Genomic DNA, 72089 nt, shown 5'->3' with positions numbered 1-72089 from the left:
GCCAATGGAAACATGGGAAAAGTGCAGACAGAAAGATTAGCTTGATTAATTGATATGGAAAGTTTTTACTCATTCTGGTAGTTGTTGAAATATATTGATTGAGTTTTGAACAATAAATGAACCATGCCTTAAATCCACAAAAACCAAAAATCCAGTGTGGTACTGATGTGCTGTCTTTGTGATATAGGGATGAATCTTATTGGTGATATTTGTTTATGGAGTGACTTTGTTTAGGGACAACTTTCCAAGCTTTTATTTTTTTTGCCAAGGTTATTATTATCAGGTTTTTCATTGTCGCTTGAAATGTAATTGAGTACATTTCCTCTTTCTCTATTGTCAGGGGAAGTGTAAGTTTGGGGTGTGTCCATACACATGCGTACTTGCTTTTGCTTTATAAGTGGACAAATATTGCAAGAAATCCCCAGTGAAGCTTCCTAGACTGGAGTTACGGTGGGAAAGGTTCTGATCAGCAAGTCAGTGTACAGCAGGTGCCACAGAACAAATTTGAACTGTGTGTAGGATGGTGGTCCTGTAAGATTTCAATGAAGCTGGAAAGTTTTTATTCCCAGCCATTTTACTATACTTTTACAGAGTTTAGCTACTTTTAGATACATGAATACTTATCACTGTGTTACAGTTGCTTTCAGTGTTCAAGACAGTGACACCTCCATGGTTTTTCAGCCCAGGAGCTGTAGGCTACACCACATGGCCCTGGTGGACAGCGAGCTGTGCCTTCTGGTTCTTGTAAATAACTCCATGACCTTCTCACAATGACAAAATAGACTAAAGTCACAGGTCTTTGAGTCATAGAAAACAATTCAAACATTGTACTTATTCTTATGTCCATTTTATAAAGTATATATTGAAAATTTTCCCTTTGTTGACATTTTCAATCTGCATATGAAATACTCATAACACTCTGTTCTTCATGTGACTAATGTGCTTCTCCTGTGTGGTTCTGTATTGCTCCTCTGTGGAAATGTCACCTGCTCTCTCTCTCTTTCTAGGTTGCTAAGATGTATAAATATTACTAGTGTTTTAAGAATGAACTCTTTTGGGCATTATTTATATTTGTCCATTTTTGTGTTATCCTCATTAGTAACTATGCTTATCATATTACGTCTTCCTTGTGCCTTCATTTGAAATACATTTTTTTCCACTGTCTATTTTCTCAAAATGATAGTCATTGGTTTACAAAGCTTTTTCTCCATTTTGGAGCTGGCCTGCTAGCATAATAAACCTTCCCTTCCTCCAACCACCTGGGTTTGAGTCTTATTCTTGCTGGTCAGTCATCCAGTCTGTAATGTTTTCTGCAACATTTTGGAGGCTGCAGTGAGATTAGACTAGCACACCCCATTGGGCAGCAGGTGCCCAGTCCCTGGCCCTGTATCCTATGGAGGTTCCTGGAACCGGGAAGTGTGTACTCCCAATGTAATTTCAGGGTCTCCTTCCAGATGACTGAAGGAAGCTGTGGAGTCAAGGACCAGGCCCTCCGACTGGTGGAGTGAAATGGAGACCTGCAAAAGATGTCTGGACCAGGTAGAAACCCCAGAGGTAATCAGCATAGGAGCCTGTATGGATTTATCCCCACAGGGGACCAGCTGAGCCCTGATGTGATTCCACGGTGATGTGTCCCCCTTCTCTGGGACTGATTTGATTCTGGTCAACTGGTTTTAGGGATTGATGTGATTCTGGTCCTCTGGATTTAAGGCTACCCAGGATTTCAGGGGAAATAAATAGGGACTGATTGTTTTAAACTCTGAGTGAATGGTGTGTGAGTGAGCAGCTTGATTCACTGGCATTTCAAATTCTAATTTGTGGCTCCATGGCTGGGCACCCTTAAGGTCCCCTGAAGGCCATGGAGTCTGACTGGGCTCAATCTGAGTCATGGTCATTGACATATGTTCTATGATGGATTGGACTAGCGTCCAATCGTAAATCACCCTGTTGGGCTGAACTTACTCTGATTAAGTCACATGGCTACATTGTCTGAAGTTGCAGCAAGGCCAGCATCTGTGTGCCCTCGCTGAGAGGCACCTCCCTCCTTTATCTGTCTTGTGACATTGGCAATTATTGGGCACATATAAATGAATATCCTGAAGGAGGATTGAGGCTCACCAGTAAGTGAGCTCTTACAAAAATTAACACATAAAGGATGGACTTGCACTGATACATAAGATCTGGTTTGGCTTAAAAGGAAAGGAATGCTATAGAAGGGTTATGAATGTGAAAAAAAGGTAAAAAGAAAAAAAAGATCTTTGACTGTTGCTGGTAAAAAAAACTGTTCCAAAAGTTTGGTGCTATAAGCTTGGTCTGTTATTGAGACAGTCATGAGATGCTTATGTTTCCCTTGCTAATGGCTGATCAGATTATACATACATCCTGGAGTATCTGCCCATCGGGGGCCAGGGATGCTGCTGAGGCAAGGGCAAAACAGAAGGTTCTAAAAAGAAGACAGCTGGGAGGAGGGGCGGGGTGGGGAGGGAGCAGAAGCAAAGGTGGGAAAGCAATGAGGATGGGGAAGAGATGACAGATGTGGCCAAGCTGCTGCTCACTGCACCTCTGACATATGGACTATTCCCCCGATGGTGGAGCAGTTTCATATTATGGACCTAAAGGTGGTGTACCCATCCAAGGTGGACTTGGCTTCTGCCCCTCCCCATGTGACTATGGTTCACTGATGAGCCCAGCTATGCGTCAGTTCCAAAAGCTGTGCCACACGTGCCATTGATGGTTTTTCAGTCTCATGGGTGCTGCTGCTAAGTTATTCAGTACTTTCCAGCTTGGTATTTTTAAGATGTCTGGGCTCTTCGTTCTGCCTTTATAGGTTGTTGTTGTTAGGTAATACTGTGTTGCCATTACAATACTACCCTGATGTCACTGGTTTCCATAAAATTAAAAGAAATACAGGTGTCTTAAAGAGAGCATCTGGCAAAACCAATTGATAATTATTAAATAGATCAGGACTCCAAAACAAACGGGAGCTCTCATCCTAAGGTAAATTCAAGGAACCCCCGGATACAAGTTAAAGCAGTGAGGACTCTCAATCCAGCCCCATATTCACCAGAAGAAGAGGAGGAGCCCCTCCACTCCTGTGAGGAAGTTTTAGACAAGATCTTCTTTTCTGGCCCAACCTACCTGGCACTGCTATTCCCACTGTTGACTTGGAGCTCTTCACTGATGAAAGCCAGAGCCTACAAGAAAGAGAATACTAGACTGGGTATGCAGTGACCACCATCACACAAGTTGTGAAACATGGAGAGCTGCCAGACCATTGGTTGTCTCAATGGGAAGAGTTGTATGCCTTTCCCGGGCCCTCACTATAGCAGATGGGAGGAGATCAATATCTACACTGACTCATGTTATGCCTTTGCTACCTTACATATCCATGGGGCCACTTACAAACAGAGAGGTAAAGAAATCAAAACCAGTCAAAAAATCTTACAATTGTCAGAGGCAGTCTGGAAGCCCCAAGCCATTACAGTCGTCCACTGTCCAGCCCATACGAACCAACCAGACAAGATCAACCAAGGAAATGGACTAGTGGACAGGACATCAAAGGAAGCAGCCCTCTTAATAGAAGTCCAAAAAGAAGATGCTATTTCAGCCAAAATATGCTTCACCCTCTCTGTCCTCCTGGACTGGTCAAGTACACAAGAAGAGAACAGGCCCATAAAACAGGGGCTAAAGAAAACTCACCCCAGAGGGAATGATCCTAATACCAGAAAAGGCAGCTGTGAAGGCCTGGTAAGGCTGGCACATGACACCACCCATTTGAGCAAAACCGCCTACAATGACTGTTACAAAAATATCTGGTCATTCCTCGATTGGCGACACTAACTCGGCCAGCTAGGAAGGTTTTTCTGCATTGTGCCCAACACAACCCAGGATAGGGGCCTAAGTGCCCACTACTCATCCAGAAGTGGGGAATCTACCCATTCCAACACCTGGAAATGGACTTCACTGAGATTCAACCAAATAAAATTTATTTGTACTTGCTGGTGGTGGTCTGCACTTTTACAGGCTGGGTGAAAGCATACCCCACCCAACAGAAAAGGCTGCAGGGGTATCAAGAACACTAGCCAAGAAAATCATTCCCTGGTTTGGGGTACCTAGCAACATTGGGTCAGAAAACGGGCCTGCTTTTGTCAGTGAGGTGATCAAAAGGATATCTCATCACGTCCAGAGACCTTAAATATGGAATCCTGAGACCTTGTCAGTCTGCCTAAAACACTCCCTTGTTGCCATTTCAGAAGCCAGACACCAATGATTGCCACCCTGTGCAGGATCTCCAGGCAGTCAATCAAACAGCAGTGGCTCTGCACCCTGTGGTTCCTAACCCATACACCTTGCTGACCTGATACCAGCTGAGACAACCTGATTCTTGTGCTTGGGCTTAAAAGATGCAATCTTCTGCATCCAGTTGGCACCTTTGAGCCAACCCATCTTTGCTTTCCAATGGGAGGACCCCCAGTGAGGGTGACAACAACAGTCAACCTGGACCCAACTCCTACAGGGTTTCAAGAACTACCCAACCATCTTTGCAACTTCTCTGACATGAGATTTATGAGCATACCCAGCAGAGAAAGCTGACTGCACACTCTTACCTCCTTCTTGCAGTGGCTAACCACCGAGACTGTCTTAAAGGGACAGAGGTCCCATTCTAGTCTCTTATGGGAAGCTGGACACAAGGTATCTCAAAAGAAGGCTCAAGATCTGTCAAGACCTCCCAAGGGCAGTGGCATCTTGGCACAATAAGAAAACAAGCTGTCTGTTCAATCCCGACTCCAACTTCAAGAAGACAAATCTGTGAGTTCTTGGGAGTGGCTGGGTTCTGCCAAATTTGGAGACCTATTTTCCCACTGCTAACAAAGCCTTTATATAAAACCACAAAGGGGGTGGGGGACAAAAAGGAGCCCCTAATCTGGAAATCTAAACAACAGGCTTTTCATGCCATCAAGGAGACATTATTTAGTGCCCATACTCTGGGACACCTAGATGTGAAAGCCTTTCTTCCTCTGTGTACATGAGAGAAATGACATAACAGTTGGAGTCATGACCCAATTCTTAGGCACACAACATCGGCTGGTGGCTTATCTCTCCAAAAAATTGGATTCAATGGCAAAGGGATGACATCCCTGCTTGTGAGCTCTCACAGTCACAGCCTTCTTGGTATCAGAGAAAAAAAGTTAACCCTGGGAGAGAAAATAACTGTTAGGGTCCCACATTCTGTAGTGGCTGTAATGAAATACAAGGGACAGTATTGACCTACAATGCCAGGATGGTCAGATACCAGACTATGCTCTGCAAAAATCCACAAGTAAAGCAAAAGTTGTCTGGACTTTAAACCCAGCAACTCTCCTCCTGTTGGCTGCAGGGCCTCCAGACCATGGCTGCATTGAGATGATTAATGAGGTCTTCTTAAGCCACCCTGATCTCTGCAACCGGGTGCCTCACCAGCCTAGCTAGCAATATTTGTAAACAATGTAAAACTTGTGCCTAAAATAACCCCAAACAGGGGCTCCTCCCAAAACCAGGATACAAGTATCCACTCAAATTGACCCTGAAGAGGGGATCTTCAGTCTTGCCCTAGTCACAAACTGGAAGCTGACTAGTCTACTCGTGGCAGAAGCTTGAGGAGTCAACTGGACAAACAGTTAATGGACTGTTGTTTCTCATGGGCAATGTTCTATGGTGATGTTTAAATTCTGCCATCCCTTGGCTATCTCTATTTTGGTATCATAACCTTGTTTTAGTCAGTAGCAATAACAGTAACCACCCCAGCAGGACAGAGCCTAAATCAAGAGGCTCTTTCCAGGCAGGCAGCACCAAACCACAGGATAAGAAAAAGCAAGACAGTAGAGAGTAACATCAAGTTAGGTACACACAATCAAACCTTCAAACAACTAAGACAACTAAATGGCAGGAATCACCACATACCTATCAGTACTAACGCTTAATGTTAATGGACTTAATTCACCCATCAAAAGACACCGTTTGACAAAATGGATTAAAAAAGAAGATCCAACAATTTGTTGCTTACAGGAGATTCATCTCACCGACAGAAATAAGCATAGGCTTAGGATAAAAGGCTGGAAGAAGATTTACCAAGCCAATGGCCCCTGAAAACAGGCAGGAGTAGCAATACTTATCTCTGACAAAGTAGACTTCAAACCTACATTGATCAAACGAGATAAAGAAGAAAATTCCATACTAATAAAAGGGGAAATAGACCAAAAGGAAATAATAATCATCAATCTGTACGCACCCAATTTCATCAAACATACCCTGAAAGACCTAAAAGCATATATAAACGCCAACACAGTGGTTGTGGAGACTTTAACACTCCATTATCATCAATAGATAGGTCATCCAAACAAAAACTCAATAAAGAAATCCAAGATCTAAAATATGCAATAGATCACGTGGACCTAGTAGATGTCTACAGAACATTTCATCCAACCTCTACACAATATACATTCTTCTCAGCAGCCCATGGAACCTTCTCAAAATAGATCATATCCTAGGGCACAAAACAAGCTTCAGCAAATATAAGAAAATAGAAATAATACTGTGCATACTATCTGACCACAATGCAGTAAAAGTAGAACTCAACAACAAAAGTAAAGACAAAAAACATGCAAACAGCTGGAAACTAAATAACTCATTACTTAATGAAGAATGGATCATCAATGCAATAAAAGAGGAAATTCAAAAGTTCCTAGAAGTCAATGAAAATGAAAACACAACCTACCGGAACCTATGGGACACAGCTAAGGCAGTCTTGAGAGGAAAGTTTATAGCCATGAGTGCATATATTAAAAAGATTGAAAGATCCCAAATCAATGACCTAATGATACATATCAAACTCCTAGAAAAACAAGAACAAGCAAATCCCAAAACAAATAGAAGGAGAAAATTAATAAAAATAAGAGCTGAAATCAACGAAATAGAAACCAAAAAAACCATACAAAGAATTAATGAAACAAAAAGTTGGTTCTTTGAAAAAATAAACAAGATCGATAGACCCCTGGCAAACCTGACTAAAATGAGGAGAGAAAAAACCCAAATTAGTAGAATTAGGAATGCAAAAGGGGAGATAACAACAAACACCATGGAAGTCCAGGAAATCATCAGAGACTACTTTGAGAACCTATATTCAAATAAATTCGAAAATCTAAAAGAAATGGACAGATTTCTAGATACATATGATCATCCAAAGCTGAACCAAGAGGAAATTAATCACCTGAATAGACCTATAACACAAAATGAAATTGAAGCAGCAATCAAGAGTCTCCCCAAAAAGAAAAGTCCACGACCTGATGGATTCTCTAGTGAATTCTATCAGATCTTTAAAGAAGAACTGATACCAACCCTCCTTAAACTGTTCCATGAAATAGAAAGGGAAGAAGGAAAACTGCCAAACACATTTTATGAAGCCAGTATTACACTTATCCCAAAACCAGGCAAAGACACCTCCAAAAAGGAGAACTATAGGCCAATCTCCTTAATGAACATTGATGCAAAAATCCTCAACAAAATAATGGCAAACCGAATTCAGCAACACATCAAAAAGATTATTCACCACGACCAAGTAGGCTTCATCCCAGGGATGCATGGGTGGTTCAACATACGAAAATCAAGAAATGTAATAAACCACATTAACAGAAGCAAAGACAAAAACCACTTGATCATCTCAATAGATGAAAAAGCCTTTGATAAGATCCAACATCATTTCATGATAAAAGCTCTAAGGAAACTAGGAATAGAAGGAAAGTTCCTCAACATTATAAAAGCTATATATGACAAACCTACAGCCAGCATTATACTTAACAGAGAAAAATTAAAACCATTCCCTCTAAAATCAAGAACCAGACAAGGATGCCCACTATCTCCACTCCTATTCAACATAGTACTGGAATTCCTAGCCAGAGCAATTAGGCAAGAAGAAGGAATAAAAGAAATACATATAGGTAAAGAAACAGTCAAAATATCCCTATTTGCAGACGACATGATCCTATACCTAAAAGACCCAAAAAACTCTACTCAGAAGCTTCTAGACATCATCAATAGCTATAGCAAGGTAGCAGGATATAAAATCAACATAGAAAAATCATTAGCATTTCTATACACTAACAATGAGCAAATTGAAAAAGAATGTATGAAAACAATTCCATTTACAATAGCCTCAAACAAAATCAAATACCTAGGTGTAAATCTAACAAAAGATGTGAAAGACCTCTACAAGGAAAACTATACACTTCTGAAGAAAGAGATTGAGGAAGACTATAGAAAGTGGAGAGAACTCCCATGCTCATGGATTGGTAGAATCAACATAGTAAAAATGTTGATACTCCCCAAAGTAATCTACATGTTTAATGCAATTCCCATCAAAATTCCAATGACATTCATTAAAGAGATTGAAAAATCTACTGTTAAATTTATATGGAATCACAAGAGGCCACGAATAGCCAAGGCAATACTCAGTCAAAAGAACAATGCAGAAGAGAACACCCACAGAGTGGGAGAAAATATTTGCCAACTATACATCAGACAAAGGACTGATAACCAGAATATACAGGGAACTTAAAAAACTAAATTCTCCCAAAACTAATGAACCAATAAAGAAATGGGCACGTGAACTAAACAGAAATTTCTCAGAGGAAGAAATTCAAATGGCCAGAAAACACATGAAAAAATGCTCACCATCTCTAGCAATAAAGGAAATGCAAATTAAAACCACGCTAAGATTCCACCTCACCCCTGTTAGAATAGCCATCATCAGCAACACCACCACCAACAGGTGTTGGCGAGGATGCAGGGAAAAAGGAACCCTCTTACACTGTTGGTGGGAATGTAGACTAGTACAACCACTCTGGAAAAAAATTTGGAGGCTACTTAAAAAGCTGGACATCGATCTACCATTTGATCCAGCAATACCACTCTTGGGGATATACCCAAAAGACTGTTACTCCAGAGGCACCTGTACATGCATGTTTATTGCGGCATTATTCACAATAGCCAAGTTATGGAAACAGCCAAGATGCCCCAGCACTGACGAATGGATTAAGAAAATGTGGTATCGCCACACAACTATGAGCAACTTATCTTTGACAAAGGAGCTAAAAATATACGATGGAGAAATAGCAGCCTCTTCAACAAAAACTGCTGGGAAAACTGGTTATCAGTCTGCAAAAAATGGAAACTAGATCCATGTATGTCACCCTATACCAAGATTAACTCAAAATGGATCAAGGATCTTAATATCAGACCCCAAACTCTTAAGTTGATACAAGAAAGAGTAGGAAATACTCTGGAGTTAGTAGGTATAGGTAAGAACTTTCTCAATGAAACCCCAGCAGCACAGCAACTAAGAGATAGCATAGATAAATGGGACCTCATAAAACTAAAAAGCTTCTGTACATCAAAAGAAATGGTCTCTAAACTGAAGAGAACACCCACAGAGTGGGAGAAAATATTTGCCAATTATACATCAGACAAAGGACTGATAACCAGAATATACAGGGAACTTAAAAAACTAAATTCTCCCAAAACTAATGAACCAATAAAGAAATGGGCACGTGAACTAAACAGAACTTTCTCAAAAGAAGAAATTCAAATGGCCAGAAAACACATGAAAAAATGCTCACCATCTCTAGCAATAAAGGAAATGCAAACTAAAACCACACTAAGATTCCACCTCACCCCTTTAGAATAGCCATCATCAGCAACACCACCAACAGGTGTTGGCAAGGATGCGGGGAAAAATGAACCCTCTTACACTGTTGGTGGGAATGCAGACTAGTACAACCACTCTGGAAAAAAATTTGGAGGCTACTTAAAAAGCTGGACATCGATCTACCATTTGATCCAGCAATACAACTCTTGGGGATATACCCAAAAGACTGTTACTCCAGAGGCACCTGCACATCCATGTTTATTGCGGCACTATTCACAAAAGCCAAGTTATGGAAACAGCCAAGATGCCCCAGCACTGACGAATGGATTAACAAAATGTGGTATCTATACACAATGGAATTTTATGGAGCCATGAACAACGAAATGTTATCATTCGCTGGTAAATGGATGGAATTGGAGAACATCATTCTGAGTGAGGTTAGCCTGGCCCAAAAGACCAAAAATCATATGTTCTCCCTCATATGTGGACATTAGATCAAGGGCAAACACAACAAGGGGATTGGACTATGAGCACATGATAAAAGCGAGAGCACACAAGGGAGGGGTGAGGATAGGTAAGACACCTAAAAAACTAGCTAGCATTTGTTGCCCTTAATGCAGAGAAACTAAAGCAGATACCTTAAAGCAACTGAGGCCAATAGGAAAAGGGGACCAGGAACTAGAGAAAAGGTTAGATCAAAAAGAATTAACCTAGAAGGTAACACCCACGCACAGAAATCAATGTGAGTCAATGCCCTGTATAGCTATCCTTATCTCAACCAGCAAAACCCCTTGTTCCTTCCTATTATTGCTTATACTCTCTCTACAACAAAATTAGAGATAAGGGCAAAATAGTTTCTGCTGGGTATTGAGGGGGGGGAGCGGGAGGGGGTGGAGTGGGTGGTTAGGGAGGGGGTAGGGGCAGGGGGAAGAAATGAACCAAGCCTTGTATGCACATATGAATAATAAAAGAAAAAAGAAAAAAAAAACAATTACATTAATCAGAGTGCACTCGTAAACAAACCATTTCTTGTCATTAGTTTTAGTAGGTTAGCCAGCTAGATTCTTAAATAATTTATAAAAAAAAAAAAAGAAAATGTGGTATCTATACACAATGGAATTTTATGCAGCCATGAAGAAGAATGAAATGTTATCATTCGCTGGTAAATGGATGGAATTGGAGAACATCATTCTGAGTGAGATTAGCCTGGCTCAAAAAACCAAAAATTGTATGTTCTCCCTCATATGTGGACATTAGATCAAGGGCAAACACAACAAGGGGATTGGACTTTGAGCACATGATAAAAGTGAGAGCACACAAGGGAGGGGTGAGGATAGGTAAGACACCTAAAAAACTAGCTAGCATTTGTTGCCCTTAACGCAGAGAAACTAAAGCAGATACCTTAAAGCAACTGAGGCCAATAGGAAAAGGGGAACAGGTACTAGAGAAAAGGTTAGATCAAAAAGAATTAACCTAGAAGGTAACACCCATGCACAGGAAATCAATGTGAGTCAATGCCCTGTATAGCTATCCTTATCTCAACCAGCAAAAACCCTTGTTTCTTCCTATTATTGCTTATACTCTCTCTACAACAAAATTAGAGATAAGGGCAAAATAGTTTCTGCTGGATATTGAGGGGCGGGGAGAGGGAGGGGGCGGAGTGGGTGGTAAGGGAGGGGGTGGGGGCAGCGGGGCGAAATGAACCAAGCCTTGTATGCACATATGAATAATAAAAGAAAAATGAAAAAAGAAAAGAGGCTCTTTCCGACAATCTTTCTCTCCTACTAACAGGGTGTGATGTTGTTTGTGGAATTTTCTATTCTGTGTTCCCTTTGCAAATGGTAATGCCTCAGGCCAACTTTCCCAAAGTAACCTGGGTGATAAGTTGTGCCAGAAAAGGAGGGAAAACTCCTCCACTCCTTTGAGGAGATTCTAGACAAAGTGTTTCACAGGATAAAAACAGGGCCCCATGGGTAGTCCCCCTAGCAGACCCACTTACTGTGCTTCTCCTACTACTGCTCCTATTACCTTGTGTGGTAAACCTCCTCATCAGGTTCATTCACAACCAGATGAATGACATTAAATTACAGTTAGTCAGGCAGTACCAAAGATTGCCCCTAGATGACTTGCCCAAAATGGCCATAAGGGATTATGATGGAAAAGAGGAGGGAATGATAAGGAAACCTGCAGAAAGATCAAGGATGAGGAGAAGATCAAAGAGTAAAGCCCTTCCCCCTTGCTAGGGCCCTGCTTCCAGCTATCCAGTTAGAAATTGTGGACAGCCTTTGTCCACAGCTGTGCTGACATGATATATTGTAACCTTGAACAGCTAACTGCCAAGTCTGCTTCTGTACTCCCTGCTTGCTTGCTGCTGATTTTCTCAATATAAAACCCTCAACCACCCTGAGTTGGGGCCTGCACCATTTTGGAGATATGCAGGTGCTAGCATGATACATAACAGACCTTCCTGTCCTCCAACCACCTGGGTTTGAGTCTTATTCCCCCTGGTCAGTCATACTGTCTGCTACATTTTTTGCAAGAGATTTATTTCCAAAATGTGAGGATATCAGTTATCTCTGACTATAGAATCAGAATCAGGTGAGCTCCAAAAGTTACAAGAGGCTCCTCATGGTATGTGAGGTGTCCATAGAGGCTGGATCATCAGTCAGTGTCCACAGGGTAGATCCCATGTCCTCTGAGGGCCCAGTGTGGAGGGAGACATCAGGATCTTCCTGGGCTTGTGGAAGCCAGAGCAGTGAGCTATTTGGTCTCAGCAGGGCTCCTCTGACTGAGAGGAAGGAGGTACAGTTCTCCTGTCTCAGTGTCACACTTCACAGCTGGGCATATGTCACATCCTGGAGACCCTCAGATGCAGCAGCCTAGAGGGGAGATGGTGAGAGGGAAGGTGCACAATTGATGTTGAGGTGCACACTTGCTGGGGGCCTGGAGAGGAAAAGACTCACATGACAGTACAATTGTCTGTCTGTCCCCTCCTGCATGCATGTCCTTCCTGTCCAAGAATTTTCTGGAGTGTGGAGAAGAATTAGCAACCCCTCCTGTCCCAAATCTGGAGTGGTACACCTGGGCATAGGTTGCTCTCTGTGTGCCTTCCTCAGGTTGTCCCTGCAGCAGGGAGACAGAGAGACAGAGACAGATCCTCCTGGTTCCACCTGGATCTCCTCAGCCAGTTTTCCCCATGGGGACCACAGTGATGCTTTCAAAACTTTAATCAGATTATGTCATTCCAGATAGAGTCTTCAGGGGCTTCCTATGGCTTTGGAAGTCTGGCATCTTCCTTCCTGCAGTTCTGAGCTCTCATACTAACACTCTGACCATTCCTCACTGGATAACAGCCACAAGATCCTTCTCCTGAAAGAGTTTGTGCTTACCTCAGGACCTTTGCATTTGCTGTGTCATCTTCCTGTAGCAGCTGGTCAACTAGATATGTGTGTGTGGCCTGTCCAGGCTCTTCTCAGAAGACACTTTGTCAGACTACCCCCTGTACTTACACTGGCCTCCTCTGCCCTCTGCCCTTTTATCTTTTTTTGTTTTTCTTGATAGAACTTGCAATCCTGACTTGGTCAGGATGGGGTTCTCTGTGTGTGGCTGGGTGAAGAAGTGAAGGGTGTTCATTACTCATCCATGTTTCTGAGATGCATGATCACATTATCAGGAAGACAGAGGCCCAGAAGTAGGAAGGAAGACAAAAGCGAGGGGCCAGGAAACTCACAGAAGAACCAGGAGAAAGGGAGAACAGAGTGGGGGAGGCATGAGAAGGAGAGGTCAACTGTGAACATTGCTGAGAGCTGAGAGGAGGTCAGGGAGGGTCCCTTGTCTGAAATTGGGTAACAGAAATCCATAGTGCCCTGGATATTGTGGGGCTGTCACCGGAATGTCCATCTATACCCTGTCCTAAGGTTGTGTGTTCTTTGCAGCAGCATCTCTGGGGACAGACACAGGGATCACTTCCCGGACAAAGTCCTGGGATCTCTAGTCCCATAGGTCCCTGACCTGTCTCAGATGGAGACAAAGATACACAGAGCATGTTGAACTCCCAGGTGCACAGTGTGGGGTTCAACCTGACTCAGCCCAAGTCCAGCTCCTCTCTGCCTCCCTCTGTGGTGTTGAGGCCTTTGGAATCTCTCTGCATGGGTCACTCATCTTCTCATGTAGGTTTCTTTCCTGGACAGCAGCAGCTGAGCTGGAAGTGAGGAGACAAGATGTGGTCAGGTGTCAGTGAGGGAAAGCAGGTGGTTGGGGGTGTGGTTCCCCAGATAGAAATTACCTCTTTTGCAGCCCTCTGTCTCAGGATGCTGGCTCTGTGACCCCTACAGGACATTGGAAGTTGGCCTATCTATAGGCTATATATTCTATAGAGGGAAGAATCTCAGGCCAGGAGGGTTAGAGCCCACTACACAGGGCCTGAGGTGAGGACGGGATTTTAAACACACTGCACACGTGTCCACATGTTTCTGAAATGGAAAATCTGAGAAATGCCTGAAATTTTCCCACGTTCCAAAATCATATTTCCCATTCTGATTTGACCTTTTGAGGAAATGTTCCCCAGTGCTGTCCTGTCCACACCTGAATGGTTTCTCTGGGGCTTGGCGCCTCATCCCAAAGTCAGTTAGTCCTTAGGGAATTCCACAGATACCTGAGGCCCCTGTAAACCACTTAGTATTCACCTGACCTCCTGCCTTTGCCATGAAGACAGGGTCTGATGAGGAAAAGAGGGAGGAAGAGGAAGAGCATCAGGTGGAAGGCCACTGATCTCAATCAGAACCTTCCAGTCCTTGGGCATAAGTGACATAGTGAATGAGGAGCAATGCCCTTATTTCAGCACCTACTGTTTGCCAGGCCCATGTTGGGTATTTGGACCAATCACCAACAACCCCCACACTCCTGCAACATGGGATTGCCAATCCCACCCAGCAGTTTACAGAGGAGGAAAATGAGACTCATAGAGGTGAATCATCTGCCTCAATTCACCCTGCACGAAGCAGCAGAGCTGGGATTGGATCTGGAGTGTCTTACCTCCAGCTTCAATGCCTGCGGTAGAGCTAGCTATCTGAGCTGGAAGGAAAGAGCCTGAACTCTCTCCTGTTACAGGTCTACACCACTCCCTGCCAAATAACAACTTACCCTCCACCTCTCCATATACAATGTTACCATCACTGTGGCATAGGGGATAGGCCCATGCAGAATCATGTCCTGCAGGCTCCCCTGGGATGCCTCCTTACCCCAAAGGTCACAGTCAAGGTCAGCACTGGAAGGAAATTGGAGGTCTGGGCTGGGCCTTTGGTTCCATTTGGAGAAAGTGAAGCCCCAAAGGGTTAGGGCTTTTCCAAGTCAATGTCTCCAGTGGAGGCTGAACCAATCCCATGCTCAGCTCCTGGGACCCCCCTCCCAAAACAGCCTCTCACTTACCTCTCTGGGGTTCTGACACCATGGGGGATAGAGCTCATGCTCAGGACCTGTGGGGGTGAATAGAAGGTGAGGGCCTGTGTGCCTGCTCTACACCTTGGTCTGGATACTCCTCTCCCAGCCTGGACTCAACATCACTGATGCCTTGATCCCACACTCAGGCATCTCATCCTCTGAGCCTCTCAGGTTCTAGGGTTCCCACCCACATCCCCACCTGATTTCCAGCTGGATAGACACAGGTGGGGCTGAGACAGGAACTTAGACAGGCTGGGATGCCTCCAGGCAGCCTGGGGAGCCAAGAAACTACCAGGACAGAGGCCACTGAGACTCACCTGCTGTTGGGATAGTCCTTAAATGTGGAGTGCTGGAGCCACCAGAGGAGACTGTGAATGAGGACAAGAGCACAGTGAGGGTTAGGGGCACCCTCTGGTGGTCATATTTCTGCTCACTTTCCTCCATCAGCTCCAGGTTGTCACTGTTCTCTGACCACACAATATGACTCCAATAGAAACAGTGATATTGTTCTGCATGGTGGTATGTTGTGTTTGGTATGAACAACGTGGCCTTTTTCCTGTACTGCCCTGGTTATCTTGCTGTCCCTTCTTTACACAGATGGTACTCCTGGGCATCTGGGGTCCCTGGCTCCAGATAGTCACAGTTCTCACACAGCTGATCACAGAATCTAGCTCTGCCCAGCTGTTGGATTTGGGGAGGGTGTCTGCAAGAAAATCAGAAGTTGGATGCTGGGACATTCCCCCTCAGATCCCAGCTCTCAGACCCAGAGTCAACCAGGCACCACTTTTCTTAGACTTTGGTCTTCTGTTTGTACTTCCCAGGAGTGGGCCCTGTCCCAAGCAGGGAGGAGAGACCTGGGGAAAACGGAGACACTTACTTGCCTGCATTGGAGTCCAGGTACTCAGAATCAGCCCTGGAAGGGAGTTTCCTTTGAGACCATTGACTCTGAAAGTAGAGAAGTTAATTTCCTCTCCAGAGCCTCCTGAAAACCTTTGTTGTTCTGATGATCCTGATCCTGACTGTGGGGTGGGCTTTTACAGACTATGAAACTCCCTCACCCACTTCCCATCTTACCAAAGCAGATCAGGACTGTGAGGGTCACAGTCATGTGTCTGCTCCAAATGACCACAGCCATGCAACTGATGAGGCCTCAGTGTCCAGCAGCACAGACAGACTCCCAGGGCATAGCAATAAGGGCCTGGATCCTCCCATGTATGTGGCTGTCACATCAGCAGCTCCACTCAAAGGGCACTTGTCCTGTCCAGGAGTCTGGCTTTCATTTTCTAGTGCTATGGCTGGGTGGAGTGTTTCTGATAGAAATGATGTCTCTTCTGACTCTTGTCTGCTTTGAGCTAGCCTGAGCCCCTTCATGGCCAATAATTACCAAATATTTATTGAGTATTTCCATAGTAATACTGAATGAAGAAGATCGAAAGAGTTAACTGCACATGTCAGATTAGTAAGAAATCCACAAATGTCTTGTACATTAGATTTCTATTTCAGCTGAAATAGTGCTGTAGAACAACTCATACTCTTTATTTCACAGTTCTGTGGGTTTGAAGTGTAAGGTGAGTGCTGGGGTTGAATCAGGTGTCCCTCAGGGTTATTTTCTCTGTAGACCCAGGGCAGACTCTGCTCACTCACTTCTTCAAACTCCTGCAGGCTGTGCGGCCTCCCAACTCACAGAGTAAGCACGATCCACCTTTTCAACTCCTTCTCTGATGCTAATCCCCTTACTCCCTCTTTCACTTCCAAGGACCTTGTTATTCCATTGAGACCCCATGGGCAATCTCCATTCCAAATCCTTAACTTAAGCTCATTTGCAAAGCCCTTTTCTTCCAAGTAAGGCAATGTAGTCACAGGTTCTGCGATGAGCATGTGGACATGGTTGTGCTTGACACCAATGAAGTCTTTCTTTCCCATAGTGCGAGGATTTCCTCTTTATTCACAAGTTACTCTGGGCATCCCAGTCCCCCTGACAACATAGGCTGACAGGTCTCTCCCAGATACTTACAGAGCCAGAGGTTGAGTTTGCTATTTTGCATACTACACATTTTGGGAACTATTTTGGGCAAAACTCATATGAGCCTCTTCTAAGAAAATACACAAGGGATGAGTCCAATTTAGGGATGTGTGGGTCATTCAAAACCTGCTCATTGTTGTCACCTGTGATTCTGTGATGGCTGACTTCATTACTCATGGCCAGGCATTCCCACTCAGGTAGAATCATTTCTAGGAATCGTTTTGTAAAAGATTAGTTCTATAAACAAATGGAACCATGTGGTTCGAATATCTAAAAGTCCTAAAGGCCTGTGATGTGACTCTACACATCCTCCTACCATAGACATTCCACCCCATGGCCTCTTTTGGGACCTGTGATTCAGCTTTCCTATGACATGAATCTGTTCCATAGTCTTCACTTATTCATCCATCACACCACCTGAACCAGATGTCTTTCAAGGTAGTTAATGAATGGACTGAGATCACACACCCAAGGAGCCACATGTTGTCTTGTACTCCAGAAGAGGCCCACAAGCTTTGGATTTTTACTTATTATGCAAGTGTACCAGTACCATGTCTCCCACCACCACAAAGACTTGACACACCTTCCTACAGGGAGTATTTTGGCTGACAATCTTTTCTTTATTTTTGTTCAAGGTAGGGAACATTGTGGCATTTACAAAACTCCTTACAATGTATCAAATATATTATACTTGAATTCACCCCCCCTCTTCTTTTTGCTCCTCGCCCATTCCTAGAATACTTTCAACAGGTATCATTTTTTATGTACATACATGTGCACACATTTTTGCACTGTATTCACCCACCTACCCAATTTCCCTGCCATCCCCATACCCACTTCCACAGGTTCCAACCCCCCACACCCCAGGCATGACTCATTCTCTTTTCCAATTTTGTAGAAGAAAAAAGAAAAAAAATTGAATAAGAGACTCTTCCTATACTTTGGTCATGCAAAATTATTCGCTAAAACAAGTCAAATTAGATGGAGTAGAGTGCAGAATCAATGTGAATGAAATAATGTCAACTAGAGAGTGATGTCAACAAGAGGGTGCAATAGGACTTCTCTGTCTTCATAATGTCCTCCTCACAAAATCCAACAAATCACATGCAAGAATATGATAGTGAATATCCTAGAATTTGGAGGCAAGCCTCAGACAACCTTTGACCAATGAATTGAGGATAACCAGAACAGAACAAGAACTAGACCTTTTTTCCAGACTCCAGTTCCCAGTCTGCATGACCTAGTTCATGGAGCTTTCATCTTTAAGCAGATGGTATCCCTGAGCATCCAAGGTCCCCTGACACCAGCTAGTTACAGTGCTTCCTCACAGAAAGGATGGGTTTAGAGAGGGTCTCTGCAAGGAGGCAGGTGAAAATGAGGTGGGTCAGTTCTGAAGACAGCAACAGAGAAGTGTAACATTTAAGTTGACCCCTGAATAGCAGAAGGATCAGAGTAGTCTGGAGATAACACAAATCACTTTCATATCCTCTTGTTTTGGCTTTCACTGTCTCTTTTGGCTTCTATTTAACTGTTCCCCTGTCTCCCACACCCTGTGTCAATGAGCTCAAAGCCCTTGCTCTTCTAAACCTACCACATTCCAGGGCCTTCCCTGGGACCTATTATCAAGTCCTAGGTTTTTAAGTGAATGGCTGAGGCTTCCTTACTTCACAACTGGCACTCTAAGAGATCAATGTGTACAGACTACACTTGATGATTGCTCCTGAAATATCCATAGCATTTGAACATCCACCTGTAGCTAGGGATCCATGGGCCCGCAGAGAACAGGGCCTGGAACTGCCCATTGGGGTGGCCATGTGAGTCCAGGGTCCAGGAAAGCTTGGGTGCTCCTTCCTTAGTCAGAATGAAGCTGTCAAATCCCTTCCATTAGCCACACTGGAGGATCAGGTTCCTTCCTGAGGTCACCACAGTGCTGGGCAGCGTTGAGATGCTGGGTTTGTGGTAGAATTCTAAGCGAGAAATAGGCAGTATGTTAAATGTATTCACAGCTCCCACATTATCCCCAGACCTGGGCTATAAGAAGGGCACCCCTGAGATCAGACCCTCTTCCTAAAGGCAGAGCCTGAGCTGGGACCTCTGAGTGGCCTCTCACCTGTCACCACCACCTCCAGGGCTTCACTGCTCTTTGATAACACAGTATGATTCCAAGAGTAACAGTGATATTGTCCTGCCTGGTGGTCTGTTGTGTATGCTATGGACAATATGGCCTTTTCCCATGGCTCCAGTGGGGAGTCTGTATTCCAGGGTTTGTATTTTCCTCTTTATACAGAAGGTACTCATGGGCCTCCAAAGTCCCTTGACACCAGATGGTAACAGGTGTCCCCACTGTGATGTCAGAACCTGCTGGCAGGTTTGGGGAGAGCTTCTGTTAAAAAACCAGTGTCTGGGTCACAGGCCACTAGAACCTGGTTCCTCCCACCTATGTGGTTGTCACATCTGTAGTCCCATAGTAAGTTGAGCTGCCCTCCCCATGGTCATGGCTTTCATTTCCCAGAACTGTTGTTAGGTTGAACACCAGAGTGTTCAAAAAGGAATCATGTTTCTTCTGACTCTTGGATGCTTTGAGTTGGTGTGAACTTCTTCTTGTCCAAAAATCATCACATATTTGTTGAGTATTTGCACTGTACTTCTCTGAATGAAATAGATCCAAACAGTTAACTACAGATCTCAAATAAGTAAGAAAACCACAGATATCCTGTATATAGCTTCTGATGTCTGTTGTAACAAATAGTGTCTTAGAACAACTCAAGTTATGTGACAGTTATGTGACTCAGCTCCCCACAGAGCTGAGTCCTCTGCGGCCCCAGGGCAAACTCTGTTCACTCACCTCTTCAAGCTCCTGCAGACTATGCATCCTGTGCCTCCTCATCCCTCCCATCTCACAGACAAGCACATTCCTCTTTACATACATGGAACTTGCTATTCCTTTGAGACCTGATGGGTAATCTGTAAATCAAGATTCTTATGTAACACATTTGCAAATCTTATAGCAAGATAACACAATAACAGGTTCTGGGGATGAGCATGTGGATATCATTGTGATTGAGGTCAACGAAGTGTCTCTGTCCTATGTCATTGGGGTTCCTGCTTTGTCCACACATTACTTCTGGTCATTCAGGTTCCCCCGACACCATGTGATCACAAGTTTCCCTCAGGTCATCAAAAGCCTGGCTCAGCCTAGTTGTTGGATTGTTATTTTGCACACCACATGGCTTTGGGGACTTCTTCAGCAAAATACCATATTAACCACTTCTTGATAATGGATAGTGGATGAGACCAACTTCAGGTTGGTTGGGTCATGATGGTACCTCTGGTTCCATGATGACTTGGTTACACATGTCCAGATATTCACACTCAGGTGGAGCTCAATAAAAACAGGGAAATCATTTCCCCAAAGATTAGCTCTATGTACAGATGGTGCAGTGTGTTTCTAAAATATTAGGGTCTGTGCTGTGATTTTTCATGTTCTCCTGCCACAGATACTGCACACCATGGCTGGTCCTGTGCATCAGCTTTTCTTCATTTTGGACATGTAGCAAAATTCTCTTTTTAGTTATCCCACCTGAGTCAGCTGTCTTTCAAGGTTCTCTTTTTTTTCCATGTTCCATAATTCCATCTATCTATCTATCTATCTATCTATCTATATATATATATATATATATATATTTTATTATTCATATGTGCATACAATGCTTGGGTCATTTCTCCCCCCCCACCCCCCTTTACCACCCACCCTGCCCCCTCCCTCTCCCACCCACCCCCACGATAACAGGCACAAACTATTTTGCCCTATCTATAATTTTGTTGAAGAGAGAGCATAAGCAATAATAGGAAGGAACAAGGGTTTTTGCTAGTTGGGATAAGGCTAGCTATACAGGGAGTTGACTCACACAAGGTTCTCAATGAATGGACTGAGTTCACATACCCAAGGAGGCACACACTGTCCTTGAACTCCAGAAGAGGCCCACTAGGCTTTGAACTTTTACTTGATACACAAGTGTCCGACTGAACATGTCTTCACTTTGTATGGAGAAAGTTTTTATTGTTATACATTTATTCATAAATGTTGTCTGGGCCACCTGTCCCACAGGCCACTCTCCACCTACATCCTCACCCTCCTCGCTTCCAGGCTCTTTGGAGAATCTTAACATACCTCAGGAATCTGGACTCCTAGAACTTGTATCAAGGCAGGAAGAATGTGAATTTTGATAGATTTCTATCCCTCACTCAGGAAGTCATTCTTTCCACCAGTTCCTCTAATAGTTGCTGGTTCCTGTGAGGTTCACACCATGCATCATCACTGATGGTCATGAGGCATCCTTCACACTGGAAGGACTTGTGGCCTGCCAACCAGATGGCAGATGCTGAGTTGACAGAAACCTGCATAGGAACAAGTGGATTTTCCCTAATAATGGAACCTCATCAGGAGAAGAAGCTGGAGTTGGAATTAACATTTGACTTCTGCATCCACTGGAGGCCTTGGTCCTATGTCTTCTGCCACACAGCAACTGGGACACTGAACTGTAACATGGGGTTCTTGATGGAATGCTGACCTTCACGGTCATCATTGGAGTGACTATTGTCTCACTGTTCTATAAGAAGAGGCATCTCCAGCCTGCCCCTGTCCTTTCTTCCATGGGTAAGTAAACAATACACATATGAGTACAAAAAAGCCACAGAGAACATGTTCTATTGACCAATAAAGAAGCTCATTGTCCTTCCCCATGTTGAGGGCAGAGCTGAATGGTGCATTTCAGAACGACAATGATTTTCCAGTCTGCCCTACAATGTGGAGGGGATGAGAGAGGAGAGATTGGGGTTTCACAGCATGAGAGGATGCCAAGAGTGTGGATGCACCACCTAGTCTGTGTTTCAACAACTGAAAGTTTCACAGAAAGCAAAACTGCTATTTCCCAAGTCATTGGCCTTTTTAGTGTCCCAAATAAGATATACAACTTCTCCTTTTCCAGTAATTGATTTCTACCAGTAGTAAAGCCCAAGTTCCATACTTGAGACATTTTCCATATATGTAATGGAATGAAGAGAGCTCAATGTGGGAAGGTCAGAGCAACCTGTTTATGTTCAAGGTTCCAGTTCTCCCCTCATCAATGGTTGTGTTCATCTCTAAGTCTTCCCAGTTTAGGTAATCCTGGGTGGATTTTTCATGTCACAACAACAGTGTGGATGGGAGTTTGAGGAAAATTTCCATATCGCATTGTCACTTATCTTGGGTCAAACTGAGCTCCAAGGTGGACCCACACCTGAAATGCACCATGAAACACCTCTTCTGACTTTTGAGAATGCAAGGAGTGGTCAGTGCCTAATGATGTCCATTCACCCACCATGAGAACCAAGCAGACATGATGCTGTCCCTTGGGTCTCACATCCTGGCATTCTATGATCTGGCTAAAGGTTGAGGGGCTGGACTATCACTGGGACTGGGTTGCCTCTGCTCTGCTCATCCATCCTTTGTGTCCAGGTTCAGTTTTAGGCTCTATCTTTTTCCATAATGGCTTCAATCATCAGTGTCTGAGACCTTGGGAAAGGTGAGAGTGATGGATGAAGGTAGTATGACCCATCTGCTTCCATCTCTGGGACTGTAAGGATGAGTTCTTCTCACCCATGCCTTGTCCTCTGTATTGCATTCTAGTATCTACAGTTCACCTGGGGCTATGTGCTGAGTGTATAGTGAGAAGGACCTATGGTCAGGTGGGTGGGTCCTTTGTGAGATGCTGGGTCCCGGGAAATCCCTGGGTACTGACATCTCATGGTGTTGACTGACAGAGCTCCATGATCTGTAAGTCCTGCTGACCTCAGGGAATAGGACCATGAGATGGCCCTTCCCTCCATGGAGTCAGAGCATGAACCATGCTGATGTGCTGTGACAGGAACAAGGAGTCAATTTGTATGGGGTCAGAGTGGGGGAGGACAGTGAGCTTCAGCCAGGGCTCTCCACATGCAAGGTTCACTTCAAATACTAGATGAAGAAGGTGAGACCAGAACCCACCCAAACATCTGCACACAGGTCCAGTAAGTGAGGTCACTGAACCTGAACTTAACTCATTCTAGGTGGCATAATCCTAACATGAAAGTCAGACAAAACCTTACAGACAACAAAGTACAGACCAACATTTCTCATAGATGTAAAAACACTCAAAAATGCATTCACACTCCACATAATGACATTTGCCTCAATGGCAGATCTCACATGGGTTGGTGGTCCCACAAAATTAGAGAACTTTGTAACATTGGATCCATGTGACATTGTTTATGTATACTCCATGATCACACAATGACAAAATTGTCTGTGGATTCATTTCTCAAAACACATTTTTAAATAAAATCATGAATAAATATACTGTAAATTAAATCCAATGATGTGTAGAAAGATTTATATTCTATGAATGGGATTTACTCAAAGGATATATGTCAGTTCAACATTGAAAAACCAAGAAATACAGTCAGTCACAACCTCAGAGTTAAAAAGAAAAATTACATGACAACAGAATTTAAATGTAGATGCAGAAAAGGCATTTGTCATGATCCCAACTCATTCCTCCTAAAGTGTTAGCAAATTAGGAATTGACAATTTCCTCAAACTGATTAAACTTACATACAAAGAAGCCTGATGTTGGCTTCATATATGATAACCTGAAAACTTAAATTTCCCAGTAAATAAGGAAGAAAGCGAGGGCATCCCCCAGTCCACTGCTTTTCAGCATTGCACTGGAAGCCCTGGCTAATGCAGGAAGAGCAATAAAGGAAATGGAGGTGCACAGGTGAGAAGGAGAAATACAACCATCTTTCTGTTCAGATGACATGATTGTTTATGTTGAAAATCTGAATGAGCTGACAAAAAGGAAAGAAAAATGTTCAGGAAGTAATCATGATTACAGGAAGAGGATTCAGGCCTAACACACAATTTAATTTCTTTTGACCATTCCAGCAACAAACAGAGGAATTCAACAGTTCCTTCAAGAGCCAGGGTACTGATCTGAAGTTATTATGTTTCTGGAGAAACCATACAAGCAGCATGTCAAGAGGACTGAGCATTTGGGGGTCCACAAAAATTTATGACATTTCACATTTAGGCTTTTTTTCATCCTGGAATCTATTTTTTTCTGCAAATTCAGCCAAGATACACATTCTCTGATGAAAGTATAGTGTCACTAGCATCCAATGGGAGTACATTAATTAACAGTGTAAATAGCAAAATATTACTTGAAAATGAAGCAAAGTAGCAGGTGTACAAAGTCAAGGACCCTTCAAACCTGGCCTGTGGGTTTCACTCTCCCATCATGCAGGTGAGAGGAGAGGAGGGACAGTCAGAAAAGTCCCCAGCAAGGTGTAGGATCGATCCACAGTGTCATTGGAAAGAGCTCTCTACACCTGGAAATATGTGTTTCTTTTTCACTCAAACCATGGGTATGCACATTCTCAGAAACAGTTTCCCATCTTGTGCCCATATTTTCTTCCAAAATCTCCAGGGATGGCCAGATTCATCTCCCATGCTCCATCACTCAACCCTGTCCTCTCTCCTCTTCACCTCCTGACTGCATGTCGTATTCTTCTCAGGCTGTGTAGAACTTCAGTAACAGAATCCCTACGACCATGAGGAACACACCAGTCAAGCCCATGTGGATGAGATGCTCCACTGTGTAACTCTGGCAATGTGAGGCTGGGGAGTGTAGAGAAAGAGGACAGAGAGGTCAGGGAAAACCAAAATCACCCTGAGATCCTTGCATGTCAACCCACAGTACAGTCTTCACCTGGACATGGCTTGACCTGTCCAGCCCCTAAACTAACAAATTTCCCCTCTCGTGTATCAGGGGTAATGAATTTTTGTGATGGGCTTATGGTCTCATCAACTGCTGAGACCCAATGAGGAGTAGGATGTTTGAAGTGTTTAAGAGACTGAGCCTTTCCCCTGGGTTTCACATTCCCACGTGTTATTTTCATGACATAACATTCTGTGAATCCAGAATGACTCTTTCCTGCTGTATAGGGGTTTCCTCTCATTTACTCATTGAATTCCTCAGCCTCACTTTGTTCAGGGAGATTAGAACTTGTGTCTGACTCACTTTAGAACAAAGTTTGTCTGAGTCCCAAGACCCCAGGATGAGTGAGAAAAATGGTCTCCCAATTTAGAAGTCATGGAACCTTTATGTGCTCTCTGTTCAGTCTGGGACATAGGACCACAGAAGCTAATTCTGCCAGACAGGAGTTTCCACTGAATCACCAAATGAGAGCCCAGAGTCTGGGGTGATGTTTGGACCTTGGGGATCCTAAACTTCAGGAGCACAAGGGGTGACAGTCTCGGGCTACTCCCCTGCATCCACCCAGACAGTTCCCCTGAGCTTCATCATCTGTTTAACTTTCATTAAGCAACCCTCACCTAACTAGACACACCTGCAGAGAACCACGCAAAGATACACACAAGGTGCACAAAGATACACACACAAATGTATATACTCTAAATGTGTACATATGAATAGTGTGTTGTCAGTGGTTTACAAAATGTGTATTTCTGTTTCTTAGATGCATTTATCTGCAGAAAAGAAAAGAATTAATGTATAAAAACATACCAGTTGACAGATATTTATATGGATGACTATTTACAATTAAATAAATCTATAATGCATCTGTCCTGTTGCCTCCACAAAACCCTCATTTGCCCACCTGGCATGTTTTGGATTTCAGTGATGGAAGCAGGGTTGGGCATACATTGGAGACCCATGTCAGTCTCCTCCTCTCTGAAGGATGAATTCTGCTGTGGCTAACACTCCCTATGTCCACCAACTCCCATTCTAGACAAGAGCCATTCTGCAGACGGGGCCTTATGTAACCCTTTGAGCTCAGAGTGGACAGGATCAGTGGCTTCTCACCTGAGACCATGAGCACCAGGGGGGTCACTGGGGTGTGATGACAGGTAGGGGGATGAGCTTTGAGAACCATACCACCTGTAGGTTCCCCTAAGACTGAGTTCACAGGAGTCATGGAGAATTCTGCCTGGTGCTGCTGAGCAGCAAAGAATCAGCTGCTCCCTCCTTGGACAGAAGGAAAGTGTCCATCTAGCTCCATGACTGACACATCGGGGTCATATTTTCTCCTGAGGACACTGTGCGACGTGGCTGTACTGAGAGTGAAGGTTTGTCACAGAGCAGTCCTAGAGAGAAGAAAGAGAGTGCAAGGGCTACCCCACTTGTTCTGAGCTAAGGTTTTATCAGGGCCTGTGCCTAGGGACTTAAGTCTCTGTCTGTATCTGTTTTCTCTGACTTTGTGTATCCACAATCCTCCCCTGTCTCTCTGTCCCTCTCCCTCCCTGACACTGCTAACCTTCATCCTGCCCATTCCCTTTTGTTGCTCACCTGCTTGACTTATGCATGGATTGGTCCCTGACTTGTCCTGCTGCTTTTCTTACCTAAGACCAAGATGTCCAGCAGGTCACTGGAGGATGACCACTTGGAGGAGAGTCTGTGCATACCATACATAGCATTTGTACCTCCCCTAAGGATCTGGTCACAGGGCCCGGGTGGAAGTTTGCTGAGAAAACCTACCTGGGACTGCCTGCCAGGTAGCTGGGGGAGGTCACAACCAATCCCCTTTGCACAGAACAAATCCCACCAAGCGACACTGGAGGGTCAGGTCCTCTCAAGGTGCCAGGACATGGCTCTGCTGGTCCTCAAGGATGGCTTTCTGGACAGCCCTGGAGAAAAGAAAACCAGGGAGTGAGTGGCCATATCTTACCAACCATTTTCCCATCTCCTCCTGTCCTGCAGGTCTCACTGTCTCTCACACTCTGGGTCTCTGTGTCAAGGTTGCCAGGGCCCGATGGCAACATGATTAATGGCAATCTTTTTTAGGCCTCAAGTAGTAATTAGGAAAAGATGGGGCTTCCTTGTGTGAGACCTGGAGCTCCAGGAGATCACTGAGCTCTGACCTCCCAGCAGGATTGTAATAGTAACCCAGATATCATCATACATGGTGCTCAGTCATGGATGAGCCTTGTTGCCAGGCTCCAGTGAGGTCTGTGTGCCCTTGTTCAAAGATTCCTGGTTTAATAAGATGGTATTTCTGGGCCTCAGGGTTCCCTGACACCAGATGGTTACAGAATCTGGCTCAGCCCAGACAGCAGATTTGGGGAAAGCCACTGCTAAAAAACCAGAGGCTGGGTCACAGGCTATCTCTCACTCACATCCCATTCTTAGATCCAGGGTCCTTCAGAAACTTTCAGCATCACCCTACTTTTATCCATTGTAACTTTCCAAACTAAGGAGGAGAGACTTGGGACAGCTGGAGATTACTCATCTGCCTGAACTCAGGTCCTGGAGCCCAGAATCAGCCCTGGAAGAGTGTTTCTGTGAGACCTTTGACCCTGAAGCTTAAGCAGATCTTCTCCCCAGATCCTCCTGAGAACCTTGGGTATCCTGATGGGCCAGGGTCTGGCAATGGGGTGGGCTCCTTCCAGACTAAGCTATCCCCTCACCCACTTCACTTTTACCAAAGCATAGCAGGGTTGTGCAGGAACATGTCATGGTGTCTGCTCCAAGTGACCACAGCCATGCATCTGATGAGGCCTCAGCATCCAGCAGCACAGATAGACACCTAGGTTCTGACCACTAGAACCTGGTTCCTCTCACCTATGTGGTTGTCACATCTGCAGTTTCACAGTAAGTTGAGCTGAACTGCCCATGGTCCTGGCTCTCATTTTCCAGTGCTGTGGCTGGGTTGAATGCCAGAGTTCATTCTCAGAAACGAGTGGCATCTTCTCTGACTCTTGGCTGCTCTGAGTTGGCCTGAACTCCTTCTCATCCAAGAGTCATCACATATTTGTGGAGTATTTGCATTGCACATCTGTGAATGAAGTAGAATCAAACAGTTAACTGCAAATCTTAAATAAGTAAGGAAACCACAGATATCCTTTACATTACCTTCCTATGTCTGCTGTAACAAATAGTGTTTTAGAACAACTCAGATTATGTGACAGTCCTCCAGGTGTTAACTGCAAAATGCTTTCTGGGCCCAGTCAAGTTTCTCTCAGGGCTGTGTCCTTTGCAGGCTCAGGGCAGACTCTGCTCCCTCACCTCTTCAAGTTCCTGTAGGCTGTGCAACCTGTGCCTCCTCATCCCTCCCATCTCACAAGGTGAACATGCTGTTTCCACCTCAGCTCCACCTTCTCACCTGCTTCTCTGATTATGAATCCCTTCCTCCCTCTTTGACTTACAAGGACCTTGCTATTATGTTGAGACCCATGGTAATCTCTACTTCCAAGTTTCTTAACCAGCATATTTGGAAAACACCTTTCCGCTGAGTAAGTTAACACAGTCTAGGTTCTAGGATGAGCATGTGGATATCATTGTGATTGACAGCAATCAGGTCTCTTTCTCTATGGTGCTGAGCTTCCCTCTTCATCCTAATTTTGCTTCTGGGCATAAGGTTTCCTGGCCACCATGTGGTCACAGTTCTCCCCAGGTCATCCCAGAGGTTGGCTCATCCCAGAGGTTGGATTTGCTATTTTTCACACCACACATCTTTGGGAACTTCTTCAGTCAAATCTCATATGAGCCACTTCTCTGAGTATGGGGTGGAGATGAATCCAATTTAGGGTTGGGTGTGTCAGTCAACACCTGTTCACTCTCGGTTGCATGGTGACTCAGAGACATATGTCCATGCAATCACTCGCAGGTGGAGCTCAATAGAATTATAGATTCATTTCCACAAAGACTGGATTTCTGTAGAAATGTCACAGTGTGCCTCTAAAATCTAAAGATGTGTGCTTTAACTCTTCACATCCTCCTGTCACAGATGCTCCACACCATGGCCTCTACTGATTCCTTTGGATCAGGTTTTGTGCAGCCTGGACCTGTTCCAAAGGCTTCTCTTGTTTGTGGACCACCTGAGCCAGCTGCCTTTCAAGGTTCTTAATGAGTGGATTGAGATCACACACCCAGGGAGGCACATGTTGTCCTTGAACTCCAGAAGAGCCCACTAATCTTTGGGATTTTAGTTAATTATGTAAGTGTCCAAAGGAACATGTATGGCAAATCAAAACATGCTTAAGGCATATGGACTCATTGAACATGTATCAGACATCAAGAACCTGAATACTGATAGATTTGTATCCCGCCTCAGGATCCCATTGTTTTTACCAACTTTCTCTAATAGTTGCTGCTTCCTGTGAGGCCCACCTCATGCATCATCCCTGTGATGGACAGGAGGCATCCTGCACAATGGAGGAACTTGTGGCCTGCAGAGGATGGGTTGACACAGACCTGCATAGGACAGTGGAGAAGCACCAGTGATCCTCAGCCTTTATACACAGTCCAGTGGAACACAGACTTCTGCCAGACCCATAGCTGCACTCAGGGCCAGGAACTTGTGGATTTTCCCTAATAATAGTGCCTTGTCAGGAGCAGAAGCTGGAGTTAGAATCAACAATTAAGTCCCACACCCAGTGTAGGTTTCAAGGTCCTTTGTCTTCTACCATACAGGAGATTTGCATAGAAACTTAGAGTCCTTCAGAGGATGCTGACCCTCACAGTCCCTCCAGTAATGTGGAGTGACTGTTGTTTCACTGATCTGTAGAAGGAGGTATCTTCAGTGCCTTCCCAAGCCTTTCCTTACTTTTTGTTTGTAATTCCAAGTGAGAAACAGCACAAGGTGCTAAGGGTGTTTGTGTCCATTCATCATCTCTGACCTGTGGCAAGATCTTGAGGTGTGTTCAGGGACCCCAGCCAAACCCCCACTAACTACTGCCCTCTATACACCTGTATGCTGAGTGCATACATCCAATCACAGAGGCACTGGGCTATCCAGGCTCTTTAGCAGAATAGAACAGTCAACAATGAACACTTCAGTGCAAAAATTCCACAGGTTTTGGAATGCTAGGTGGATTGATCCTGTACAGCAACAGGTGGATGGGATGTTGGGGGACTTCTCAGTATGGTATTGTCACTTGCCTTGGGTCAAACTCAGTTCCCAGATGTTAGGCAAGTGTCCCATCCCCTCAAATGCCCCTGGACTAAATTGAGAGGCAAATACTTCTTCTTTCTTATAAGGATGCAGTGAGAAGCAGTGAGGGATGATGTCTAGGCTACCCACTATGAGTACCAAGCAGAGAGGGCAGTGGCTGGGACACCTGATGACACAATGACCTTGGGTCTCCCATTCTGGACTTCCATGATCTGGAACAAGGGTGAGGGGCTGGAACGTCAGTGGGGACAGATCTGCCTCTGCTCTGCCCATCAGATTTTGTGTTCATGTTCAGTTTCAGGTTCCATGTCTCTCCACTCACAGTTTTCAAGACATAGATAATGGTGTTAGTGATGGATGGAGGTAGGATGACTCCTGTGTTTCCATCTATGGGACAGGAAAGATGAGTTCTGCAAACTCCTCCCTGTCAACTCTCCTACATTCCAGCATTTGAAGTTCACCTTGGGCCATGTGGTGAGCATTCCCAGGAGGACCTGGGAACTTTAAGGCTGGTTGGCTCCCACATAGGAACCTCAGCCCCAGTGCAACCAGAGATCAGGATCTGTGGACCTCAGGACACAGGATCTTTCAATGTCCTATCTCTCTTTGGGGTCAGATTATAAGTCCCACAGACACTGAAGCTGCAATAGGACCAGGGTCCCCATGTGCAGAGGGACGTGGAAGGTCAGCAGGCTTCTCCTTGTCCTGGAAGTTTCTCTTCAAATACTAGAGGGAGATGGTGAGCTCATAACCTTTCCAGACAGGTGTACACAGGTCCAGGCAGTGGGATCACTGACCCTAACACCATCTAGATAGACAGTATTATCCTAATGTGCAAACTAGACAGAACCTTGGAGGAAACAAAGTGTAGACCAACATTTGTCATGAATGCAGATGAGAAACCCTCAAAAATTCATTTATGCCCCAAATAATGGTAGTTGAGTCAGTGACATATGCCATATGTGATGCTGGTCCCACAAGATTAGAGAACTTTGTGACATAGGATCCATGTGACATTGTGTATGTACACTCTGTGATCACACAGGGACAAAATTCCTATGGATGCATTTCTCAGAACACACTTTTCCACAAAGTCATGAATAAAAATATTGTAAATTACATCCAGTGACGTGTAAAAAGATTATATTCCATGAATTAGTGGAATTTACCCAAAGAATGTAAAGCCAATTCAATGTTCAAAAACATAGTAATGCAATCAGTCACAGCAACAGAGTTAAAAAGAAAAATTACATGACAATGACATATCTGTGAAGTAGAAAAAGCATTTGTCATGATCCCAACCCGTTCCTCATAAAAGTATCAGCAAACTAGGAATTAAGAAATTTTTCAATCTGGTTAAAATCATATGCAAAGAAGCCTGATGCTTACATGATATTTAATTTTGAGAAAACAAAAATTTCCCCCTACATAATGAATATGACAAGGGTGTCCCCCGGTCTACTCCTTTTTAGCATTGTATTTCTCTTCCTGGATAATACAGGAAGAGAAATAAAAGAAACATGACATACGCAGATCAAGATGGAGAAACAGAACTTTATTTTCAGATGACATGATACTTTATGTTTAAAATGTTACTGAATTGAGTAAATGAAAAATCCCTGGAAATATTAAGTGGCTATATGAAGGATGACTCATGGTTAATATACAAATGAATTTCTGTTGGATAGACCAGCAATGAAGAGAGGAATTTGAAATGAAGACCAAAACACCAGTTGAGATCATTGCTTCCCAACTCCTCATGCCGGACATGACATTTGCATTTTGAAGTTGAATGTGAAGGGAATGCTTGCAGTTTTCATCCAATACCACAAATCATGCTAGAATCTGAGTTTTTTCATTTTTTCTGTTAATAGAGAAAAGGTTCACTATCTCAGATGAGAAGATGCAGTCTAATTAAAACACAGTGAGGAATGTAGTCATTAAATATCTAGGAAAATATTACATAAAAGTGAAGCCAGGCAGTAGGTGCACAAAGATGAGGACCCACACATGGCTTGTGGGAATGACCCTCACATGGAGTTGAGAGGAGAGGAGAGGCAATCAACAAAAGTCCACCGCAATGTGGATGAAAACACAATTTAGCAGAGAAAGAGGTTCCGTGGTCCAAAAACACATTTGGTCCCTGAACATTCTCAGAACACAGTCCCCCAACTCATGTGCCAGATTTTCTTCTAGATTCTCTGGGGTTGTCATATTCAGTTTCAAGACCCCACTGCTCTGCATGGTGTCATGTTTCTTAATCATCTTCAGAGTGCATCCTGGGTCATTCTCTGACTGTGTTGAGCCTCAAATAACAGAATCTCAAGGACAATGAGGACCTGGCCACCCATGGCCAGGCAGATGAGATTCTCCACTGTATAATCCTGTGGCTGTGAGGCTGGGGATTGTGGACATAGAGGACATGGAGGTCAGGGCAGGAAAAAATTACCCAGTATCACCACATGTCCACCCAGTGCACCTGATCCCTTGGACAACACTGTCCCTTTGTGCCCAGTCCTATAGCTGAGAATTCTCATTATTCACCCATCTTGGGGCTTACATGTTGTGGGATGGGCTTTAGATCTCAGCTGCTCCTGAGAACCAATGAAGAGGTGTAGGATATGTGAACTGCTGAAGAGACCCGAGCCTTTTCCCTGTGTTCCACATTCCTGTGTCTTAATCTCATGACATAATGTCATATAGATCCTGAACAAACCCAAGTACTACCACCTTGTTTCATTCTTCAGCATCACTGTGCTCTGTGAGTTCAGATATTGAGGTCTGTGATCTGATCCCTGAGAGTTCAGGATAAGTGTGAGACATGGCCAGTTCAAAAATAATGGACCCTTTAATCTGCTCTCTCTTCTGACTCAAACAAAGGACCTTATAAGCTAATTCCCCTGGAGATGAGTTTCCACTGATGCACTACAAACATTCCAAGGTCCAGGGGTGAAGGGATGGGGATCAGGGACCCTGAATATCATAAGCACAAAGGGGTAACAGTCTGGGGCTGCCTCCTGTGAACCCCACCCCAGCCAGGTCCTCTTAATTTCATCATGCACTAGTCTTCTTACTAACCATCATATAGCAAGAAACACTTGAAATGTAACACACTCACCCCTCTCCCCCCACAAAAGTCTATGCACTCATACATTCTAAAGAGTGGTGATGTCAATGGTTCATAAAAACAATATTGCTTATTAGGTCTCTCAAAAATAAAGATAGAACTACCATAGGATCTGGTGATACCACTCCTGGGAGTACATCCAAGGAATGTGCTCAGGATATGATAGAGCCACTTGCACACCCATGATTATAGCAATAGTTATCACAGTAACAAAGGTTTGGAAACAGCCCAGATGCTCCACAAGTGATGAATTGGTTAAGAAAATATGGTACATATACACAAGGGAGTTTTATTCAGTCTTAAAGAATAATGAAATCATGTTATTTGTAGGTAAATGAATGGAACTGGAGAACATCATGCTAAGCAAAGTAAGTCTCACTCATAAATTCATAGGTCACATGTTTTCCCTCATGTGTGGAAGTCAGAATTATAAAGTAAATGTAATTAGATAAGTGTATGATCATGCCTCTATCTCTCTCTCTATCAATTTATCTCTCTATAGTTAGAGAAGAAAATTTTGTTAGTAAATCTATGTGGGGGGGACTATGGGAGTTGGGAAATGGAATAAAAATGTTAGAGAATGAAAAATATTGAAACAACCCATGTGCATATGAATATATTATACTTACTGTAAGTTGTTGAATATTAGGGGAGGGTGGTGATAGAGAAAGAGGAAGTAAAGGGGCCATAATTAGATCAAAGGTCAATATATACAGGCCTGAAGTAAAAGGTGAAACCCTCTGTGACAATCAGTATAAACTTAAAAAATAAGTGAAGGGCAAGGAAATAGGTGATTTCCAGGGATGGGTACTAGTGGGTGGGGGTGGGCATTAGGAAAGGGTGAATGAGGGTGAATAGAGTGGATGTTTTTTGTATGCACATATGAAAATAGAAGAAAGAAACATTTTGAAATTTTTCTGGGAAGCAGGGAGGAGGGAAGAGGGAGAATGATGGAGGGGGTAAATCTAAGATACATTATAAGTACATACATAATATCACAATGTATCCCCCCATACAACTATTATTGCTAACAAATGTTTTAAAAAGAAAACAGCCATATTTATAATTTTACAAGTATAAATCTATGTAGCCACCAATAACAAACATGTAAAAACATACCAGTTTAGCAACATTAACATGGACAGGTAGTTGTTAATATTAAAGGAATGTAAACTAAATATATGATGTGTGTAATTATGGGCACATATATGCAATATGCATATATACACTTTTTAGGATATATACATGTAATTATATATACATATTAAAAGCAAATATTTTAAATCTGTACTTTAGAAATTAAGAAGTGAAATTACATCTTATTGGGATGATATAAATTTTATCAGTAAATCAGAAGACTTTTATTACAATGAGAAGGGAGAGACCCCTAAGTCAATATGAAAGAAAATTAATAGTCACAAACCCATAGCTTTTTCATGTATACTTAATCATTATTTACAAAGTGTAAAGTAATAAAAGACTTGACTTACAAATGATTAGTATAGCTTTACAGTTCAGAGAATTTCCTCTGAACATAATTTTTATGAATAAAAGTGCAAACTATATTTTGTTTTGTAGGGAACTTAGGTTGAACCCAGGACTTTAGACTTGCAAAGCAAGCACTATACTGCTTCAGCCACACCTCCAGTCCATTTTGCCCTGTTTATTTTGGAGATTGGAATCTCACAAACTGTTTGAGTGGGCTGGGCTCAAACTGTGATTCTTCCAATCTCAGCCTCTGAAGTAGCTAGGATTACAGGTGTGAGCCACATGCCCTGGTGAAAAATTATTTTAAAGTCCAAAATAATCCTCAATTTGAACTAGAATAAGAAGACTTGATATTAAGAGGAAGTTATTCCTCATAATTAGTGTATAATGTGACCTAATACTCTGTAAATAGAATCATTTCCTTTTAAAGTAGATATCCATATATCTTGGTATACATTTTCACATGGAAAAATTGTTTTGAAAGTTTCCAAAAAATTGAACAAGTACAAGTAGAAAATGCAAAGTATTAATAAATTGAATTGCACACAGAAAAGCTGTGTAGAGATCCCCAGTCACTCTATTGAGCAGGTGCATGGCCCCTTCTTAGTCTCAGGTGTGTGGACCTTGGAGACATCAAGGTGAATTCAGGAGGGTCCATGCCAGCAGTTCCCACACCTGGGATGCATGTCTCTAATGGAGGGAGTCTGGTGTGGTCTCCAGGCTTACTCACAATCAGACCCACCAGGGCTGAGCAGCTTCTTGACCTGCTCTGCGAGGACTCCAGGACCAGGCAGGTGTGGGTGAGGGGCCATGTCCTCATAAATGAGAAATAAGAGCTCCCAAGGAAGTGTCCATGTGTCCTGTCCTCAACTTGCCCAGCTGCTCTTCCTCCCCCATCAGCCTCAACATCTTCCCCGTTTACAAGTCAGGTTGGGAAACCTCATCTTGCTAGCCCATCCAGTTCTCCTCCTTGTCCCACTCATCCACTAGGATGGAACTCAATACAGAGCTGTGTACCATGGCGGCTCTCATGAGAAAATATGAATGATTTGAAATTTGGAATGAGACAAGGCTGTCCACTCCCACCACTTTTAATGAAGATCGTAATGGAAGCTAGATATGATGGTGCACACCTGTATTCCTAGCATTCAGGAGGCAGAGGCTGGGCCCTTGCAAGTTCAAGTCCAGCCAGGGAACATAGTGAGACTGTCTCAAACACCAAGAGCTGGGAGTTAAACTCAGCAGGATAGCACAAGCCTGGAATGCACAACATTCTGGTTCAATCCTTAGCACCAAAAAATGAAAGAATTAGAAGATATAATGATGGAAGCCCTATCCAGAGCATCTGAACTGGAAAGGAAGAATATAATTGTCCTGGGTGCAGGATCATCTTTGTGCCCCTCCCTTGCACAGTGTCACTGTCACTATGGCACAGGAAAGAGGTACACTGCATAATAGTGTCCTAGTGGCTGCCCTGGAAGTCCTTCTCTTCCTGGAGGTCATAGTCAAGTTAAGCACTTCAAGGAGCTTAAAGGTCAGGGTCAGGCCTCTCTTTCCACCTGGAGAAACTGAGTTCCATGTGGGGGAGGGGCTTGTCCAAGTCAGTGACTGCAGAGGAGGCTGCACCAATCCCATAGTCCAGCCTCTGATCCAATGCACCCCAATTCCCAGCAGAGGCCTTTGCTTACCTGTCTGGAGTCCTGATTACATAGGAATGAGGGGCTAATCCTCACTGCTTATGGGGGTGGATAGGCGGTAAGGGGCTGGACACCATGCTCCTCACCTCAGCCTGGCTACTTTTCCCTCAGGCTGGGCCTCGACGTCTCCCTCTGTCTTGGCTCCACCCTCGTGCACTCCAGCCTCTGAGCCTCTGTAGCTCATGGGTCCCAAAACACTTCTCAGTGTGACCAACAGCACACTGGACACAAGCAGAGCTGGCACAGGAAGGAGGACTTGGGTGTTCTGATATGTCTCCAGGCAGCCTGGGGACTCAGAACACTCTGAACAGAGACCCCCTAAGACTCACCAACTGTTGAGATGGGCCCTGAATGTGGTGGTGTTGGTATCCCAGAGGGTCCTATGAATAAGGACAAGACTACTCTGAGTGGCTGAGGCTGCCCTTGAGGACGCTATTTGTGCTCCTTCTGCTATATTTACCTTGTGGCTAGTTCAAAGAGTCCTGGGTCCAGGAACCTTGGATTCTCCTCCCTTAGTCAGAATGAACCTGGCACTGTAAGTTCCAATGAAGGAGGTGGGGTCACATGCCTGGGAAGGCCCTGCTGCTCTATTCCTCTCTGAGGAATTCTCCCCTCTGTCTGCTTCACTCCCAACCAAGTTCAGAGCTCTCATAGGGGGAGGGCCAGGATTGACCCTCTGAGCTCGGAGTGGACAGGCTGAGGGGCCTCACCTGAGACTAGAAGCTTCAGAAGGTCACTGGGATGTGATGACAGGTTAGGGGATGTGCTATGAGAACCTTAACACCTGTAGAGTCCTCTAAGATCACAGCCGTCATGGAGAATTCTCCCTGGTGCTGCTGAGCTCAGGACTTTGGGAGGTGGGCAGATTGGCTGCCCCATTCTTGGTCAGAAGGAAAGTGTCCATTTGGTAGTAGGGTCACATTCTCTTTTAGGGACACTATGAGGCCAGGTTGCACTGAGAAGGAGGGTCTGCCCTAGAGAGAAGATGGGGGGTGAGGGGCTGCCCCACCTTGCCCTTAGCTGAGATCCACAGGGCATGTCTCTGAGGATGTACATCTTTCTGTTTATCTTTTCTTTGACTCTTCCTCTCCCCACCTCTACCCAGTTTCTATGTCCCCTTCCTGATGCCCAGAGACCTCATCCTGGCCATCACCTCTGGGGTTCTGCAGCCAGCAGTATATTCTGGCCTACATTCCAATCCTGGGGAGTAGTGACAGCCAGTCCTAGTGCCAGCAGTATTGAAACAATGCTAATCAGTAGGATACGGTATGGGTGGCAGAAAAGGGGATACATTTGTGTCCTGGTGGACAAATCCTCAGGATTCCACCATGTGTTAACCAACCAGCTTCCAGGAGGTTGCTAGAGCAGGGCTGGAGCTCTCTCGGGCAATAGCGTGCTATTGTGACGTCTTCTGGAACCTTAATTTGAGGAGGTTAGTTGGGTCATGGATAGCCTGCCAGTCACTGGGGTCTTCGAGGGCTTCTGCCTTCTTTATCCAAAAAAAAGATAAAAAAAAAAAAGAAAAAGAGGAGAGAGAGAGAGAGAGAGAGAGAGAAAGAAATACACAAAGACTTAAAAGTTCTCCTCCACTCAACCAAAGACTGTAGACATGTTATCTCCTGGAAAACTGGTTCCAATAGTGTTCAGTGGCTATTTGTCTCAAATCTTTAATGCTACTCTTTATTGTTGTTATTTTTTATGGTGCTGGGGATCAAATAATATTGCTCTTAATTTGAAACTGAGCACACAGAACGGGAACTACGCAGACTGTTCTGGGAAATAACTATGCGCCAGTACACCCTGGGCAGAGACTGGTCTCTGAATGAACCTGCTGGACTGTTAATCTGTGATTAAGATACCCAGGGGGTAATTGGGGGGTGACTACTCAGAGGACAGGCTGAGTGTACCATAGCATCTATATGGGTCACTGACAGGGTCTAGGGGGAAGTCGACCTGATTGAGCCCTGCCTAGGGAGGCTGGCCATGATGCTTGGTAAAATCATGTCTTCACCCACCTTGGACAAAAAATCTGTCACAGTCTAAAGCAGAGTGACTTTGGAGGGTCAGGTATCTCCAGGGGTGAAGATAAGGAAGGGTTTATTCATGAGGGATGGCTTTCTGGACATCTCTGGAATGAAGACAGGTCAGGGGCTAAAGAGTAGATCCTGCCACACAGTCTCTCAAGTCTGGGTCTTTGACTCGGGGTGACACAGCTTCCCTCTCACTGGGAACAGGCACATGACAGTGTTAGGGATTCAAAAGTAATTGGGTCAAAATTAAGCAACCTCACCTGATACCAGGAGCTCCAGGAGATCGCTGGGTGCTGACCACACCTGAGGTTGGTTCCTGTAATAGCCAAAGCATCTGAACATCCACCTGCTCAGGGTCCACAGGGAACAGGGCCTGTAAATGCCCACTGAGATGGCTCTGAGAGTCCTGGGTCCAGGAACCTTGGATTCTCCTTCCTTAGTCAGAATGAACCTGGCAAATGCCAGCAATGAGACACACTGGAGGGTCAATATCTCTACTGAGGTCACCACAGGGCTGGGCAGGGCTTAGAGACTGGGTTTGCTGTAGGCTCCTAGGAGAGATGTGGGTAGTGTGTCAAATTGGCTCACACCTCCAATATTGACCCAGGGCTAGGCAGTGAGAGGAGACAACCCTGATAGTAGACCTTCTTCCTGAAGCAGAGCCAGGTGTTGGGAACCCTGTGTGTCCTCTCACCTGTCACCACCAGCTCCTGGATGTTACTGTCCTCTGATCAGCCAGCAGGGCTGTGATAGTTGGAGTGATATCGTCCTTCATATTGGTCTGTCATGTGTGTGATGGAGAACTTGGTCTTGTTGCTGGACTGCAGTGGGCCCTGTGTGTCCCAGGATGCTGAGCTCACCTCTTCATTAAGATGGTACTCCTGGGCCTCCAGGTTCCCCTCACACCATATGGTCACAGGCATACCCCAGGTGTTCATAGAGCCTGGCTCAGCACAGAGGGTAGGTTTGGGGAGGGTCTCTGCAAGGAAATCAGAGGCTGGGTCTCAGGAAATCACCCCCATTCCAGCTCTCAAACAAGGACCTCTGGCATCAGCCACACTTGTGGTTCTTCATCCTCAACGTCCTGAGTGTCCCCTTGTCCCCAATGAAGGGTAGGGGCCTGAGACAGTTGGAGACAAACTCACCTACCATCACCTGGTTCCTGGAGTCCAAACTCAGCCCTGGAAGAGAGTTCCTTTTGAAAAGTTTGTATCTGAAGCCTGAGAAGATCCACTACTCCCCAGAATCTCCTGAACCCCTGGGGTTTCTTGATGTCCAAGACCTGGCTTTGGGATGGCATCCTTTCCAGGCCTGAGACTCCCTTTCCCCTCTTCACATCTCACCCAGGCAGAGCAGAACCATGAGTCTGGGGTTCATGGTGTCTTCTCCTACTGATCAGGGATGCACAGATTGATAAGTCTAAGATGTCCAGTAGTACAGACAGAGAGATAAGCCAAGTGTGAACACTCAGAGGGCAGATAATGCCTGTCACATGGTTGTGACATCAGCAGCCCCACAGGAAATGGAAAGACACTGTATAAGAACCTGTTTCTCATTTGTGGGACGCTGGGGTGTAGTGGACACCAGGCTCTTGGCAGATAAATGAGACAATAATTGTGATGTCCGTGACCTCTGGCTGCATCCACCTGGCTTTATCTTCTCTTTTGCCCCCAAATAATCTTCATATATTTTGACTATTTTCATTGTACATCACTAAATGACAAGCATGAAAATCACTAACTTTCAGAACTTATTTTTTACATAGCATTTTCTCTCTAAAGTCCAGAAACCAATAAAGACTGTTACCTGCAATATGTGGGTGTGTAGGGTGATACATACGGTCTCTGATGTGCCACTGTGTATAGCCATGACTTGGAAACACTTAGTCTATTTATTCCAAAGCACTTAGTAAAATGGTAAAATATGAAAAATATAACCTAAGACAAACATAAACAAATAAAAATGAACAAGAGCTTATATCAAGTTGACAACATAAACATGGGTTGGAGCAAAAGTGAACACAGTAACTTATGAGGAACTGGGGTTTTAACCATAAGACATCATCAGACCATAAAAAGTGATAAAACTGTATAATGTCATATCAGGACTGGAAACATCTGGGTGAATTCACTCTTTGCATCACCCCTGAATATTAAGAGGCCCATAAAGAACACAATACCAGTGGCCATGAGCAAGAGACAGCACCTCCTTCTCTAGACTTTGTTCAAGGAAGCAAGGACTCTCATGAGGGACACAGGAGAAGCTGGGTTGCATTTTAACCTGGAAAACACGACAGTACTCAAACAGGACTCCTTTGTCCTGAGAAGAGGGACAGGGACAAAAGGGAATCCACCTCCTTGCCCCTGCCTCAGACAGAACATGTGGGAAGTGGGGACACCATCCTCCATTCTCCACCAGGGTGTGCTGTACTCTGCACACTGCATGTGACCCAGCCATCCACAGGCTCAAGCCAGGTCCTAAAGCCAAATGACGATGAATGACAGACAATGGGACCTCCGACTTGTCGCTGCCTCATGTGTTCCAAGGATACAACTCAGTAACCTGGAGCCAAGCAAGGGGTTGGGATTCCAGAGGGGCTGGGGCTTTCTCTGCCCAGCACACACTACCCTTTGTTTCCTGCTTCACTTTTGGGTACTCCCATCCCTCCTTTCACACCTTCAAATCTCAGCATCTGGGATCCTGGAAGGGGTCAGAGATGGATGAAGTTGGATGACTCTGTGTTTCCATTTCTGACATAGGCAGGATGAATTCTGCTCTCCCTTCCCTCAGTGATCCTCCTCTATCCCAACATCTGTGGGTCTCTTGGGGCCATGTACTGACCATGCAGTGAGGAGGACCCTGTAGTTTGTGGACTTGGTGAGTCCATGTGTTGTCCCAGCCCCAGTGCTCCCTCTGGTGCCAACATCCCACGGTGGTGACTGTCACTGCTCCAGGATCTGCAGGTTTTTCCTGAGACCTTAGGATCTATGACCACGGGATGTTCCCTCTCACATAGGGTTGGAGTGTAAGCTTCACAGACACCTATGATGCCATGAAATTACCAGAGCATCCATGTGCATGGGGACAGGGAAAGGGAGGACAGGGAGGAACCACAGAAGAATCTCCTCTGTGCACTCTTCAAAGTTCTGCACACGCAGAATGACTTTTTTTCAGAGTCATGAAAAGAGTGATTAACCAGACTGTTTGTTCAAACAAAAATGTATTGATTTCAAGTCATTATATTTCAGGAGACACCTCACAAAGGGCCTCTAGTGAAAACTGAATGGCTTGAGGGTCCAGAGAGAATATTAGAACATCATTTTGGACTTATGATGAATTAGATTTTTTGTCATTTTTTCTTCCATATGACCTAGTTTCATGTTCTTGGTTGAAAAGATGGGGTCTCATTAGTACATGAGGGGAAATGTGGTGATTAAATTTAAAGCAAATGTTAGATGGATGTGGAACAAGCATGAGGTTCACAAAGATGAGGACACAACACTGACATGTGGAATTTGATCTCACATAATGGAAGTGAGAGGGAATGAATGCCAGTCAGCAATGTCCCTGGCCAGGTGAAGGAAGGCACATTTATCAGGAAAAGAGCTTCCCTCACCAACACCAGCCATTGCTGCATCCAAACCTTGTGTACTACATGGACCTTCTCAGAACATACTTCCCAATTTTTACCCCAGACATTCTTCCAGTGTCTCCTGGGATCCTCAGATTGCTTTCCAAAGCTCCATCATCTGCATGGTGCACTGTTCTTTGTCTCCTTTTCTTTAGTTATATCTTGGGTCACTTCAAGGACCACCAGAACCAAGTCAGCTCCACCCATGTGGATGGATTATCTTGGGGTTGTGAGACTGGGAGTTGTGAACAAGGAGGACACAGATGCCAGGGCAAAAATCACCTCAGAATCCTGATGTCCTCACAATTTCCTGTCTCCCTTCGAGAAGATTGGCTCTCTGTGTTCAGCCTCATAACTAAGAATTGACATAGTGTGTGATGGGTGGGTGGTCTCAGCTGCTACTGAGAACCAAAGAAGAGAAGTAGGATGCCTGAAGCCTGAATAGACTGAGCATTTCTCTGGTCTCCACATCCCTATGTCTGATCCTCATGACATAACATCATGTAGATCCTGAATGAACCCTTTCCCTGCTGTATCAGGTTTCCCTCTGGGATCTTCATTGGATTTTCCAGCCTCATATGAATATAGCATAATGTACTGTATGGTAAGCTTTGAATATTATGGGAACATGGTAATGGAGAATAAGTAACAGGGAGGATTTAAATTTGATTAAAGCATGATATACCCAGGCTTGAAGTGCCTACGTGAACCCCCCTTGGACTATCAGTATGCAGTTAAAAAATGAAGGGCCGGAAGGAAAAATAGGTCTTTTCTAGGGGTGGGAATAGTGGGAGCCCAGGTGGGCATAAGGAAAGGATGAATGAGGATGAATGTGGTGGATGTATTTTGTATCCATATATGAAAATAGAAGAATGAAAAATGTTGAAATTGTTCTAAGAAGGATGGAGGGGAGAAGAGGGATAATGATGGAGGGGTTAAATCTAACTAAGATATATTGTAAGCACATATGCAACTATCACAATGTGTCACCCTGTATAACAATTACATGCTAATAAAAATTTTATTTTTTCTTCATTTATACACATGTGCATACTCTGTTTGGGCCATTTTTCCCTCTAACCCCCACCCTCTCACTCTCCCCTCCAGCCCCTTCACTTCCAGGCAGAATCTGTTCTGCCCTCATCTCTAATTTTGTTGAAGAGAAAACATAAGCAGTAATAAGAACGACAAAGCATTTTTGCTAGTTAAGATAAGGACAGCTATACAGAGAGATTCTAGCATTGTTTCCATGTACAAATGTGTTACATCCCATGTTGCTTAATCTCTAACTGACCTTTTCACTAATTCCTGATCCCCTTCTCATATTGACCTCTGTCACTTTGAGGTGTCTGTATTAGTTCCTCTGCAGTGGGGACATCAAATACTTTCATGTTTTGGGTTTCTTACCTATCCCCATATTTCCCATGTGTGCTCTCACCTTATCATGTGACCCATGTCCAACCACATTGCTGTATTTGCCCTAGATGTAAGTCTGCATGGGGGGAGAACTTATGATATTTGATCTTCTGAGCCTGGCTAACTTCGATCAGAATGATGTTCTTCAGTTCCATCCATTTACTTGTGAATAATAAGATTTCATTCTTCATGGCTGAGTAGAATTCCATTGTGTTATAAACACCACATTTTCTTAATCAATTCATCAGTAGTGGGGTATCTTGGCTTTTTCCATAAGTTGACTATTGTGAATAGTGCTGCAATAAACATGGGTGTGAAGTGCCTCTGGAGTAACCTGTGTCACATTCCTTTGGGTATATCCCAGGAGTGGGATTGTTGGATCACATGGCAAATCTATGTTTAAATTTTTAAGAAGCCTCCAATTTTTTTCAGAGTGGTTGCACTAGCTTGCATTCCCAACAGCAGTGTATGAGGGTTCCTTTTTCCCCACCTATTGTTAGTGGTGTTTTTGATGATGGCTATTCTAATGGGGTGAGGTGGAATCTTAGTGTGGTTTTGATTTCCATTTCCTTTATGGCTAGAGATGGTGAGCATTTTATCATGTGTTTTTTTTTTTTGCAATTTGAATTTCTTCTTTTGAGAAAATTCTGTTTAGTTCAGTTACCCATTTATTTATTGGTTCATTGATTTTTGGAGAGTTTAGTTTTTTGAGTTCTCTGCATATTCTGGTTATCAGTCTTTTGATATACAGCTGGCAAATATTTTCTCCTTCTCTGTGGGTGGTATCTTCAGTTTAGAGACCATTTCTTTTTTTGTACAGAAGAGTTTTAGTATTATGGAGTCACATTTGTCCATACTTTCTCTTAGTTGCTGAGCTATGGGAGTTCTATTGACGAAGTCCTTTCTTGGGGAGAGGTTTTTTTTTTGTCTTCTCATTTTTGGTGCTGGGATCGAACCCAGGGCCTCATGCATGCTAGGCAAGTGCTGTACCACCGAGCTACATCCCAGTCTGAGGAAGTCCTTTCTCATACCTACTACTTCCAGAGTGTTTCCTGCTCTTTCCTGTGCCAACTTCAGAGTTGTGGTTCTGATATTAAAGTCCTTGATCCATTTGAGTTGATACCAGTACAGGGTGATAAACATGGATCTAGTTTCAGTTTTTTGCAGATGGATAACCACTTTTACTAACAAGATTTGTTGAACAGGCTGTCTTTTTTCCATTGTATATTTCTAACACCTTTGTCAAAAATAAGGTGGACATAGCTGTGTGGATTCATGTCCAGGTCCTCTATTCTATTCCACTGGTCTTCATGTCTGTTTTTTGCCAATACCATGCTGTTTTTATTGCTATTGATTTGTAATATAGTTTGAAGTTGGGTATTGTGATACCTCCAGCATTGCTCTTTTTGCCGAGTATTGCCCTGGCTACAGGCAGTCTCTTGGGTTTCCAAATGAATTTTAAGGTAGATTTTTCAATCTCTTCGATGAATTTCTTGGGATTTTGATGGAAGTTGCATTAAACCTGTAGATTGTTTTTGGTAGTATAGCCATTTTTACTATGTTGATTGTACCAATCCATGAGCATGGGCTATCTCTTCACCTTCTGTAGTCTTCCTCGATCTCTTTCTCCGGGGGTTTGTAGTTCTCCTTATAGAGGTCGTTCACATCATTTGTTAGGCTTACTCCTAGGTATTTGACTTTTTTTTAAGGCTATTGTAGATGGAATTGTTTCCATATATGCTTTCTCAGTTTGGTCATTATTGGTGTATTGAAAAGCTAATGATTTCTGTAAGTTGATTTTGTATCCTGCCACCTTGATGTAGCTGTTCATGGTGTCTACAAGTTTTGGGTAGAGTTTTTTGGGTCTTTAAGGTATAGGATCATATCATCTGCAAATAGGGATATTTTGAAAATTTCTTTACCTATTTGTATTCCTTTTATTTCTTCTTATTGCCTAATTGCTCTGGCTAGGAATTCCAGTACTATGTTCAATAGGAGTGAGGATAGTGGGCACCCTTGTCTTATTCTTGATTTTAGTGGAAATGGTTTCAGTTTTTTACCATTAAGTATGATGTTGGCCGTAGGTTTTTCATATATAGCTTTTATAATGTTGAGGTACTTTCCTTCTATTCCTAGTTTTCATAGAGCTTTTATCATGAAGTGGCATTGGATCTTGTTGAAGAATTTTTCTGCATCTATTGAGATGATCAAGTGGTTTTTGTACTTGCTTCTATTAATGTGCTGTATTATGCTTATAGATTTATGTATGTTGATCCACCCTTGAATCCCTGGGATGAAGCCAACTTGGTCGTGGTGAATGATCTTTCTGATGTGTTGTTGGATTAAGTTTGCCATTATTTTATTAAGGACTTTTGCATCAATGTTCATTAAGAAGATTGGCCTATAATTCTTTTTGGAGGTGTCTCTTTCTGGTTTTGGGATGAGTGTAATACTGGTTCATAAAATGAGTTAGGCAGTTTTCCTTCCCTTTCTCTTTCATGGAACAGTTTAAGGAGGGTTGGTGTTAGTTCTTCTTTAAAGGTCTGATAGAATTCATCAGAGAATCCTTCAGATCCTGGACTTTCTTTTTTGGGAGACTATTTATTGCTGCTTCAATTTCATTTTGTGTTATAGATCTATTCATGCCATTAATGTTCTGTTGGTTCAGTTTTGGATTGTCATAAGTATTTAGAAATCTGTCCATTTCTTCAAGATTTGCAAATTTATTAGAATATAAGTTCTCAAAGTAGTCTAATGATTTCCTGGATTTCTGTGCTGTTTGTTGTAATCTCTCCTTTTGCATTTCTGATTTTACTGATTTGGGTTTTGTTTTCCTCATGTTAGTCAGGTTTTCCAGGGGTCTGTCTATCATATTTTTTTTCAAAGAATCAGATTTTTGTTTCATTGATTCTTTGTATTAGTTTTGTTTCTATTTCATCGATTTGGGCCCTTATTTTTATTATTTCTCTCCTTTTGCTTGTTTTGCTATTTGCTTGTTCTTGTTTTTTTAGGACTTTCAAAGGAAGCATTAGGTCATTGATTTGAGATCTTTCTGACTTTTTAACATATGCACTCATGGCTATAAACTTTCCTCCTAGGACTGCTTTTGCTGTGTCCGATAAGTTCTGGTAGTTCGTGTTTTCATTTTCATTACCTTTCAGGAACCTTTTAATTTCCTCTTTTTTTTCACTAATGACCCATTGATCATTGAGCAATGTGTTGTTCAGCTTCCAGCTGTTTGCAGGTTTTTATTGTTGAGTTCTAGTTTTAATGCCTTGTGACCAGATAGAATGCAAGGGGTTGTTTCAATTTTCTTATATTTGCTAAGGCCTGCTTTGTGCCATAAGATATGATCAATTTTGGAGAAGGTTCCATGGGCTGCTGAGAAGAATGTATATTGTGCAGAAGCTGGATGAAATATTCTGTAGACATTGACTAGGTCAATTCGATCTATGGTGTGATTTAGATCTAGGATTTCTTTATTGATTTGTTTGGACGACCTATCTATTGGTTATGGGGTGTATTTAAGTCTCCCACTATCACTGGGTTGGAGTTTATATATGTTTTAGGTCCTTCAGAGTATATTTGATGAAATTGAGTGCATTGATGTTGGGTGCATATAGGTTGATAACTGTTATTTCCCTTTAGTGTATTTCCCCTTTTATTAGTATGGAATGTCCTTTATCTTATCTCATTTGATCAATGTAGGTTTGAAGTCTACTTTGTCCAAGATAAGTATTGCTACTCCTCCCTGTTTTCAGGGGCCATTGGCTTGGTAGATCTTCTTCCAGCCTTTCACCCTCAGTCAGTGCTTATTTCTATTGATGAGATGGGTCTTATGTAAACAACAGATTGTTGGATATTCCTTTTTAATCCAGTTTGCCAAACTGGACTTTGATGGGGGAATTAAGTCCATTAATATTCAGTGTTAGTATTGATAGATATGTGGTGATCCCTGTCAAGTGTCAAGTTGTTATCTTTGTTGATTAAGGGTTTGATTGTTGCAGCTGAATCAATGTTGCTCTCTACTTTCTTGCCTTTTCTTCTCCTGTGGTTTGGTACTGCCTGCCCTTTCATGGTTTTGTTTGCTTTCACTTTTCGTGTGCAGAATTCCTTGGAGAATGTTTTGTAGTGCTGGTTTGGAGGTCATATATTGTTTTAGTTTCTGCTTATGGTGGAAGACATTTATTGCTCCATATATTTTGAATGATAGTTTTGCTGGGTAGAATATCCTAGGGTTAAAGTTATTTTCATTCAGTATCTGGAAAACCTCACTCCATGCTCTTCTTCCTTTTAAGGTTTCCATTGACAAATCTGCTGGGATTTTGATGGGTTTACCTTTGTATGTTATCTGTTTTTTCTCTCTTACAGCCTTCAATATTCTTTCTCTATTTTCTGTGCTTGTTGTTTTAATGGTAATATGTCGTGGTGTAGTTCTATTTTAGTCAAGTGTGTTTGGTGTCCTGGAGGCTTCCTGTCCCTGAATGGGCATAGTTTTCTCTAGATTTGGGAAATTTTCTGTTATTATTTTGTTGACCATATTATGAATTCCTTTTTCTTGCACCTCTTCACCTTCTTCAATGCCCATGATTCTCAGGTTTGGTCTTTTGATGGAGTCAGTGCATTCTTGCATAATCTGTTCACAGGTTTTGAGTTGTTTGAGTAATATTTCTTCAATTTTCCCTTTAAGTTCCATTTCATCTCAAGTTCTGTGATTCTGTCTTCTGCTTGTTCTTGTCTGTTGGAGTGGCCAAACATTGTGTTTTGTATTTCTGTTTCATTTTTTTCCTGAGGTTTTCCATATCATGGGTCACTTCCTCTTTAATATTGTCAATTTTCATTCTTAAATCATTTATCTTTTTATATATGGCATTCTCTGTTTAACTTTGATATTTATTTAGGGCTCCTATGAGTTCACTTATTTGTTTTTTTGTCTTCTCATATTCTTTATTTTTATTTTCTTGGAATTTCTTGAGTGTCTCCTGTACATTTTATTGACCTTGTTTAGTAACATCTCCATGAAATTCTCAGGGATTTCTTCTTTCAGGGTGTTCTTCTGGGGTTTGTTGGGTTCCTTAGAATAGTCTATGTTTGTTTTGTTGGAGTCTGGAGTTGGATATCTGTTTTCTTCATTTTTCTCTGAATCTTGTACTAATTTAATTTGGGGGGAAGAATGGTTTCCATCACTTTTTCATCTTCCCATAATTCCATTTGTTGCTGTTTCTGTCCCTGTTCTGTTGGTCTTCATCTCCCAAGCAGCTTTGGAGACCGCATCTGGCAGCATGGGAATCCACCTGCTTTCTCAGTGCAACGTGGCATGGAGAAGTTTTGCACAGGCTGGGGGTTCAAGGTGTCGGAGTCTTTTTTATTCTTGGTTGTTTTTTTTGGCCAAGTGTGGCTCCAGCATCTCAGCAAGATTTCTGATTTACTGAACTCACACTGTCTGCTTCCTCCCTCTAGTCACCAACTTGAATCCCCTCCCAAAAAAAATTTTAAAAAAGAAAAGAAAATTGGTCTCCCAGTTCCAAAGTCATAAAGCCCTTGTATGCTCTCTGTTCAGTTTGAAACATGGACACTTAATCCCCTTTAGAAAAGGTAACATGGCATCACCAGGGTCCAGGGGTGAGGGGTTGGTCTTTAGGGATTCTGAAAGACAAGAGCAAGCACAAAGTTAAGTTCTGGTGTTGTCTCCCCTCCATCCCAATCCATTTCTCTGCTTCTCTCAGTAACTAGGTATCACATAGTTAGAAACTCCTGTGATACGACAACCATAGACACAGACACCCACACATTAATGGATACTTATTCTAAAGGGTGGTAATGACAGTGGTTCATAAAAAATGTGTAAATCTACATGGATGACCCATAATGATCATTTAACAGTATATCACTCTAGCAATGTTAAATTGGATATCTGTTAATATAAATATATGTTAATATAGGCATATTCAATGTCTGTAATTATAGATATGCATAGGTACATATCTATCTAAAGTTATAGACTGTAGTAATGAAGGCTTGTCAAGAGCAGAAGTTGAAGTTGGACTGGGCACTTGATTTTCACACCCACTGCTGGCTGCAGGATGCACCGTCCTCTTTCTTCTGCCACACAGGTGGAACAGAGTCTCAGATCTTCACAATCCTCAAATAGCTCCCCTCTCTGAAAATTTCTGAGAAAATGGTAGTAAAAAGGATATTGGAGAGAGAGAGAGAAGAAAGAGAGAGAGAGAGAGAGAGAGAGAGAGAGAGAGAGAGAGAGAGAGAGATCTGCTTTTGATCAATGAGATAATTTCAGATACCATGTGGACAACCAGATCACTGTTTAACGTACCAAGTTCATCTAATCAGTGCAGCTCTGACCCACAAGTCCTCTAGGATCTCAAAGATGGGAGACAACAAAGACCAAGCTGCATTAGCACAAGGTTTTCCTTGAAAGATTTGTTTTTTTAACCACAGAAACCATCTTGAGGCACCTGAGGGAAAAACTGGCAGAAATAAGGAGGATGACAGGAACTTGACGTTGAAGCCACAGCAGTGTTCTGTGTATTGCTTCTCAACTCTACACAAGTGACAATACACTGGAATATTTGAGACTGTCCATGGAGGAATGGACACAGTAATCAGAAAATGCTGCTAATTGGGATATTTTTAAGTGACATTTTTCATAGTGATGTCATTGGTGTTCCAACAGACTCTTCTTTCCAGCAGTAGTGTGTTGACTCCAAGTCACAAGTTCAAGAGAAACATAACAAGGGGTAACCGATGAAGGCTGAAAGATTGGAGATTCAGACTATGTTGGGCATTGAATATTTTTCATGCTGAAGTCTGATTTTTGCAACTTGATTCTGTCATTTGAGCCAAGGTTCACATCCTCAGCTGAAAAGATGAGAGAGGCATGGGGGATGTGATGATTTAAAATAAATGAAATGTTACATGAAGTGGGGCAAAGTAGGAGGTGCACAAAGATGAGAACCCAAATGTGTTTGTGGGGTTCACGTTTAGGTCATGGAGGTGAGAGGAGAGGACAGTCAGAAAAAATCCACAGCAAGGTGGAGCACATCTCCAGAATTCAGCAAGGAAATAACTCCATCTCAACACATAAATGTTTCCCTGCCCTGGACCACGTTTGCCCCTGGACATTCTCAGACCATAGTTTGCAAAATTAAGAACTGCATTTTCTTCCAGAGACTCTTGGGATGGTCAGATCCTATCCCAGTCTCCACTAAGCTGTGTGTGCATGGTTCTCTCTTGTTCACCTCTTGGCTTCATCTTGGGTCCTTCTCCAGCTGTGCAGAGTCTCAAATAGCAGAATCCCAAGGACCATGAGGACCAGGACAGCCACACCCATGCAGATGAGATTCTCCACTGTGTAATTCTGGGCCTGTGATGCTGGGTATTGTTCCCCAAAAGGACATTGGGGTGAGGTCAGATGAAAATCACTTCCAGGTTCTTGCATGTCCACCAAGGATACCTGTCTCTCCATGAGAGGACTCTACCCTCTATGTATAGCCCCTTAAATGAGGGTTCTCCTGACTCATGTGTCTTTGAATCTAACTTTTTCTGTCCAACCTCAGATCCCTTGCTTGCCTGTTCAACCTTCTGCCAATTCTGAGAAGTCTCGGGCACCCTGCAGGTGCGGCTGAGGGCCTGTGTCCTCAGGGTCTCTCAATAATGAGGAACAAGAACAGTGTTCTATCCAGCCACTCTTCCTCCTCCATCAGCCCAACAGCTCCCCTGTCTAAATTAGGCCTGGGAACTACATCCTGCTGACCCGGCACTTTCTCCCTCCTCTGCTCCTCACATAGCACCTGGGACAGACTGGAGCCAGCAGGTCATGCACAACAGTGTTGTACTGGCTCTTAGAAAATATTAATGGTTTGAGTGACCCATGAAAGAGGGACTAATTCTAAACTCATGTGGATTTATAAGTTCTTACTGTTTCCCTATACTGTGGCATCCACTTACTCAGTTGATACCCCAGGACTGGTGGGTAAAATCTCATGTACCTGCCCTGACCCTCAGCTTCTTCATCCTCATGAATCACAGTTTATTGAGACAGGTAGGACAGGACAGAGGGCTGGAGACTGGAGCAGGTCTGGGATCCTCCTATTCCAGAGCCTCAGAAGTCAGAAATCAGGGGTCTTTGTAGTTCAAGTCTAGACAGCTCCCCTCTCCAGATATCCAGGGCAGGAGAGAGCACTCTCTCAGAAGGTCACCTCCTAGGGAGACTGAGCTAGCATAAAGTCAGCCCCCTTCTCAGGGGTTCTTTCCATACCTGGTTTCTGGAACTTGTGCCTACCTTGTTTTTGCCCAGTCCTGGCTCCCTGTGGAGTAGTGGGGTTCCTGGAATCCTCCTCAGGGAGAGGACAGGGTAGGGGACCTGTGCTAGTCAGCTTTCACTTACTGTGACAAGTACCTGAGGTAAATCAAATTAAAGGAGGAAAGGTTATTTGGTGTATGAATCCACACCTGCAGGCCATGACTGATGTGCCCAGTAGACTTATGGCCTATAGTCGGGCAGGTCATCAGAGTGGAATCACATGGCATAGGACAAGTGTCTCTTCATGGCAGCCAGGAAGCAGGAGAAGAAAGAGGATGGGGCTGGGGTCTCAATATACCCTTTGTGAGCTAGCACCCAAACCGGGCTTTGAAATGGAAACACCCCTGAGATCAGACCCCCTTCTTGAGGGCAGAAACTGGGACCGGGACACCCGAGTGTCCTGTCATTCAGCTCCAGGAATTCACTGCTTTCTGACCAACCAGCAGGGCTGTAATATTTACAGTGATACAGTCCTGCATGATGGTCTGTTATGGAGGGGATAGAGAACTTGAACTTGATCCTTGGCTTCTCTCTTGTGTATGTCTTTCAATTTCCTCTGCTTACCTTTTTTATAAAGGTTATATTGTGGAACGTGTGAGTCCATTTACCACACTTCCTCCTTCTCTCCTAGGAGGCTACAGTGAACCCATTCTCTCAACCCTGCCCAGCCTGGTGACCTCGGGAATGAATGTGACCCTCCAGTGTGGCTCATGACTGGGGATGGAGAACTTGGCCTTGATCCTTGGCTTCTCTCTTGTGTATGTCTTTCAATTTCCTCTGCTTACCTTTTTTATAAAGATGGTATTTCTTGGCTTCCAGGGTCCCCTGACACCAGATGGTCACAGGCTTTCCAAAAGCGATCAAAGAGCCTGGTTCAGTACAGAGGATGGGTTTAGGGATGGTCCCTGCAATAAATTCAGGGTTTGGGTCCCAGTACATCATTTGCTTCCTACTCTCTCAGCCCTAGTACCTTCCGAACATCCCCTCCCTCAAAACCAGCCCACACTTGTGTTATCCATCCCACTGTCCAGGACTTTCTCTTTGTCTCCAAGGAGGTTTCAGCACCTGAAACAGCTGGGGACACACTTTACTGCCTGTGCATATGTCCTTTATTGCAGAGTCAACCCTGGAAGAGAGTTCCCTGTGAGAGATTTGCTCCTGAAGCCTGAACAGGTCCTCTCCTCCCAGGTACTCCTGAGCCCTGGGGTCTCCGGATTTACAAGGCCTTGGATGTGGGGTGAGGTGTTCCCAAAACTAGGTTACCCTCTCCCTTTCTTCACATCTCACCCAGGCACAGAAGAATGATGATTGTGGGAGCCATGCCATGTCCTCTCCCTCGATCAAGCTATGCAGTTGAATGAAAACAGCATATGCAAGAGGATGGACAGGCATACAGGGTGTGGACACTGGAGCAGATCCTCCCCATCAAGGAGCTGGCACTTCACTCACCACTCAAAAGTGAACTGCCCTCTCAAGGACCCTGACTCTCATTTCTCCAGAACTGGGCTGGAGCTTTCTTCATACACCTCAGCTATGAATTTCAACCTGGGTGAGTTGATCTGTTTACAGCAAGGGTGTGAATGGCACCTTGGGGAGCCTTTTCTTATTGCTCAAGGCTAAAGTGAAGAGTGGAGATGAGTGAGGGCTGATGGAGGAGGAGGATTCTGAAGAGGAAGAAATCATGAGCTCTTTTGAGGAAAAAGATGCATCAACAATGAGTCATCACAGATTATCTGATAAGTCTGATTTTAGTTTTGAGGGAACCTCATGCTGCTTTCCCTTGTGGTTGCACTAATTTACAACCAGCAATAATTAGTAAATGTTTCTTTGTCCATCCCACCACCTCTGCCCAAGTCCTTGCCAGGATTTGTTATTGGGTATGTTACTGATGATCACCATTCTGACTGGAGTGAGGTGAGCTCTCAATGACATTTTGATGTATTTATTGTCCATCTGTACTTGCTCTTTTCAGAATTGTCTGTTAAGTTCATTTGCCAATTTCTTTATTGGGTCATTGATTCTTTGCAGGGTTAGTTTATTGATTTTCCCATATACTTTGGTTATTAATCCTTTGTCACTTGTGTAACTGGCAAAAATTTTCTGCCTTTCTGTGGACTGTCTATTCAGTCTAGTGACTATTTCCTTTGCTGTGAGAAGCTTTTTAGTTTCATACAATCCCATTTGTCAATCCTTTCTCTTTATTGCTGAGCTATAGGAGTTCTGTTCATAAAGTTGTTATCTATGCTTGTGTGGTCCAGTGTGTTTCCTAGTCTTTCCTGTAGTAGTTTCTCACTTTCAAATCTTACATTAATAGCTTTTATCCACTTTGAATTGATACTAAGACAAGTTGAGACACAGGTATCTAATTTCAATCTTTTGCAGTTGGAGATCCAGTTTTTCCAACACCATTTATTCAAGAAGCTATCCATTCTCCAACACATGTTTTCAGGTCTTTTGTCAAAACTCAAATGGCTGAAGCTACATGGGTTTGTGTCAGGGTCTTCTGTTCTGTTCCATTGGTTTCCATGTCTGTTTTTGTGCCAGCACCATGCTGTGTTTATGGCTTTCTGGTATTGTTTGAAATCAGGTATGGTGATACTTCTAGTGTTGCTATATTTTTTCCCACAAGATTGACTTAGCATTTCAAGGTCTTTTGCATTTCTATGTGAACTTTAGGATAGATTTTCCTATCTTTATGAAGAAAGTCATGGAAATTTGGATGGGGATTTCATTGACCATACCGATTGCTTCCAGTAGCATAGTCATTTTCACAATATTGATCCTGCCAACCCGTGAGCTTGGGATATTATTCATCTTCTAATGACTTCATTGATTCTTCAGTGATTTATGCTTTCTGTTGTACAGGTCTTTCCTTCTTTTATTACATTTTCCCTAGCATTTTTATGCTATTGTGTATGGTTTTACTTTCCTGATTTCTTTTAGACTGCTGATTGTGTATGGAAATGGTACTGATTTGTGTGTGTATTCATATTGTATCTTGCTTTTTTGCTGAATGTGTTTATAAGATGTTAAGGTCTTGGTGGAGTTTTTAGGGTCTTTCATCCATAACATCAAATCATCTGCAAATAGAGATAATTTCACTTCTTCCTTCCCTATTTGAATACCTTGTATTTCTTTCTCTGACTATTGCTCTGGTTAGGAATTCCAGTACTATGTTGAATATGGGTGGGGAGAGTGGACACTCATACCTCATTCTTGATTTTAGAGGAAATGGTTTCAATTTTTCCCCATTTAGTATGAGGTTAGCTATAGGTTTGTCATATATAGCATTTGTTAGATTCAGGAAAGTTCCTTCTATTCCTAATTTCTCAAGAGCTTTAATCATGAAAGGATGTTGAGTTTTGTTCAAGGCTTTTTCTGAATCATGGGTGTGATGATGTGGTTCTTGCTTTGATTCTGTTTATATGTTGTGTTGCATTTGTTGCTTTGTGTAGGTCGTACTTTCCTTGCATCCCTGGAATGAAACCTCCTTAATCACAGTGTATGATCTTTTTACTATGGGTTGGATTCTGCTAATGAGTATTTTTGAGGATTTATGCATATATGTTCATCAGAGGTACCTTTTTTGTTTTGATGCATCTTTACCTTGTTTTGTTATTAGGGTAATGCTGGCTTTGTACAATAACTTTGATAGTATTCCTTCCTTTTTGTTTTGTGGAATAGTTTGAACAGCATTGGTGTTAGTTCTTCTTTAACGATCTGGTAAACTCAGCAGCGAATGCATCCAGCCATGGGCTTTTGTTTGTTGGGAGGTTCTTCATAACTCTCTCAGTCTTGTAAGCCAGGATACAATAGAGCTATATGCACAGCCATGATTATTTCAGTACTCTTCATAAAAGCCAGGCTTGGGAAACAGCCCAGATGTCCTAAAACTAATGAATGGATTAAGAAAATATGGTATATATATACACAATGGAGTCTTACTCAGCCATAAAGAAGAATAAAATTATGTTGTTTGCAGGTAAATGCATGGAACTGGAGAACATCATTTTAAGTGAAGTAAGCCATACTCACATGGAAAAGATTGCAAGTTGCCTTCATATGTGGAAGCTAGGCATATAAGGTGAATGCATAAATAAATACAATTATGATCTTTATACACATACACACACATACACACATGAAGAGAAAACATGATTGAGACAGAACATGATTGTGTTAGTGGCTCAAGGGCCTATGGGCAGGTGAAAGAGGAAAAGAAAATGAGTTATGAACAATACTGATACATAATGCACTCTGTGGAGATGGTATAAAGTAATGCACTGTAAGCTGCTGAATAAAAGGGGACAGGGCAATGATGAGTAAGTAATAGAGGTTGTGGATCTGATTAAAGCACAATATATGTGTGTGTGAATTACTACAGTGAAACCACTTTGAACAATCAATATATGCTTAAGAAGTGAAGAACAGGAAATTAAGACAGCTCTTGTGGGAGGGAGGATATCAGTGGGAGAAGATAGGGTAGATGGAGAGGGTGAAGGAGGACAAATATGGTGGGTGTACTTTGTACATGTCTATGAAAATAGAACAATGAAGTCTGTTAGAATTGTTTAATGACAGGGGAGGAGGAGGGAAAACGACGGGTAGGGTGATCTAATTAAGTTATGTTGTAAACACATATGTAAGTATCACAAAGTCTACCCCTGTACAAGTATTATATGCTAATAAAATTTTAAAAATTACATTAAACAATAACGAATCATGGTTAGATTTGTGGTCTCATTCGTGAGGGCAATACACCTAAGTGACACTGTCTTCTGTTCCTCACTGTTGAGGTTTTGCTTTGACACCTTGACTGATTTGGCATCCACCACATTTCTCCAAGTTAAAGCTGTCTTTTGTCTTTCATAATTGGATATTGATTTGCAGTGAGATACTTTGAGACAGCGTAAACATCATGTTCTCCATTCAACTTTCACTTAAAGGACCACAGTAGCCAAAGCTTTCATGACTTCCAAATGTATCATTTATGCATAAACACATTGTAGCAATCCATTCCTTCAGCTGTGTGTGGAGAATAGTTGATGCTTCTCATGCTTCCCTCTGTCATCAGGCATGTGTCTCCAGGTTTCCTACTTCCTCCTGATTCTCTCATCAATGTCGACTTTTCCCCAGCATCATTTTTCTTGTCTTTTTATTTGTTCTTTTCACTTGGAAGCACACGAGGAAGCATCCTCCATACAAAGGAAATTTTTTTCTTTTCCTTCAATGAAGCATGTGACTCCATTTTGTGTAATAACCTGAGTTCATGCAGACTATCTACTTTGGGGTGTATTCCAGGTTTTTTCCCAGTAGTTCACAAGTACAAGCAATGCTTCCATTAACAGCCTTGGGATATAGATTTCCTTATTGTGGATGCATGACTTCAGAAAATTGCTTGAAGACATTTCCTGGGGCAAAAGCATGAATGCACACGCTGTTTGGTCAATATTGACAGTTTTCCCTCAATATGGGCTGTTCCCTTTTCATTCCTACTAACAGTGTAATGGCAGTCTGTTTATTCAAAGACTTCTGAAAAGCAGTAAGTTAGGAAGTTTCTGATTATATCCAAATAGGTAAAGTTGCATTCTGGTTTAGTCTAGCTTTGCATTTCTCTTTGGATTCAATTAAAGTTGAACAGTTTTTCATATATTCAATGGCCTTCATAATGTTTTTTTAGTAACTCTAATTTAGCAATTTTAGTAATTTTTACTCATGTCATATGCCATTTTCCCATCTTTTTCTTTAATAATTAAGATCCATGTGTGTGTGTATGTGGAAGGATGAAGTCTAACTTTATGTATGTAATGACAATTACTTTTTATAATTGTATAACGATGTAACATAAATTATGTAATGTGTAGTTCTTATGATACCATAATAATTTTTATATCATGTAATTTAATACATATTTATATTGATATATACAAATGTACATAATCTTTGTGATGTCTATAAATATTTACCTTAGTTTTCCACTTGTGTATTGATTTTCTTTTGTGTGTGTGTCCCATGCACCTATGCAGATATGTTTATTTATTTCTTTCTTTCATTGATACTCAAGTGAGTATCTTCTTCCTGGTCATTATTTGGTTTGCATGAACTAATTTTTGTCACAACCATTTTGCTGATTGCCTTATTGATGAGTGGCTGAACCCTTCACCTTCACTGCAGGGTCCATCATTTCTAACCCACATCCCATGTCTTCAGGATCTCCAAGAACCACCTTCTCAAATCTCCCAGTGTTTAATGTGCTCAAAGGGCTGGATGCTCCTGCCTTGGCAGGTCTATCTTTTGCTCATCTCCCTACAGAGTACCACACTATGATGCATGCACAGATAAAGTTGTACATTGCAAACAAATTTAGTGAGCACAAACATTTGTCTACAGTCAGTTACAAGTCCTATAATACTCCTTTTTTTTTCTTGGCAGCTGGCCTGACAGAAAAAATTCTGAAAATGTAAGAAATAGAAGTGAGGTGCCTAATTCGGGGAGCAAATAATAGGAAAGTATAAGAATCTTTATAATTTTTCATAAATATCTTTAATTTTTAATTGACAAATAATGGTTTTGGGGGCAAATGAGATATTGTCTTATATCTTTACATGGTGAAATTATTTCTTAAACTAATTAACAAAATAAGAATGTTAAATGACAATACAATGAGACAAGCAATAAAAACAAGCCCTTCCTTCCAGGCCAGAGTTTCTGGAGGGTTCTTTTAATGTTAGTAGAACCAAACAACAAGCTAGGGTATGAAGCCCTTGGCTATGATCCTTCTCTTCCCTTCATCTTCCAGAAAATCCTTACCCATTTCTTTCTGTAACAAATCCAGCTGCCTCCACTCTTGGCTGTTTATTTGTGTTCTCTCCCATCCCTGACCACACACCAGAGACTCCAGGCAGGAGACCAGTGCCTGCTTCCTTTTCTACCTCATTTATTCATCTACCTGTAGAAGTGAAACAAGACAAGGCCAGAAAAATACCACATGATCTCACTGTTGTGTGGAATTTTTAAAAATCAAAGTCTAAAAGCAGAGAGGACAATGTGAGTTACTAGGGGATGTGGGTTGGGTTGGATGGGAAAAAGGAAGATATTGGCTCAAGTCCACAAAGTGTCAATTAGACAGAAAGAAGGAGTTTTCAGATCTGTTTCTCATCTTTCTGGTTATAGTTAGTAACTGAATTGTATACTTGAAACATTTAAAATATATTTAAGTGTCCTCACTGTAAATAAGTGATAAGCCATTCTACCATGTATCCATATATCATAACATTACATTGGCCCCATAAATAAATATAATTATTTGTCTATTAGATGTAAAATGCAACAAAAATAAGTAAATATTTTAAGAAGAAAAAACTAACTCCAAGACAGAAAGAAACAAACACAGGGTCCAGTGTGGGTTCACTGGATAGTTGCTTGTCTAGCCTCCATGACTGCCCAGCCTCCATGAGCCCCAGTTCCATTGGCTGAGGCCTGGGGTGACCTGGACTGTCGTCTCTTCTAGGTGAAAGCTATTAATGTTTCAGATTCATTATCCTTAAATGGATCAGAGGAGCTTCTAAGTTCAGATTTGAAACTTAGTCTTGGAGGGGAAAGATGAGCAGGAATTGAAGTAAATGGAAAATAACTTTCATCTCTTTGTCCAGAAGGCAAAATAGCAGAGGTATGCACAGGAGGTAAACATCAAATCACCAGGCACTGCTTTCACACCGCTGAGCTTTGCATTTAAGCACATATGTTGCGTTCTACATTGTATGTCCCTTGGTGTCTCTGTTGACTTCATATTGGGTTTGGTCAATGATTCAGTATGTCTCAGAATCATGTAGACAGAATTCTTTCTATGAGATGCTCACATCTGTGTATAAGGAGCTTATAGAAGTGATTTCTGTCCCAAACAGTGAAGACTCTAACAAGTCTTGGTTGAAAGTCCAAGAAATGGGGAGTGGGAACTCATGAACATGTTCCCAGGCAGGTCCTCTCTGAAGAAGATTCTTGTGAGATTTTGTCACTTCTGGATATGCTGGTGTGGACATTCCCCATTCTTACTGCAGAGACCTCAGGAGTTCCCTTTCTGTTCTCTCTCTCCATCCCACTCCCCCATTCTCACTTCCTGACCTACCTCCCTCATTCTTGTATCTCAGATAAACCACCTCATGTACTCCCAGGCAAGTTCTCTCTGAAGAAGATTCACATAGAATTTTTTCACTTTTGGACATGCTTTTGTGGACTTTCCCATTCTGACTGCAGAGACCTGAAGTGCACCCTGACCTCAGGAGCTCCCTTTATGTTCTCTTTCCCTATCCCACTCCCCCATTCTCACTTACCAACCCACCTCCCTAATTCTTGCATCTCAGATAAACCACTTGTACTCACGTCTGTGACTGAGGCCTTGCCTTCTCAGTGATGCATGGTACGATGGATCCAGGCAGTGCCCTGTCTTTCTTCAGTGACTCCATCCCTTCTCTGACCACTTAGCTTCCCTCTCGTCACCCAGGCAGGACTTCTGCTTTGGCCTGGCTTACTGATTCTTCTATTCCCCATTCTGTAAATCTTATGCCCTTTAATTAATACTTTAGAAGTCAACCTAGGGCCATTCCAGAAGATGAACAGCTGATGTTGAACAAAGCACATGTGCTCTCTCCCCTGAGGAAGGTCTATTGTCAGAGGAAACAACTGAATGAGTAAAAATTACTGCACAAATAAATCTGAAATTACTGGGATTAATTTCATGATAGAAATGTTTGAAACAGGATGATAGGGCAAGATATATCACCTGTTTTGGGGATTTGGATTTGTAGGTGGTAAGGGAGCTGATGTGTAGATCTGATATCAATAGTGAATTTGATTTATCTAAATGAAGTAATCCTGTGAGGAAGAGGGAAGCATTGCAAACTGTCATGAAGAAAGTCCTCCCATGAGTGGACCTCAGCACATGAGATGAAATAAAATTATTTCAGGACTGATCACCTCTAATTGACCCCTTAGTGCATCTGATACAGAAATTGAGCCCGCATAGACATTCATTGTACATCTGATTGGAAAGAATGAAGAATTTCCATTTTAATTGAAGGCACGTGTATTTTTCAATTCATATAAATCCACAGACAATTTTGAGTTACATGTTATGTGACATTGAGGAAGATGACTCTCAGCTGTGATTCCAAGTTTCCTCCCAAGTGAGGTTCATGTTCTGACTGGATTTAGTAAAGGCTCATGGGTTGGGGACATTGCTCCTCCCCTGTTGTATTGGCAAAGTCAAAGGAGGAGGGGAAAAGTCCCAGAGGGAAATTGTTCTCCATGTGGATGTGACCTATCAGTGGCTTACATTCTTGACAACAGAAACTTTGCAGAGGTGACTAAGCTCAGGTTCTTGAGATGGAGAGAAATCATCTCGAACTATGCTGATGACACCTAATGTCATTACAAGAGGATTTTTTTTTCATTTATTCATAAGTGCATACAATATTTGGGTCATTTCTCCCCCCTTCCTCCCACTTCCTTCTTCCCCTCCTTCATTTCCAGGCAGAAACTCTTTTGCCTTTATCTCTAATTTTGTTGAAGAGAGAGTGTAAACAACAATAAGAAGGACAAAGGGTTTTGCTAGTTGAGATAAGGATAGCTATACAGAGATTCCTAGCATTGTTTTCATGTACATATGTGTTACATTCTAAGTTGATTCTTCTTAAACTGACATTTTCTCTAGTTCCTGGTCTCCTTCTCCTATTGGCCTCTGTCACATTAAAGTTTCTGCATTAGTTCCATTGCATTGAGGACATCAAATACTATCATGTTTTTTGGGTTCCTTACTTATCCTCATACCTCCCTTGTGTGCTCTCGCCTTATCATGTGACCAAAGTCCAATCCCCTTGTTGTGTTTGCCTTTGATCTAAAGTCCACATATGAGGGAAAACATTCAATTATTGGTCTTCTGAGCCTGGATAATTTCACTCAGGATGATGTTCTCCACTTCCATCCATTTACTTGTGAATGATAAGATTTCATTCTTCTTCATTGTTGAGTAGAATTTCATTGTGTATAAATACCACAATTTCTTAATCCATTTGTCAGTAGTGGGGCATCTTGGCTGTTTCTATAACTTGGCTATTGTGAATAGTGCTGCAATAAACGTGGGTGTGCACGTAACAAGAGGCTTTAAGGGTAAAAGCTTCTGAAACACAGAAGGTCAGGGTCAGAGAAAGACTTATTTGGTGATGAAAGTAAGATGAGAGCCATGGGCCATGGAACCCAGCAGTCTCATGAAGCTGAAAAGACCAGGACACAGATCCACCCAGAGCCTCCAGGAAGGAGTGTGTTCCTGACTGCACCTCACCTTCAGCCTTTAGGTGGGTGGGTCAGGCTACTACTATTAAGAAATGTGTTATAGAGAAAAAAAATGGTGGCTAAGGTATGGAATCAGATCTTCTAAGGTCCGTGATTTCAGAAACCTCCTTGAGAAGCTAGAGACACACATGGGGAATTCTGATTGCTCCTAGCCAAAATAATAACCATTGTCACATTAGTTGTAGATAAAATTGAAAGAAGACCCTTAAATCAGACTTGAATTGCAGCTAACAGCCATGAACATCCTGCCTGGCACAGTCAGCAAGGTGTGTCCAGCTCTGGCCCTGGGAAAAAAGCCTTTGACCACCTTTCCTACTTTCCTTTCCTTTCCTTCCCTTCCCTTCCCTTCCCTTCCCTTTCCTTTCATTTCATTTTCAATCTTCTCCCAAGAAACAGAAGACAGACCATAAATAAGAATCAAACCCTAGATACTCTATCATTCTATTCACCTAACCAATGATGTGAAAGACCTCCACAGTGAAGACTGTGCAGCAGTGGAGAAAGAAATGGAAGACACTAGAAGAGAGAAAGACTCCTGCATGCTCATGGGTTGGAAGAAATTACATTGTGAAAATAGCCATATTATTGTCAATGCAATCCCAAACAAAATTCCAATGTCATTTTTCATAGTAATAGAGAAAAAAATCCATAAAATCATTACTTAAACATAAGAGACCTGAATAGCCAAATCAATCCTGAGCCAAAGGAGCAATGCAGGAGGAATCACAATACCAGACTTCAAATTAGACTACAGAGTTATAGTAACAAGAGCAGCATGGTACTGGCACAAAACCAAACACATGTGGAAGAGAATAGAAAATCCAGAAATAAACCCACACATCCAGAGCCATGGAAACCCATTCTCATGTACAATAAATATATGCCAATAAAAATTTTTAAATATTAGAACTGGTAAATGAACCCAGTGAAGTTGCAGGACACAAAATCAATACAAAAGTCAGTTTCTTTTCACACATCCACAGCAAAATCTCCAAATGAAATAAAACTAATAATTTTATTTACAATTGCAAAAGAAAACATTATACTTAGGAGCAATTCATACAAGGAGTGACAGATGTGTACACTGAAAACCACGAAATAAACGAAGATGACAGACATGAATGGAGAGAAATTGACAAGAGAAATTGATACTGTGATTATTTATTTATTTTGGTGGAACTGAAGTTAGAACTTAGGGCTTCTCACTTGAAAGGCAGATGCTCTCCAGCTTCAGCCACACCTCAAGCTTTTTTTTTTACTCAGGTTGTTTTAGAGATAGAATCTCCAGCCTGGACAATGGTACTCTAATTTTACCCTTCCCACATTTGCTGAGATGACAGGCATGTACCACCAAGCCTAGCTTTTTTCCATTTATTTAGATGAAGTCTCACAAACTTTTTTCCCAATCTGTACTGGCATAGTGATCTTCCTTATCTCAGCTTTCTGTGCTTCTGGGATATCAGGCCTACACCACTAAGCCCAGCTGTTGGTTGAGTTTAGGTCTTACTATTTGCCCAGGCTGGCATGAACTGTGACCCTTCTAATCTCAGCCTCCCAAGTAGCTAGTATTACAGGCATGAGCCACTAGGACCTAGCTATTGTCTTTTTCAAACAATTTTTTTTGCAATACTGGGGTTTGAGTTCAGGGCTACAAAATTACTAGACAGGCATGCTAACCCCTTGATCCATGCCATCAGTCTGATATTGTTAAGATGTCCATAGTATGAAAGCTACCTACAAAGTCAATATGATACCCATGAAAATTCCAGTGACTTTTTTTTCCACAAGAACAGAAAAAAACAATCCAATATTTGCAAAGATTCACAAAATGTTTCCCAAAAGTCAAACAATCCTGAGAAAACACACAAAGCTGGGGTTGTCCCACTATTTACTTCAAAATCCATTACAAGGTTACTGTGTGGAACTGGCATAAAATCACACTTACAGTCACTGGAGCAGAATAGAGAGCCCAGGCTAAGTCCATGCGCTTATGGTCAACTGGTTTTATGTGAAATTGCCAAGGTCATACAGTGGGGGTACACAGTCCTTTAATCAATGGTGCTGGGAAAACTGGTTCCTCACATGCAGAAGAATGAATGTGGAAACTGTAGGAACAACACACGTCAACACAAGACAGATTCAATAGTTAAATGTAGGATGTGAAACAGCAAAGCTATTGGGAAAATCACAGGGACCCCTGCATGTCATTGGTCTGGGGGCCTCAAAGCACAGGCAGCAGAAGCAAAATAGACAAAGGGGATTAAGTCACACTAACAAAGTGTGCAGAGTAAGGGAAGCAGTCAAGAGTGAAGAGACACTCATATAGTGTGAGAGGAAGTATTTGTAAACCTACATTTGCAAAAGTATGAATCTTCAAAGTTCATAAAGAACTCAGACATCTCAAACAAGTAAAACTAGGAAAAGAACCTGAACAGACATTTCTCAACAGGAGACAACTGGCCAGTCCTCCATGACTCTCGTCTAATCCTAGCTACTTAGAAGGCTGAGATTGGGAGGATCATGATTCGCGCCCAGTCAGGGTAAAAATTCACAAGTCACTATTTCAACAGGAACAAAACAAAACAAGAAAATGGCTGGGAAAGCTGTTGCACCAGTCATCCTAACTACCTGGGGAAGCTTAAAATAGAATTGCTATAGGTTGGCCTAGGCAAAATTGAGAACCTATCTCCAAAATAACCAGAGCAGAATGTGCTGGAGGCATGGCTCAAGGGTAGAGTGCCTGCCTCACAAACATGAGGCAATGAGTTCAAACTCCAGAACTGCAAAATAAATAATAAATAAATACATAAATGAAATAAAAGCAGAAGACATGCAAATGAGAACATGGGAAAAGCAGACAAAAGATTCATTTGCATTGGTTGAGATGGAAAGTTTTAAATTATTCTGTGAGTGGTTGAAATACATTCGTTGAGTTTGAATAATAAATGAATCTTCCATGCACAAGAAAAATTCCAGTGTGGTCCTGATGTACTGTCTTTTTAATACATTAATGAACCTTATTGGTGATATTTGTTTAGGGCTTGATTTCTCAGTTCATGTAAGGCATCTTCCTACAACTTTCCAAGTTTTTAAAGCCTTTGCCAAGGTTATTATCAACTTTTTCATTGCCTGATGAAATGCATTTCAATATATTTCCTCTTTTCCTACTTTCAGGTGAAATTTAGGTTTGGGGTGTGTATCCACATACATGTGTATTTGATTTTGTGTTTCATAAGTGAAAAACATTTGGAAGAAATCCCTAATGAAGCTCCCTAGACTGGAGTTAAAGTGAGAAAGGTTCTGATTAGGAAGTCAATGTACAGCATGTGCCACAGAACCAATTTGAGCTGTGTATAAAATGGTGGTCCTGTAAGATTGCAATAGAGCTGAAAAGTTTTAACCTCTGCCATATTTACTTTACCTTTACTGAGTTTAGATACTTTTAGATACATGAATTCTTATCACTGTTGCCTGCAGTGTTTAAGACAGTGACACCTGCAAGGGTTTTCAGCTCAGGAGCTGTAGGCTAAGCCACGTGGCCTGGGTGGACAGTGAGCTGTGCTGGCTGGGTTTGTGTAACTAATTCCATGACTTTCACACATGAAGAAATAGACTAAAGTCACAGGCATTTAAGGCATAGAAAACACAATTCAAATATTGTGCTTATGCTTGTGTCCATTTTGTAAGCTACATACTGAAAATTTTGTCCCTTTTTAATCTGTGCTCATAAAATGTTCATATGCTCTGTTCTTCAAATGACTATGTCCTCAGCCTCTGCTGTGTGGTTCTCTGAGGAAATGTCATCTTCTCTCTGTCTTTCTGGGTCACTGTGAGTGAAACTTACAAATGTCATTAGTGTCTTAAGATGAACTTTTTGGGTGTTATTTATATTTATTTATTTTTGTGTTTGACCTCACTAGTAACTATGCTTGTCACATTACTTCTTCACTGTGCCTTCATTTGCAACAGGTTTTTATTCTGTATTTTCTCAATATGATAGATAAGAATACTGACTTAGAAATCTTTTTCTTTACTTATTTATTTATTAACAGCTGTGATTTTCCATTTCCATAGTTATCATGTCATGGTTACATGATCACCCAATTCAAACCTCCTCTCACTACAGTTCTGTTTTCTCACATCACACATTCTTTATCAAAAGGGTTCTTCCTTTATTTCCAAAATGTGGGGATATCAGTTATCTCTGACTATAGAATCAGAATCAGGTGAGTCCCACAAGTTCCCAGAGGCTCCTTGTGGTACATGAGTGCCCATGGTGGCTGGCTCATTAGTCAGTGTCTACCAAGGCAGATCCGATGTCCCCTGAGGGCCCTGCATGGAGGAAGGGGTCAGGGTCTCCCTGGGTTTGTGGACGCCAGAACAGTGAGCTCGCTGCTCTCAACTGGGCTCCTCTGACAAGGAGGAAAGAGGTGCAGTTGTCCCCTGTCTGAGTGCCAGGCTGCATAGTTGGGCATAAATCACACTTGGGGACCCTGAGATGCAGTAGCTAGAGAGGAGAGAGTGAGAAGGGAAGGCGAGTGGTTGGCATTGAGGAACCATGGGACCTGGGGAGGACAGGATTCACCTGACTGTCCACATCTCTGTCCCCTCCTGCCTGTATGTTCTTCCTGCCCAAGAATTCCCTGGACAGTGTCAAAGAAGGTGCCGCCCCTCCGTCCTAAGTCTGGAGTGGTTCACCTGGGGATAGGTCACTCTCTGGGGGTCTTTATCAGGTGATTCCTGCAGCAGAGAGGCAGTGAATGAGACAGAACCTCCTGGTTCCACCTGGATCTCCTCAGCCAGTTTTCTTCATTGTGGCTCAAGCGATCCTTTCAAAACTTGAAGATTATGTCATTCCTGATGGGGTCTTCAGGGGCTTTCTAAGACCTCTTGAGTATCTTCAGTGTCTTCCTTCAGTTCTGAGCACTCATCCTAACACTCTGACCGTTGCTCATTTGATCCCAGCCACATGATTCATCTTGAAAGAGTATTTTCCTGCCTCAGGACCTTCGCTCTTGCTGGGCCACCTGCCTGCAGAAGCTGGTCCACTAGATGTGTGTGTGGCCTCTCTGGGCTGCTTCTCAGAAGACACCTTGTCAGAGTTTGTCCTGTAATTCACACTAGACCTCTCTGGCCACTGCTCTCTTTTCTTTGTTTGATTTCCCTGACAGAACTTGCACTCCTGGCACAACATTTACTTGCACCTCCTCTCCTGAATCTGAGGGAAGCTTAGGGCAGGTGGGCAGCTGTAATTGGTCCTGTATCTGCACTGCTTACAGGAAGCTTGGTTAAGATGGGGCCCCTCTGGTTCACTGGGTAAAGGAGTGGATACTTATTCATATCCTACCGAGATCCGGGAGCTTGGGACAGAGGCTCAGCAACTGGAGAGAGGACAGAAGGGAGAGGATCACATGGTCACAGAAAATCAGGAAACAGGTAGGATACAGCAGGGATACACAGGAGGTTCCAGAAGGGAGGTGTCAGCTGTGGATGTGGCTGATTACTGAGGGGAGGTCAGAGAGGCTCCCATGAATGAGGGACAAGAGAAGACCTTGGTTCCCTAGAGGGTGGGGGGGTGCCCTAGAGGGACATTCATTCTCACCTGAACGTCCATCTCTACCCCATCATCAGGCTGTGTGTCCTTCACAGAGGCATCTGTGGGAAAAGAACATGTGGGTCACCTCCTGACAGAGTCCTGGTGTTTCCAGTCCCACAGACCCGTTGTTGTCCTTGATGGGAGATAAAGCCAGGGAACATTCTAGATCCACAGTGTAGGGTTCATTCTGGCTCAGCCAAAGACCAGCCCCTCCTTTCTTCTCTCTATGGTGTTGAGCCTTTGGGCATCTCCCTCTGAAGGTACCTCTTCTTCACACAGAGGTTGTCTTTCTGGACAGCAGCAGCTGGGCTGAAGCTGGGGAGACAGGGAGAGGTCAGATGTCAGTGAGGGATGGCAGGTGGGTGAATGACTGGGTCCTTGGGCAAGAGTTACCTCTTTTGTGGGCCTCTGTTCCTGGTCAGTGACTCCATGGCCCCTGAAGGACAGTGGAAGTCTGACTGTATGTGGGCTGTGTGTGAGGGCAGAGTCTCTGGGCAGGAGGGCAGAGCCCCACCCCACAGGACCCCTGAGGGGAAGACAAGAATTTTAAAAACATTGGACAGTTGTCCACATGTTTTTGATATGGAAAAGCTCAGGGAATTCCCAAAAGGTACCAGGATCCAGTATTATTTCTTGTTCTAGGTTTTCTGATCTGAGATTCTGCAGAAGGGTTTCTTAGCTGTCTTGTTCAAACCTGGATGGTTTCCCTGGGTCTCTTGCCCAGAGTTCACCCTTGACTGGCCTTCGAGAGATTCCACCCACAATTGAGGCCCAGGTCACCCACTCCATACTCACCTGACCTCCTGCCTTTGCCCTGACGCTGGTGTTCGAGGATAGAGAGGAGGAGGAAGAGAAGGAGGAAGAGGAGGAAGAGCATCAGAAGAAGGCCACTGAGACCCCAATGAGAACTTTTTGGTATCCCTCCTGTCCTTGGGGACAAGTGACATCATGTAGAAGGAACAATGTTGCTTAACTGAGCACCTACTATGTACCAGGCACATGCTGAGTATTTGTAAACTTCACCTCTGACCATCACACTCCTACAACATGGCATTGCCACTCCCACCCAACCAGTTTGCAGAAGTGGAAACTGAGGCTAAGGGAGGTGAATCATCATCCCCTGATCACCAGCAGGAAGTAGCAGAACTGGGGTTGGACCTGGGGTATCTGACTTCCAGCTTTGTTTTCTCTGCCAGAGCTGAACCCCTGAGCTGGAGGAAAAAAGACTGAACATCACTAACACAGCCCTGTGCCCCTCCCTGCACAAAGTCACTGTCACTGTACCACACAGTCACTATCACTGTGGCAGAGCTGACAGGCTTATGAGGTCTCCTCTACCATGATTGCTACAATGTTAAGCACTTCAAGGACCTTCAAGTTCTGGACAAGTCTCTCCTTTATACTTGGAGAAACTGAGGCCCACATTGGAGAAAAGCTTGTCCAAGTCAATGTCTCCAGGGGAGGCTGCATTTACCCCACAGCTCAGCCTCTTCCTTCTATAGCATCTCCCAATTGATCCCCTCATTTATGGTTCTGGTGTCTTCACTCTGAGAATGAGGGGCTGATGCTCAGGGCCTGTGGGATTGGATGGGAGGTTAGGGCTCCCTGAGCTGCAACTCAGCCTGGCTGCTTTCCACTCAGCCTGTTCCTCAACATCTCTCTCTGATTGACCCTACCCTCATGCAGTCTAGCCTCTGAGTCATTGGGGTTCAGGGATATTTGCCCACATTTTTCCCCAATATTCAAATGTCTGGATACAGGTAGAGCTGAGACAGAAACTAGTATTTAGATGGGCTGAGATGTCTTCAGGCAGCCTGGGGACCCAGGACATTCCTTGTTCAGAGGCCCCTGAGACTCACTAGCTGGACCCTCTATTTCCCACTTCCACTGTCCCCTGAGTTTCTATATCACTGGTCCCCTATCTCCCAGACTCTGTCAATGGGTTCAGGACCCTGGCTCTCCCCCCAGGTTACCACACAGCAAGTGGCCTCTCTTGGGATCTGTGTCAAGTCCAAGGTCATTCAAGGGAAAGGCTGGGGCTTCCTCACCTGAGACCTGGAGCTCCAGGAGGTCACTGGGATTTGAGCACAAATGGGGGTTGTTTCTGTGAAAGCCATAATATCTCAATGTCCACCTCTGGTTTGGATTCACTGGGCCCACAAGGAACAGGGCCTGGGACTTCCCATTGGGAAGATTCTGTGAGTTCTGAGTCCAGGAGAGCTGGTGCTCTCCTTCCAGAGTCAAAATGAACCTGACAAATTCCTGCATGAGACACACTGGTGAATCACAGTCCTTCCTGAGGTCACCAGGGCTGAGAGTCTGGGTTTTCTGTAGGCTCCTAGGAGAGAAAGAGGCAGTGTGTCAAATGGTCTTACACCTCCCACATTATCCCCTGGGCTGAGCTGTGAGAGGGGGACACCTCAAGAAGCTGACCCCTTTCCTGAAGGCAGGATCTGGATTGGGACACATGTTTGTCTTCTCACCTGGGGTCTCCTGATGAACCCAGGGGTGGCAATGTTTTGGTGTTCCTCCCAGACCTTCTCCCTTCTTTCTCACAGAGGCAGAACAAGGCTGTGATGGTCAGGTTCATACTATCCTCATCCATTGCTGCAGCTGTACAGAACAGACAGAAAAAAAGGATATATTTTTGAGTCTGGGTTTTGCCTGTCACGGGGTTGTCAAGTCAGCAGCCCCACAGGAAGAGAAACTGCCCTCCCCAGAAGCCTGTCTCTTGGGCCCTATGGTTGGCACCAGGCTTACAATAAGCTCTTTTAAGACACGCCCAACATAAGTGGGCACTCCCAGACCCCCATCCATGTCCACCTGATCTGTCCCCATCTCACTGAGGGCCAGGTTGTAGCAGCAAATATCTGGTTCTTTCAGAGCTGGCCTCTACCAGTTAAGAGTAACTGAGGTCTGGTCTTTCCCTCTCAAGCCCTCTATGGAGTCATCATCACTCCTTCATCCCACCCACCTGTACTGCATTGTGGGGTCCCTACTATAGCCAGTCACCTCCACAGCTCTGCACGTGTTGCTGGGAAGTTGCATGTCCCTGCAGCAGGGCAGACGCAGAGCAGAAGAGACACAGAGAACACCTGACTTCAGCTCATGTGGAGCTTCATAATGGGGATTAGCACAGAGGAGAGGCAGAGACATGCGGAAGGAAACATGGCTCTTCTCTGGGCTCTGGTTGTGGGCTTCCTCTGCTAAACTGTCCTCTCCATGGATTTGCCTTTTCTTAGCAACAGAATCCCCACAGCAGTTCCCCAGAACAGACTCAGAGCTGTTTTCTCCTCCTCGGTGCCCCTGTTTCCCAGGGCAGAATTCTCCTTGTTGGATTGGGGCTGATTTGTACTTCATGACTTCTCAACACCACACTGCTTGGGCAATCTTAAGGATGGACTCCCCCATCTCTGACCCTTGGCTTCTTCCTTTGCAGCCTGCACTTCACTCCTCAGAGTGGCCATGGGGTCAGTGCTGTCAGGGACATGGAGGGACTCAGTCATCATTAATTTCCAGTTCAGGGTGGAACATGGGTTTGGAACATAAGACGCTCATGGTGGTGTACAATGAGCCCACCAACACATCTTTTTGTGATCTAAGCACTTGAAATGGTGCATTTAATACATCTGAAATCTGCATATCACAGTCATGAGTAGAAAATGATAACAGAAAGCTCCCCAAATGGAGAAAATCCACACTAAAGACAGCCAGAGCTCAGGGACCACTAGATTCTCAGGGGCCATTAAGGCAGGTTTCCTCCTCCATATGGAGGTGGGTTCAGGGCTCCAGGTGAGGGGTGCAGCTGTGTTTCACTTTCCCTGTTTTTTCAGATGGCACTTGTCATTCTGTGCTCACTGTTGAGGATCAATGAGCAGCATAGAGCTGCCTCTGTGTGTGTAAAACAGATTCACTCTAGTGCTTTGCCCCATGGCATATTTTTGACATGTGAGCGTGAGGGTCACATTGGACTCATCCCTGGCTCACACAGCTCTGAGAATGTGCTAAGTTGAGAAAAGTGGACTACACAGGACAGGTGAACAACCCCCCTAATGGGGCCAGATTCCTGCAGCAGCCCTGGGAGAAGCAGACTTTGGAAATCAGGTGCAGAATTGAGATTTGAGATTTTTCTTATTTTTAATCTTATAGGCATTTATTACTATAAACTTCCCTCTTGGAACTTATTTTTCATCACTCATTAGGACTTTATTTTACTTTATTTCACTTTTGGTGTTGGAGTTGAACCCTGGACTATAGAATGTTAAACACGTGCTCAGCCACCTAGCTGTAATCCCACCTTATCCCA

General features: G+C 43.2%; 1 protein-coding gene and 1 pseudogene across 1 annotated transcript; both read right to left on the bottom strand.

Moving 5' to 3' along the window:
* Positions 1 to 12510: 12510 nt before the first annotated feature.
* On the bottom strand, positions 12511 to 67801 carry LOC109680212 (leukocyte immunoglobulin-like receptor subfamily A member 6; annotated as a pseudogene).
* Positions 66855 to 71143, bottom strand: LOC141410445 (uncharacterized). The gene is made up of 4 exons (XM_074057373.1): positions 70783 to 71143; positions 70267 to 70396; positions 69832 to 70121; positions 66855 to 68098 (listed from the first exon to the last, which is right to left on the bottom strand). The coding sequence occupies exons 1-4, from the start codon at positions 71141 to 71143 to the stop codon at positions 68055 to 68057; spliced, it is 825 nt and encodes a 274-aa protein (XP_073913474.1). The 3' UTR covers positions 66855 to 68054.
* Positions 71144 to 72089: the final 946 nt, after the last annotated feature.

Source organism: Castor canadensis, chromosome 16 (genome assembly GCF_047511655.1).
Source record: "Castor canadensis chromosome 16, mCasCan1.hap1v2, whole genome shotgun sequence".
In the NCBI taxonomy this organism is placed as follows: domain Eukaryota; kingdom Metazoa; phylum Chordata; class Mammalia; order Rodentia; family Castoridae; genus Castor; species Castor canadensis.
Note: the sequence above shows the minus strand (reverse complement) of the source record. Positions and strands in the feature narration are given on the sequence as shown.

Excerpts from the sequence above, each read along its gene's own strand:
- LOC141410445 (XM_074057373.1), bottom strand. The coding sequence starts at position 71,143 with ATGAAGTACAAATCAGCCCCAATCCAACAAGGAGAATTCTGCCCTGGG. Across the intron at positions 70,397-70,782 it reads TGTGGAGGTGACTGGCTATA|CTGCAGCAATGGATGAGGAT; the intron begins GTAGGGACCCCA and ends TGTTCTGTACAG. Across the intron at positions 68,099-69,831 it reads CCTGGAGCTCCAGGTCTCAG|CTTCAGCCCAGCTGCTGCTG; the intron begins GTGAGGAAGCCC and ends CTGTCTCCCCAG.